Source organism: Olea europaea, chromosome 17, assembly GCF_002742605.1.
Source record: "Olea europaea var. sylvestris chromosome 17, O_europaea_v1, whole genome shotgun sequence".
Taxonomy (NCBI): domain Eukaryota; kingdom Viridiplantae; phylum Streptophyta; class Magnoliopsida; order Lamiales; family Oleaceae; genus Olea; species Olea europaea.
In genome coordinates, this window is record NC_036253.1 from 4,658,465 (window position 1) to 4,730,553 (window position 72,089).

General features: G+C 39.0%; 4 protein-coding genes across 4 annotated transcripts; all 4 read right to left on the bottom strand.

The window, feature by feature from the left end:
• Positions 1-641: 641 nt before the first annotated feature.
• LOC111365543 (heat stress transcription factor A-1d-like) lies at positions 642-2,301 on the bottom strand. Its single transcript, XM_022986099.1, has 3 exons — positions 2,069-2,301; positions 1,609-1,714; positions 642-1,193 (listed from the first exon to the last, which is right to left on the bottom strand). Exons 1-3 carry the CDS (start codon positions 2,299-2,301, stop codon positions 642-644), a joined length of 891 nt encoding a protein of 296 aa, XP_022841867.1.
• Positions 2,302-14,479: 12,178 nt separating this feature from the next.
• LOC111365544 lies at positions 14,480-18,436 on the bottom strand. Its single transcript, XM_022986100.1, has 7 exons — positions 18,364-18,436; positions 16,537-16,735; positions 15,508-15,537; positions 15,040-15,292; positions 14,927-14,990; positions 14,628-14,728; positions 14,480-14,542 (listed from the first exon to the last, which is right to left on the bottom strand). Exons 1-7 carry the CDS (start codon positions 18,434-18,436, stop codon positions 14,480-14,482), a joined length of 783 nt encoding a protein of 260 aa, XP_022841868.1.
• A 6,259-nt stretch (positions 18,437-24,695) lies between these two features.
• LOC111365545 (heat stress transcription factor A-2-like) lies at positions 24,696-26,772 on the bottom strand. Its single transcript, XM_022986102.1, has 6 exons — positions 26,741-26,772; positions 26,248-26,587; positions 25,937-26,001; positions 25,795-25,813; positions 25,610-25,727; positions 24,696-25,183 (listed from the first exon to the last, which is right to left on the bottom strand). The coding sequence occupies exons 1-6, from the start codon at positions 26,770-26,772 to the stop codon at positions 24,696-24,698; spliced, it is 1,062 nt and encodes a 353-aa protein (XP_022841870.1).
• A 21,697-nt stretch (positions 26,773-48,469) lies between these two features.
• LOC111365546 (zinc finger CCCH domain-containing protein 65-like) lies at positions 48,470-51,770 on the bottom strand. The gene is made up of 6 exons (XM_022986103.1): positions 51,732-51,770; positions 51,371-51,553; positions 51,079-51,207; positions 50,910-50,960; positions 49,937-50,077; positions 48,470-49,779 (listed from the first exon to the last, which is right to left on the bottom strand). Exons 1-6 carry the CDS (start codon positions 51,768-51,770, stop codon positions 48,679-48,681), a joined length of 1,644 nt encoding a protein of 547 aa, XP_022841871.1. The 3' UTR covers positions 48,470-48,678.
• Positions 51,771-72,089: the final 20,319 nt, after the last annotated feature.

The window sequence follows — 72,089 nt, forward strand, 5'->3', positions numbered from 1 at the left end:
GATTCATTATTTCAATTTCTTAATTTTTGCTTGGCACACGTGATATGAAATGGAACAATTGTTAAGACGAAAATTCCCCTTCTAAGTAGTGAATTTCGAAATAAAACAAAACACATTCTTGCATAGTCACAGTCATAATTTACGCAATGAAAAATAGAAAAATGATACTCCAACTAAAAGTTGAAGCTATCAAACGAACGAGATTAGATTAAGATTTTCATGAACCAAAAACATCCTCAAGATCAAGACTTAAGTTGTGAGCAGATATTAGAGAATTCATAGTTGCCAAAACATGCATAGTATACAAAACACTACATACCTACCAACTCAACATTCTGGTTTGGCAACAGAAGTCATTTACATTACAAAACAGCAACTCCCTATAAAAAAACATAGAAATGGATGAAAACCTGAAGGATGGACATTACCCCTGAAATGACACCTTCGACACCCGGCACTGGACTGGCTCGACGTGGTTTCTCATAGGTATATCCCGCTCTGGTAGCTTAGCAATAAAATCCTCAAATTCAAGAACAATATCAGACTGTTGCTTTGCTTTTTCTGCTTCTGCCTCATAAATCATAACGTCTTCCTTCAATTTCTCCCACAGTATGAAATTCTCCGAGTTCAAGAGTTCAAATCTACACTATTCGCCTCAGAAGAAGCTTCAACCTTTTGTTCCACCCGGAATTGTCTGTAGAGAATAATGCTTGTATCTCTGATTGTATTGGGGTCAACTCTTCTTGAACACTTTTATCAATGTTCTTCATTAATCTCCTTTTCTTTAACATCCCAACACTGTTTAGGACATTTTTCTGCCTCATTTTCTTAATAAACTGCAAAAAGAGAGGATCCTTCAATACTTTAACCAAGTATACCACCGTATTTCTCTGCTTTGTTTCAGCGTTTTGCAGACGATCTTTAATGGAAGACCGATAATTTTCCTTGTTCTCTTGCTGCTTCTTTAGTTTCAAGATTTCCATTTTCAGTATGTCTTGATCCTTCCTCAACTTCTCAAGTTCATTTTCTAGCCCGTACTCGGACGAGTCTAACCAAGATTGTGATGCTACTTTCTGATGAATGATTTGGGTACGTTGATTTTTTCTTTTAACGTTCTTCAGCAAATGTATCTTCCCTTGCTGAAACCCCTCGTTCACAAATTCCCACCTATCGGCATCGATCTTTCTGAAACCCTGGACGATTGCATAACAAGATCCCAATTATATTCTCATCTACAAAATTTAATTCCCAGCTAAATCATCTTGAAATTATAAAAGAGGCATAATCAAAATTAAAAAATATTCGAGTCATCTGAGCAGAAAGCAATGACCAGAACAAGAAAAACCCAAAACGATTGGATTTTATGGGTTAGGGATACAATCTAGAGGCATTTCATTCCAGTGTCAATAGAAAAAAACCCCGAAAAAAACAAAACCACATAAAAATCAGCACAAAAAGCTATATAAGAACCCAAAAAGAGAAAGATCTAAGTCCTACCATTTAAGAATCAACTACGAGAATCTTTTTTCGTCAAATCAGCACAAAATGGATATGTCATGATTCTTGGTAATATTTGACAAAATTTCAATCAGTATGTCAACATAACACATTCTTCCCCCTTTGTCTAAACTTAAGATCGACTATGAGAATTATAAGGGGAGTACTAGGAAGTCGAAGTTTTAAGAGACCAACCGTGAAACCAACTACTTGAATCCTTTTTCGAGATTAGCACACTAAGATTCGTTTCATAAAATTCTACGAGGCTATCAACCGTAATACAACCCTCCTCCGTCTTTACCTGACCTTGAGACTAATTACTAATCCTATGACAAGAGGCCCAGGGTTCAGTACAAAAATCAAAACCCGGAATTTTTAACCAACTTTTATGCGCAGCAGAGTTCTAAAACAATAAACAAAATCAGTACGTATACTAAACCCGCTTATTTGGTTTAGCTAAAAATTAGATTTTTAGTAGATTTCATTCATGAAATGTATGATGAAAAAATTGATAACAGTTGTGATCCCATTCCCAAATTGTTTATTAACTTTAACTTAGGTTTTTGTCTACTTTTTAAGCCACACCAAAAATGGGAGAATTGATGCTTTTACATAAGTATTTAGTTGTCGAACAAAGCTGGAGAAATTATTGTGCTTGAAGTGTTTAGGGAGCAAATCCATGGAGAATTTGTGAGGATCCCAAACAATAAAACTATTCCTTGTTGAACTCCAAGATATTACAGAATCTGTATTCAGATCATCCACCATTTGAAATGTCTTCTTCAAGAATGGCGGCGGCACCATTTCCTTCAGCCTCTCTATAGGCATCGATTGTTATGAACAAAACCCTCCACCGCTGCCACGCGTTTTCCACGACGTGAAATTATACCACAAGTGTACGGTGTCAAATTTTGTAATATAGTACGGAAGTAAGAGTGTCGAACCCACAGGGATTGTATTTAATTTTCCCTAAGTACTATAATTATGTAATTTCTACTTTATTTAGATGAATGTATGATTGAATTGATGTTTTATGAATGAACGATTTAAACTAAACTAACGTGATTGGATGTGACAAATTTGGGGAATACAAATTATCAAATGAGAAGGCATAGGGATTGATTTCACGTAACTTTCAATTATGATTCAACGAATTCAAGTTATTCCAATTAATTTTCCCATATTTAGAAGTAAGAATCCTAATGTATTTCTAACCCCCTCTCTTGAGCACCGATTAGAAATTAACCCTAAATCCCAATTCTAGCATCTCTATTCAAAATTGAAAATAAAAAATTTACTAAAGATCCGATTCTTTTATGGAATAAGCTTCACAAATTTATACTTTCTCTCGAAACCTATAAATTCTATGTTGTATCACTCTTATGATCACGCCTAAATTCCCACTCTCTCGAGCGCCGAAATTAACTAGCATCAAATTATCCAATTGTTGATCAGACAATTGAAAACTTTAACATCATGATACAATTAAATATATGCAGGAAAATCAAATAAATAATTATAAAATCATCAAACCATAATCTTGATTCGACTACATCAATCCCCTAGATAAATTATTTAATTCATGGTATAATAAATGAAAATTATAGGAATTATAATAAACAACATAAGGAAAATGATAGAAAAAACTAGTCTTTTGGGTAGATCTTCAATCTTCTTTCTTGATGTTGTTCATCCTTCTTTTTGATGTCTTCAATTTTTTTGCCTCCTTCAAATTGTGTGGTTGAATTCTTCAATCTTGCCCACTTCCATTCTCTCCTGAAAATAGGATTTTTGAATGGTACTTATAGTATGTTAGGGGTCTTGGATGAAATAGGGTTGAATTGGGCCAATAAAAAAGTCCAAAAGCATAAAAATGCGTTCTCCCGCATATTCGGCGCCTCGGCACCAAATATGGGAGCCGCGGCGCCACTTGTTCTGTTAATTTTCAGTCATATGGTCGCTGCGGTGCCCAAGAAGGGCGCTATGGCGCCCGGTTCGGCTTAAAAGGTAGACTGCGCATCTTTCAATATTTTTAACATAACTTTTGCATCCGATGTCCAATTGAGATGATTCAAGATGCATTGGTAAGCTAACTCAAAAGGCTACAACTTTGCTTTAGGCATCATTCGTCAACTTGATCGTTTGCTATGTCAAAAATTGGTCTTAATGTGAGGCTGAAACTTCGGAGCATAACTATTTATTGGCTACAAATCTTCATCAGCACAAATACCAACTTCCCGTTTCCTTCATTTTCCAAATCAAATCTTCCTCAAAAGCATCTTCAACAGTCTTAGTCGTACATCACATCTATCACACAATCTGACAATATACAAGAATGTGATAATGCAGGCATTCAATAATGTACCCTCTCTTCATCATTGAAATTCAAATTCTCAATACCCTTTATTGTGGACTCATAGTTCTTTATGTAAGAATTATTCCTGCCAGTGGAAGCGAGCTTGGGGCCTGATGATACACCTAGTGGTGAACTTCTTTGCCGACTTGAGATTATGTGCATAGCCCCTGGACTAGCCTCAGGAATGCGAGAACAGTAGGATCAAAGTCATTTCCCATGGTGAAAGTGTCGCGGCTTCCAGAAACTGCACCTTTCCTCAATGATCCACTAGATCTTCCCAAAAACGGGGAGCTTGATATCTGCAAAATTTAGTTATCAAAATAATAATGTCACATAAATCACCTTTTGAATTATTCCATTTTATTGGGCACAATCATCTGTATTTATGCAAAGATCTATTCTTGAAATATGTCATAGAACTAGTACAAAGGAAACAGTACGCATAACCTTTACAAATCTCGACTCCTAAAAACAATATAAAACTCGGACTGGTTTCTAATTTTAGAAGGTAATTAATTTATCTCATGTTAAATAACATTCACCTCGATGAGGTAAATATAATCAAATTTTTACTCAATTTTGTGTATTTCAATTGCAACATTATGGTTGTTTTGTTCTGTTCTAAAATCTCGTGCCAGGGTCATTGTGTCTAGCTAATTCTACAATTGCCGATTGAGCGGAAGAACAATGCAAGCTCTTAATGTTCATGTGGAGAAAGCATTCGAAATAGAAGCCATATAGTCTTTTGGGCTAGAATAAGGTCATGTACTTTTTATCTTGTGTTTCACATCTTACAGGTGAACATGCCCTGATATTTCATCTAAACAGACAGTTGACCACCTAGACGTATATAACTATAAGACAAGAAAAGTAAAAGAAAAAAATGCACATTATGTAGGATAATTTATTACTTTAGAATCACCAGATCTTTCATGTTGGATCATCAAGAAATTCAAGAATTATAGCGAAAGCGTACCTGAATCAGACATGATTAATGCAATAATCAAATCTACGACTTAGTCTTCCAATTCAACACGTAGTCTCCTTTCTCTCTGTGATGAGATGTAGAAGAGAATGAAAAATACATACTGTCTCTACGTGTGATTTTAGGACCATAACCATTTATATATACTAATGCCTTTTGACCTAATTCGATCCATCATAGAATTAGGAATTTGGACTCGGTCTCTTCATATATATAAATCCAGACTTTAATTGGATGCATAACGGCCCAAAATCGAATCCTTATTAGATCACTAAATGGGCTCAACCGAATTCGATAGCCTTTAATTTAATATACAACAATTTGCACATATAAGCCCACATGATCGTTTAAAATTCCTTACAATCTTCCACTTAGGCTATATGTGTCACCTTATAATTGTACATTAAACATAACTTTATGAGTACTCAAAATTTTGTTATCATTACTTAATGCATCCCCAAACAATTCGATCCATTAATTATATCAACATAGGATCAAAGCGGCTTTCGTTACTTTTATTGTAACTAAACCCATCAATGGTCACGTATATCGTTATAACTGAATGATATGGATCAAACATGGATGTGTACTATGAAAATTACATGTGATATGATCTGTAGCATGCCTATTTCCAACTGGTCTACATTAATACCTTAATGAAATCATCTTCGAATAAGTTCAGAGATAATAAATCAAAACTTTATAACTGAAAATTTCATTAACCTTAAACCATATCCAAAATGACAGTATACGTGTCTAGCACAAAAATGCAAACTCCCACTGAAAACTAAATATCCTCAAGAGACATTACACCCATATGAGCAGTGTGCTCATGAAAGACCTTGGGTATCAATTCCTTAATGAGCGAATTCGCAATCATGGAGTTTGTCTCGATGTGCTCTATTGATACCTGTCCACTCTGGACCCTTTCTTTAACAGTTAGGAACTTGATCTCTATATATTTTAACTTCGTCAAGCTCCCAATGTTATTGGAATATAATACTGCTGATTTATTGTCACAAAATAACTTGAGCAATCTTTCTATACTGTCCACAATGTGCAGCACAGTGACAAAATTTCACAGTCATATTCCACGGATTGATGCCTCATAGCAGTGGATTTCCTGCTATCTTGGCATCCCGCGAAATCGAAATTAGAATAACTGATGATCTCCAACTGATCTGATCTCCTGTATGTGAGCATATAGTCTTTTGTTCTCTATAAATACCGTATGACCCGTTTGGTTGCTTTCTAATGATCCATTATCGAGTTACTTTAAGATTTTCATAGTATCCTAACAATTTACGTTATATCTGGACGCGTACAAATTTGAGCATACATCATATCCTTATAACTGAAGAATAAGGAATATTCTGCATTTCTTTAATTTTTAAGTCATTTTGGGGTATTTAATTAAATTGAACTTCTCTCCTTTAGCCATAGGTAGCGGTGGCAAGGGGCCGAGTCGGCTCTCACGAGCTCAGCTCGCGCTTGTGGCTTATTTTCAACGAGTCAAGCTCGGCTCGGCCCAGGAGCTCGTGGCTCGTCCGAGCTAGTGGGCCGAGCCAAGTTTGGGCTCGTGGGTTCGTCCAAATTTTTTTTAAAAACTTTTTAAAATTTTTATTAAAAGTTTTACAAATATATGAAATAATAGAAAACACTTTTAAAAAAAATAAAAAGTGTTAAAAAATACAAATAATTTAACGAAAACAATTTTTTATTATTTTTTTATTTATATCATATTTTAATACTTTTTATAAAGTATAAAAATATTTATATAATGAAGACAAATTATTTTTTGAAATACATTTACAAAAAGTATATTTTTTTGATTTCTTTTTAAAGTAAATAAAATTTAAACTCTCCTCCTTTATCCGGGCAGCTACATCAATTTTAAGTAGGTGGAGTTAAAAATTATACACGAACAACTTGTTGTAACGTGTATAATTTTTTAAAGAAAATTAAATTTAACGATTAAAAAATAAAGAAATTTTGATTAATAAAATTAAATCAAATATAACTTACCTGATGACATGCAATTTCAGCGTATTTATCTTGTAGTCGAAAATGAGCGTCTTGCCAATTCTTCACGCACATTAATGTTTCCAAAACATCTTCTTTTAGTAGGCTTCTGACATCGGTCAAAAACCTTTTACCCGTACTAAAAGCAGATTCCGAAACAACAGTGCTAACTGGAGGTGTCAGCAGATCTTTCGCAATTGCAGAAACAATTGGCCAACGTCTTTCATACTTTCGCTAAAATTCAATTACTTCTTTTGAACTTTTTTTTAATTGTTCTGTCTGTTGACATATTATGATTGAAGTAATCAATTAATTCTGTAGGTATCGAATTTTGAGTTCTGATCGATGTTTGATGAGATACAAATGTAGACGACATGGCACTAGATGAACACATTGCAGTTGCATCATATCTAAATATATTAATGCCTTGAAATAAATTCATTATTTCGATATCATTTTCTTCAATTTCAGTAGAAGGAGTAGGTATAAATCATACATTCTACATAATGTTTGCTCTAAATTCTTATAGGTGATAGGTGTATCAAGTATTAAAGCTTTATTGATTTGATCAATTACGTATTTAGTTCCCAAAATATTATATCGGGGGTCCATTGCGCATGGTAAAGGAAATAACATAGGTAGTTCTTCCCAATATTTTCTAAATTTTAATTTCATAACAATTATAATTTCACTAAAAGTAGGATCATTTTTATATTTATGGAATGTTCTTGCAATTATATAAAGGCGCTCAAGTACCATACAGCTCGTGGGATAATAAACGTCAGATAAAATCTTTGTATCTCATAAAAAGATGTCAAAAATTGTTTAATTTTCAAAGCTAAAACCCAATTGGATTCATTCAACATACCATCATCATCATTTCTAACGTGTCTATTGTTATAAAAGTCATTATTAAATGTTCGAGACCTTCACATAACTTTAATAGCAAGTAAGTAGAGTTCCATCTATAACCTACGTCGTTAACAGCTGTTTTAGCAGTCGTCACTCCTAGTTCGACACAAAAATCTTCAAATGCTTGTTATCTACTAGGAGAGATCGTAATATATACTAATACATTCATAATCCTTTGAAATTCATCATTTTTTATGTTCTAAGCCATCTTGCACAATTAAATTCAAGATATGGCACACACAACGAATATGAAACAAATACCCACGAAAATCAGGTTGAAGTGTCCTACACAATTTATCGACGACTACCTTATTAACACTAGCATTATCAAAAGTAAAAGACCGAATTTTCGTCTCGCGATGATATTCTCTAACAATACTAATAATAGCATTATATATATTATTAGCATTGTGAGGAAATTCAATAATTCTAAAAGCAATAATTTTCTTATGCATGCACCTAAGTGAGTCTATATAGTATGCAATTACAGCTATATATACTCTTTTATTAACCCCTTCTCATATATCAGAAGTTAAAGATATAACACCCCATATTGTTACAAATTCATAATTAATTGTTGTTTTGAATTATTGAAATAATTTATTGTATCGACACGAAGAGTGTTTCGAGTTACCCCAACGTACCTCGGTTGTAGATATTCTTTCACGAATGAGACGAACTGTTGGTTGTCATCAATAGCCAGAGACAACTCAGTGGCGGCAACAAATTTCACCATTCCGGTTCGAGTATTGTCCTCCGAATCCACCCACGTGAATAGGGGTGAAGTTGTAGAACCGGCGCCTAGACTGCCAAATTGCAATTGTATTTGACCAACTGGAAGAAATCCATGTCTGGCTGCACATGCTTTGTAGTGACGGTTGAGATGAGTGGTACCAATTCCTTTTTGCCATGTCAATTTTTGTTGGCAGTATTTACATACTGCTTTAAATTCTGCAAGGTCATTGACGACTTTTCCCATTGAAATCAATTTAAAGTGATCCTAACATTTTGCTTGTTTGTTGGCATTTCGCTTTCCCCTCGCATCTGGGATGTTTAATTCGGCATCTTCATCCTCATGTTCTGCTTCGGGAACGTTAATATCATCCAAATCAATTGGATTGTGGCTTCCCTGACCGTGAATATGAACATGTTCAAGTATTTGTAGGTCACTTAGACCGGCAAATTCATTTGAAAATTGACTTTGCAGCATCCTAGGCGATTCACCATGATGTGGCCCACATCTTGTATCGAATAAGCTCTCAACAAATGAGCGTTGATCCATTTGTTTGATTGTTTATGATGAAATCTTAACTAGAGGAATATAAATGTAGTGAGATTGTGAGAATTTAGAATTGGATGAATTGAAATTGTAACTAATAAACTGTAAAAATTGAATTGATATTGTATATTTTGTAGCACGAGTGAGTAAAAACTTGATAATTGATATAATAAAAGAGAGCTGAGAGAGTTGGAGACTTGGAGTAGTAATTGATATGAAAAAAATTAAAGGGGGAGAGGGGTATTTATAGTAGAAGGGAGGGGAAGGGGGATTTAAGAAAAAAATAATTTCTCCGATCACTGAAAAAATTCAATAACCAAACGGTCACTTTTTTTAAAAAGTGACCGTTTTGGTCACTTTATAATTGGGGCTCGACGAGCAACGAGTAGAGCGGCTCATGGCTCGTTCAAATTAGCCGCTTGTGGGCTCACCCACGAGCTGCTCACCTCCCGGCGAGGCCCTCTCGACTTGTGCTCGGGCTCATGATTTTACGAGCCTTAGCCTTCGATAGCCCTAGCCACAAGGGGTATCACCTGGTTTACAATCTTGCATGTCATATCTTTTAAGTACCTTTTCGATATAGCTGTTTTGTGATAATCCAAGAATACCCCGGGAACAATTTTGGTGTATCTGAATTTTTAATACAAAAGAGGCGTCACCAAGATCTTTCATCTTAAAATTCTTTGCTAGAAATATCTTGATTTCGTGCAATAAGCCTATATCGTCGCTGGCAAGCAATATGTCATCGACATATAAAATCAGAAAAATATACTTGCTCCCACTGAACTTGTGGTATATACAATCATTGACCAAATTCATCTCAAAATCAAATGAGATGATCACTTGATGAAATTTGTAATATCATTGACAAGACGCCTGTTTAAGTCCGTAGATGGATTTATTTAATTTACAAAGCATTTGCTTTGCATGATCCGATACGAAATTTTCTGATTGTACCATATAAATTGTTTCATCAATGTCACCATTGAGAAACACTGTCTTAATATCCATCTGATATAACTGAAGATCTAAATGCGCTATCAATGCTATTATAGTCCTGAAAAGGTCTTTCGAAGAAATCGGAGAGAAAATCTCTATATAATCGATGCCTTCTTTCTGTGTAAAGCCCTTTGCGACAAGACGAACCTTATACTTCTCCACATCACCCTTCAAATCCCCGTTGGTCTTAAATATCCATTTTCAACCAATGAGTTTTTCATTCAGGCAATGGAACGAGGTCCCATACTTTATTTTCCTTTATGGACTTTATCTCTTCATTCGTGGCAACGAGTCACTTTTGAGAGTTAGAAATTTTCATGGCTTGATGAAAGTTGATCGAATCATCTTCCATCATTCCAATGTCAACTTCATGTTCTTGGAGAAATACGATGTAATCATCCGAAACCGCACTTCTCCATTCTTTAGTGGATCTTCTTAATGGCATTGGTTCTCGAGGCTGTAGAATTTGTTCTTCTGGAACAATTTGTTGACCTTAAGAGCGAGATATGATATTGTCTTGATCCGGAGTTACTTTTTGAGCAATGTCAAGGATAGAAACCTGATCATTTTCAATGGCAATTGGAGAAATTTCAACATATTCCTCCTCAAAGACAAAACTTGTAACCCTTTCTCTCCCCGCAAACTCAACATCCTCAAAGAATAGAGCATTTCTTGTCTCGAAAATTCCCTTAGTTGTGGGATCATAAAACTTGTAACCCTTGAACCTTTCAGAATATCCGATAAAATAGAAACCGATGGTCCTTGTGTCCAGTTTCTTTTCATTTGGCTTATAGGGCCTTGCCTCAGCTGGACACCCTCGAATATGTATATGCTTCAAACTAGGCTTCTTGCCTATCCAAAGCTCATAAGGGGTTTTATCAGTGGCCTTAGTTGGAACTCTGTTGACTATATATGTTGGAGTCTTTAATGCTTCACCCCAGAGAGATTCTGGTAAGGTAGAATGACTAATCACACTCCTCACCATATCTTTAAGCGTTCTGTTTCATCTCCCAGCAACACCATTCATAGTGGGCGAACCAGGTATAATGTACTGTGGGACGATACCGCATTCCTCTAGGAATTTAGCAAATGGTCCTGAGCGTTGTTCACCTGAACCGTCATATCTGCCATAGTATTCATCCCCACGGTCAGATCTAACGCTTTTAATTCTTTTGCCGAGTTGGTTCTCAACTTCAGTTTTATAGTTTTTAAACATATCCAGTGACTGTGATTTTTCATGAGTGAGATATATGTAGCCATATCTTGAAAAGAATTCTATAAACGTTATAAAATATTGTTGACCATTCCGAGAATCGGTAGGGAATGGTCCACAAATATCCGTATGTATAAGTCCTAAGACGTCCGAAGTCTTATTGGCTTGAAATCTCATTTTATTGATTTGTTTTCCCTTTATACAATTGACACACAAATCATAATCCGTGAAGTCAAGAGGGTCGAAAATCCCGTCAGACATAAGTCTCTCAATTCTTCTTTTGAAGATGTGACCTAATCTCTTGTGCTACAACGAGGCAGAATTCTAGTCGGTTAATTTTTGCTTTACACCTCGAGTAATTACATGCAAGGATTCATTAAAAGAAGCAATTGTATCAATTGAAAAAATATTATCGTAACCTGATACAGAACCAGAACCAACCAATTTTGAATCATGAAACAAACTAAATTTTTCGTTTTCAAATGAATAAGAATAACCAAATTTGTCCAAAGTAGAAATAGAAATCAAATTCCATTTAACAGAAGGTACAATAAATGTCTCATCAAGATCCAAATAAAATTCAGTCTTTAACAATAATCCAAATTTTCCTATTGCCTTTACTTCCACCGTCTTGCCGTCGCTAGCATAGATGTATCTTTCACCATCACTTGGTTATCGACAACTCAGGCAACCCTGCATAGACACACTGATGTGAGTTGTTGTACCAGAATCTATTCACCATGTGTGTCTAGGTACCGAAGTTAATTAACCTCAGAACAAACCAAATGAAGAAGAATACCTTTCTTTACACGCCATGTATGGTAATTGGTGCAATTCTTCTTTTTATGACCTGCAGCTTCACAGAAAAAGCAACCACCTTTAGTTAGTCCCTTATGCTGTTATTTTGCGATGCTGTACCCATAGCTTCTTTATCAATTTTCCTGTATCCCTTATTGAGACAAGATTTGTCAAATGTGTAATTGTTTCAGCATTTTCATTCTTGGCAAACCTCTTCTCAGAAACCCTTATCCGTATTTACTTCATTAGACATAGTGTCTCGAAATGGTTTTAGAATAGCACGTTTCATGACCATTAAGTTTATGTGGTTCTTTTTCACTTTTCCATCTCCCTCTTGTCATTAGAGGTACTCTCATCAGTAAGTTTAGTAGGTTAATCGATCCGTAAAGTAAGGTCTAGGTCTATGACTCTGAGAACGATCATTACATTCTCTTGCCATACCTTGAAGTTCGAGCCATTAAGGATTGAAATTGAGTTGATGCTAGTAGAGCTATTAGCAGCAAAACTTGTAACTGAATTAGAGAACAATTATTACGAATGGCTCACATGGATATCCTTAGTATGCAAATAATATAATTCTCAAATATTGGTAGGGCCCATTACAAGATACGTAGCACAACATTTATATTTAGTCTTTGGATAGAAATATTGACTTGTGAGTGATACTTTTGATGAGTGATCAAACACTAACAATAAATACATGTCAATCAATAAACCTTTCTTTGGACGGATTTATTGATTACATGTTAAACCAAATAATAATCACATGTTTTACCACCACATGTGCACGTGAAATTCAACCAAATATTGACCTTCCTTTGGGCTGATCAATATTCGCATGAATAACACACACTCAAACACTTTTTAATATTCTAAGTTAATCAATTTTCACAAGAGATGTTGTTTTGGCAACATGTTGCTTCAATTAACTAACTTTCGAACATTATATCTTCTAAAAGAGTTCTTAGTACCAAAATTTGAGAAAGAGAATCACCAATTTTGCATATTTTATTTAGTTTTAAACATTAGGGGCCTTAGGGTTAATAATTCAAGACTTTAGGGGTGCAAAATTAATTATTTCAAAACTTTGGGGGCCAAAATTAATAAATTTAAAACTTTAGGAGACAAAAATTAATCAATTCAAAACTTTAGGGATCAAATTTTAAAAAAAATTGAAACTTTAGTGTTCAATTTGAATTAATTATAAACTTTAAGGACTTTAATTATAAAATTCAGAACTTTAATGGCCCGAATTAATTAATTTTTAAACTTTAGGGATTGAACTATTAAACTCAAAACCTAATGGCCCAATTTGGATGAACATCAAAATGTTAGGGACTGGAACATTAAATATATAACCCTAACCCTAATTGCAAGTAGGGGCCTCAAGTAATCTAATTTGCACATGAGGCCCCCATCCCCAAATCATATCGAAACCAAACTGAAATCCTAAAAAAAAAAATCCTTCCTCTCTTCTGGAGCAGCTCAGGCGACGTAGGCGAACAGATTGGGAGCCCCACCGTATAGCAACCCCGGTGCTACTGTGTTCTGGAGCAGCTCGCACGCATTGTTGTGTCGCTGTGGCCGGCTGTCGTTGGAGCTACCTCCAGGCAGACAAAAAATAAGTTTTTTTTTTTTAACCTCAAAAAAAATAAAAATAAAAATAAAAATTTGTAATCCTTAAAAAAATAAAAAAAAAATTCATAGTCCGAAAATTTTGAAGTATTCAATCCAGATCCAATAATATAACCAAGAATTACATACCAAGTAGTTTTCAAATTCAACAAAACTTTATCCAAAATTATCAAATCTGAAAACTCAAAAAATATTGCAAGAACCAAATTTTAAAACTTTGACTCTCAATTATTCAACATGAAAAGGGCTCTGATATCATTTGTCGGATAATTTATTACTTTAGAATCACCGGATCTTTCATGTTGGATCACCAAGAAATTCAATAATTATAGTGGAAGCGTACTTAAATCAGACATGATTAATCTAATAATCGAATCTACGACTTAGTCTTTCAAATCAACACGCGATCTCCTTTCTCTCTGTGATAGGATGCAGAAGATAATGAAAAATACATACTCTCTCTACGTGTGATTCGAGGATCATAACCATTTATATATACTGATGCCCTTTGACCTAATTCGGCTCATCAGAGAATTAGGAATTTGGGCCCGATCTCTACATATATATGAACCCACACTTTAATTGGATGCATAACGGTCCAAAATCAAATCTTTATTAGATCACTTTAAATGGGTTTAATCGAATTCGATAACCTTTAATTTAATACACAACAATTTGCACATATAAACCCATATGATCATTTAAAATTCCTTACACATTGCACTGAGGAAAGATCTGACTGGAGATAGACAGACGAAGGTTCTATATGCGGAAAAAGGGTGATCAAGAAATCTTACGATAATTCTCTCTGAAACTCCCTGTCGGGGACCAATTATGATATGGAATCTGAATAAGGAAATGGAAATAATTCTGGGCCTTATAACGATATGATAATGCATCATCTATCTTGCTGAGCACATTATATACTCACCACAGCATCTCTGCTGGTTGAATCATTTGCACCGCGAATCTTCTGCTTGGACAAACTTCCAGCATTAATAAGTTGTCCAGAATTTCTCCCCTCTTCGTCGCCTGAATAAAGTTGACAAATATTTAATTTTAAACCCACGAGTGCATTAAGAAGGCCTCAGGGACAGAGTGACAGTAAACCCACTATAAGAATAGTGAAAAAATAAATCAGTATAAGAACTTTGTTAGTCGGACCCTGTATCTATTATCTAACTACACATGCAGAGAGAAGAAGAGAATGAAGCAATATCAGGAAATTACCAGGCTGCCGTTCAGCATTGGGGGTTGCAGGGGGTAGTCCCGAGCTTGTACCAGGAATTTGGCCCTACAGTAAGCATATAATTCATCAAATGCATGAATAGCAAACTACCTACAGAAGAAAATGTCATTGTTATATCACTTATAAGAGTCCTGGAAGGAGGAGCACCCTTCAGTGATTGTTGATACTTCAAAATAATCCAATCGAAAACATAATCAAATAGGAAGCCAGCAAGGGAAATGAAATTATCAAATTCACTTTTATAGGAACGTCCCAATAAAAAGAGTCGAGTAAGTAAAAATACTACTTCAAAGGATTCCCACTTTGCTCCTTGAGGTTCAGGTTTAACATTAGTTGGCCAGTGAGCTCTAAAATTAGATATATTTGTCAATCATGGATTAAATCGGTAATCAAATTGTAGCATTCAAGGTTAATTTAAAGGACTGGGGTGTTTGTGCCTAGTATTTTTTCAGCTTTCAATTTCGTTATATTTCCTTGCTCTCTGTCCTTTTGAGCCAGTCAAAGTAATCAAAAAACCATTTTACTATAGTTTCCATCTAAAGGGGATACATTTACCAGTTACCTAGCCTCAAAGGGAAAGTTAACATCAAACCTAAAGAAGTAAAACAAATAATATTTCAAATTTTGCTGGCATTTGGAGAAAAATAAATGAGCCCTGCTGGACGGACAGGGCCTACGGCCATATACTGGTTAGAAGTGGAAACAATTTTGATTTTACTTCATAGAGATAAGGTTGAAAATGATAGTGGTGGAAGCAAAGTTGAATTTTACCTTTTTAAAGGATAAGTTGTAGTTATCAAATTATTCTTTGCCACCAAGAAGAAAATTCAAACAAGTAAATCTACCAAGTCAAGCAAGGAAAGAAAGTCTATCTACCAAGTCAAGCAAGGAAAGAAAGTCTATTGGTTGATCGAGTTCATCTTTGATTTTTCAACTTCTAGAGGAGGAATTACAATCGTATTTGTCAAATGATAAACCTCCTTACAAAATCTATAAATAGGCCTTTGGACGTGTTCATTATATATGTATGTATGTTCAATGAGTGTGTGCCAAAAACAATTGAACACTAAGTGAGGATTTGGGATAAATAGAGTTTGTTCTTTTTGAGAGAGACAAAGAGTTTCAAATTTTTTTGTAACTCCTATTTGAAACTCATCTTGTAATCCTCTGTTCTTATTTCATAATAGAGCCACATTATTTCTTAGTGAAATCTATATCCAAGTTTTGCTATTTTCATTATCCAGGCAATTCTTACCTAACAATAACTGTATATGCTCAATGACAAACCTTATAACATAATATACATATAATGTAATAAATTATTTAGGCTTAAAATTAAAATTTAATCACATAACTTAGCCAGGAAATAGAGGAGGAAGTCAATAGTATTTGACACCTGCAAATTCAGAAAATTAAATGAAGAAAAAAATAACAAATTAGTATAGCCTCCAAAGTTCTAATATTCCACAACAAAACCGACAGAGACTTCCAGCTTTACGAAGAAAAATAAAAGGAAACATTTTCGTTTCTTCTCTATATGCTCATTCTTTTTCCCAGAAAAAAAAAAATTTATTTACATAATTCAATTAACCTTGTGAGTGGGGATCTATAGTTATCAGATTCACCAGAAGTATTGACTGTCTCAGCCATTGTAGTTATGTACATTCCTACAGAACATCTATATAAAATTGTTCTGTCAACACATTGGTGCAAATACTGGCATTCCATCACATAATAACCAAATGCCATCACATAATAACCAACAACAAAGGACAGAAAACACCGTTGTGCTGAAGAAATAAAAAAAATAGAACAACTGCAACAGAAGATTTTTAAATGGTCCAGTCACAAATTCAACACAATTTATCATTAAATCTTTGTGGCATTTACCCCATGCCACTTTAGTTTTTTTTTTTGACATTTACACCATGCCACTAGAAATAAATGGTGTGTGTGGGGGGGGGGGGGGGGTCTAAAANNNNGGGGGGGGGGTGGTAGGGGGGGGGGGGGGGGGGGGGGGGGGGGGGGGGGGGATAATAAGGTGTGGGGAGACAAAATTAGCAACGGCCGTCAATATGTCTCATTAAAGTCAAAAGGGAATTCATTAGTGATGGCAAAAAAAACCCGTCCTGCTCCACCCCGACGGGCCCCGCTCATACTGACCTTGAATTGTCAAAACTAAAGGAAATAAATAGATGCAAGTTCATAGCTTATAACATGTCGCCAAGATGCAGAATGTGATATCTGTGCATTTTCTTTAGGACTTTTCCGAAGCTAAAAGTTGATTCCGGGATTAAGATTTCTTTTGAATATTTATGGATAATTTTTTGGAAACTCTTCTACAAGAAATAGAAATAAAATTAAAAACTCTGTCAAACGACCCTCAATCGCTCGATTCTTACTGAATCAAGTCGTCATGGATGGTGATGACTATTCCCCAGATCGGCCAACTAGGGAATGATACTCTTGAAGAGTGTCCATTAAAGAAGTTGATGTGCATGGAAAGTTTTGAGCAATGCATTCACTAAGAATAAACAAGATTCGACCGTACTATTAACATGTTGTCATCTTCATCGTCATATGTGGTAATAATGAATCCCAGTGGTAAGTTCACTCACACTCACAAAGTAAGCTTGTGATGCATGCCTCCTGTTTCACCGCTATTTCTTTAAAATCTATTTTCGATCACGTATTTTATGAAATCTACAACTTTCATTAACTTTTCAACCATATATTTCATCTACCTTTATCAAATTTTAATTATTATCAAAACCGAAAAAGGGCAAAGCTTGTGGCTATATTTGCTTGTTTGGACTACAAAGATTGATCAGTCTATCCCTTCAATCAAATCTTACAACTTATGGGTTAATTTATGGTTCTTGTCTAAACTACATTTTAGATTCATGCACTAATTTCATTTGGGATTAAGACACTTCTTGTCTTGTCAATTAATTGAGAAACACACCGGTTTACTCAAAACTGGTTCACTCGTAATGTTATGTTTGTAATGTTGGATGGACTCCAAGAGATGAGATCAAACAAAGAGCGCCTATTTATTCATTAGTTTCAATACGAATGCTTTCCAATCTTTCATAAACATCAACATTGTCGTGTTAGAAGAGAGTCAGACGTCGGGCACAGTTCGGAAGTTTTTGTATCTCAAAATACTCGCGCTCACGTTGAAGAAATAGGGATTCATTATTTCAATTTCTTAATTTTTGCTTGGCACACGTGATATGAAATGGAACAATTGTTAAGACGAAAATTCTCCTTCCAAGCAGTGAATTTCGAAACGAAACACAAACACATTCTTGCATAGTCACAGTCATAATTTACACAATGAAAAATAGAAAAATGATACGCCAACTAAAAGTTTAAGCTATCAAATGAACGAGATTAGATTATGATTTTCATAAACCAAAAACATCCTCAAGATCAAGACTTAAGTTGTGAGCAGATATGAGAGAATTCATAGTTGCCAAAACATGCATAGTATACAAAACACTACATACCTACCAACTCAACATTCTGGTTTGGCAACAGAAGTCATTTACATTACAAAACAGCAACTGTTATGAAGTGGTATGATTGTTCAAAACCAACAATTAAAAAAAAAAAAAAAAAATTTTAGGCCATGCTAAAGCCATGCGACCGCATGGAACCCTACCGAGACCAAATGGTCTCGGTAGGGTTGTACCATGCGATCGTATGGTACATAAAAAACGACCGTTGAGTCGTTTTTTGTTGGTTTTTTTGGTGGCTTTTCATCCATAAGGTGCACCACTTCGTAAAGCTATACTACTTGGCTATAAATAGGTGATCTTGGGTCATTGAAAATGTTGAAAAAAAACACCTATTATATTGATACTTCTTGAGATCAAATCCAAACAAAAATACCCTCTCATATTCATCTTTTTCTTTGTGTTCTTAAGTTTTAGAGATTCAAACAAGTGTTTAGTGTTTGAATCTTTATAAGGCTTGATTAATCCTTCAAACCTTTTGCCGGATCACCCTTTAAACACCAAAATAGTGGGGGCAAAATTCGTTTGAGGACAACAATTAAAGATTGTGTTTGAGCCTTCAAAATTCTTCATATATACTTTGCTATTTCTTCATCTCCTATACTTCTTTAGATTTTTTTATTTTGTTTGTAATTCGTTCTCATCTTTGGTGGAGTAACATTATTTCAAACAATCTCAAACGAATTTTGTACTATGGAAAACGAAACTACAATGGCGACCATCAAATTGATGAATCAAGATTTGGTTCGATTAGATCGGTTCGATGGCACAAATTTCACAAGGTGGCAAGACAAACTGAAGTTTCTTCTCACCGCATTGAAGATCTTCTATATCTTAGACCCAGAATTGACGCCATTACCGGAACCCACCAATGGAGAAACCGAAGCAGTTAGAGCAGAAAGGCAAAAACGACAAGAAGATGAACTCATATGTCGGGGTCACATACTCAATGCTCTTTCAGATCGTTTATATGATTTGTACACCAACACTTCTTCGACAAAGGAGATATGGAAGGCTTTAGAAAGCAAATACAAAGCAGAGGAAGAAGGTACAAAGAAATTTATAATTTCAAAATATTTTGATTTTAAGTTTTTGGAAAATATTCCCCTACTTCCCCAAATACATGAGTTGCAAGTCCTTGTCAACAAATTAAAGGCGGTAAAGATTGAAATCTCAGAGACTTTTCAAGTGGGGGCTATAATAGCAAAACTCCCGGGAACTTGGAAAGGATACCGGAAGAAAATTATGCATAGTTCCGAAGATTACTCTTTGGAACAATTGCAAAGGCACCTAAGGATTGAAGAAGAATCCAGGTTACGCGATAGAAGTGAAAACTCTTCGGAAGGAACTTCTAAAGCGAATGCCATAGAGAAATCTGAACCACCTGGAAAAACCAACAAAAGGAAGCCTTCAAGAAACTTTAACAAGTTCAAGAAGAAGAACAAAGGAGGTTGCTTTGTGTGTGGAAAGTCTGGTCACTATGCAAAAGACTGTAGACACCGAAAAAGAAACAACTCCGAAGGTAAAATCAACTCCATTCAAGAAGAAAAGATTGTGGCCACCGTGAGCGAGATAAATGCAATTAAGGGAAAGGTTCCCGGGTGGTGGTATAATACTTGTGCTACGATGCATGTATCATATGATAAATCTTTATTCAAGACCTATCATGAAATGGATGGAGACCAAGAGATTCAAATGGGCAACGAAGTTCGATCCAAAGTCATTGGTAAAGGAAATGTAGTTTTAATCTTCACTTCCGGGAAAAACGTTACCCTCACTAATGTATTACATGTTCTGGATATGAATTGGAACTTAGTTAGTGGAAATCTCTTAGGAAAATCGGGTATCAAAAGTGTGTATGAATCCGGTAAACTTGTATTATCCCTTAAAGGGAATTTTGTTGGAAAAGGCTATTCTTGTGAAGGAATGGTCAAACTTTGTACTGTTGACAATAAAATAAATAAAGTTGATCTTGCTTATGTTGTGGATTTATTTTCATTATGGCATGCTAGGTTAGGACATATTGGTAAAAGTACCATGAAATGAATGAAAAAGTGTGACTTAATTTCATATAATGAAAATAATGAATATAGATGCAAAACTTGTGTAGAATCTAAGATGATTAAAAAACCATATCAAAGTGTAAAAAGAACCTCTAGTATTTTGGAACTAATTCATACGGATATATGTGAATTAAACGGCATGTTAACTAGAGGTGGAAACAGGTATTTTATTACCTTTATCGATGACTTTTCTAAATATACATATGTGTATTTAATGAAACATAAACATGAAGCATTTAACATGTTTAAGATTTATAAGAATGAAATTGAAAATCATCTAGGAAAGAAAATAAAAACCTTAAGGAGTGATAGAGGTGGTGAATACTTTTCTAGTGATTTTAATTTATTTTGTGAACAACATGGCATAATTCATCAATGTTCTGCACCAAGGACTCCCGAACAAAATGGTTTGGCTGAAAGAAAGAATAGAACACTAGTAGAAATGATTAATGCTATGCTTATATTTGCTAAGTTACCTTTTAACTTATAGGGTGAAGCTTTATTACGTGCATGTAGGATACTTAATAGAATTCCTTCAAAACATACTAAGGTTTCTCCTTATCAATTATGGAAAGGAAGAAAACCAAACATTGGATACTTCAAAGTGTGGGGGTGTCTTGCCTATTGCAAGAACACGAACCCTAATAGAAACAAATTAGGTCCAAGAGGCATCAAATGTGTTTTTGTTGGATATGCTAACAATAGCAAATATTATAGATTGTTAAATTTGGAGACCAATGTGATTATTGAATCGAGTGATGTAGAGTTCTTTGAAGATTTGTTAACCTCGAATAACGAATTAAGGGAAAATCTTGAAAATATCCCAAGCTCAAGTGGAAAACGGGATGAAATATCTTCTAAAGATATTAATGAATCTAATGAACCACGAAGAAGCAAAAGAACTCGAGTTAAGAAGTCTTTAGGACGGGATGAAATTGATTCTCAACTTATCTCCTTTTACTTAGTAGAAGGAAATGAGTTGAATGTTGTAAGAACAATTCCTTTTGTTCTACAAGTGAAAACCGATCCTAAAACTTATAAAGAAGCTATGGCTTCTCGAGATAGCATGTTTTGGAAAGATGCAATCAAAGATGAAATGGATTCAATAATGTCAAATAAAACTTGGGAACTTGTCGATCTACCACCCGGATCCAAACCTATTGGTTGTAAATGGGTATTTAGGAGAAAATACAATGTTGATGGTTCTCTAAATACTTTCAAAGCTAGACTTGTAGCCAAAAGTTATCGACAAAAGGAAGGAATTGACTATTTTGACACTTATGCACCGGTAGTAAGAATAACTTCAATTAGGATATTGTTTGCATTAGCCTCTATATATGACTTGCATGTTCATCAAATGGATGTCAAAACGGCATTCCTAAATGGGGATCTCGATGAGGAGGTCTATATGGAACAACCAGAAGGTTTTGTTTTACCAAGAAATGAATATAAGGTATGCAAGTTAATTAAATCGTTATATGGGCTAAAGCAAGCACCTAAGAAGTGGCATGAGAAATTTGACTTAGCAATTATATCATATGGATTTAAACATAATAGTATGGATAGATGTTTGTATTCTAAAGTGCGTGATGATTACATGATATTTATATGCTTATATGTTGATCACATGTTGATTATAAGTAATCACATGGATGGGATAAAAGAAACGAAGAGGTTTCTATCTTCCACATTTAAGATGAAGGATCTTGGACAAATTGATACTATTTTAGGTATCAAAGTCTCAAAGACTAGTGGGGGTTATTACCTTAGTCAATCACATTATATTGAGAATGTGATAAATAAGTTTAAACATTTGAACATAAAAGAGTATAATACCCCTATTGATCCAAGCTCAAAACTTGTAAAAAATGATGGAAGAGAAATTGCTCAATTAGAGTATGCAAGTGCTATTGGAAGTCTTATGTATGCAGTTCAATGCACAAGACCAGATATAGCCTATGCAATAAGTAAACTTAGTAGGTTTACTAGCAATCCAAGTAATGAACATTGGAAAGCAATTGGGAGAGTTCTCGGATACTTAAAGAAAACCAAGAACTTAGGTCTACAATATACTAAATTTCCAGCAATATTAGAAGGATTTACTGATGCTAGTTGGATATCTAGCACGAATGAAAGTAAATCAACTACGGGTTGGGTGTTTACTCTAGGAGGAGGTGCAATTTCTTGGAAGTCGAAGAAACAAACATGCATAACACATTCAACTATGGAATCTGAATTTGTAGCCCTATCAGATACAGGAAAGGAGGCTGAATGGCTTAAAGACTTATTCTATGAGATACATTTGGGATCAAAGAATATTTCTTCAATACCAATAATGTGCGATAGTCAAGCCACTCTAGCTAAAGCATACAATGATGTATATAACGAGAAGTCTAGACATATGAGTCTTAGACACAACTACATAAGGAAGTTAATCAAAGATGGAATAATTTCCCTAAATTATGTAAGGTCAAATGAAAATTTGGCGGATCCTCTAACTAAACCTCTAAATAGAGATTTAGTGGCATCTACTTCAAGTAGGATGGGATTGAAACTCCTTAACTAAAATATCCACCAATGATGGCAACCCTACCTGTCGTTACTCAAAAGGTTTTACACGGGTTCAAAGGGTATCAACAAATCATTCGATATGTGGATAGTTACAGCATTATTATAATCCGCAATAATCCTATCCTAGATTAATATAATGCTGGTTGTTACTGAAACGAGGGTTGAGCTATAAGCTCTTAATAAAGTTCAGTGTAAAACCACAAGTACTTCTAAAAGTAACAAAGGTACTGGAAGAACTTTACCTAAATAAACTTCAAGGTGGTGCCGCCTTTATAGAGAGTTGGAGTTCTCTCTTAAAAGTTTATTGAAAAGGATAAGCGCAAGGCCATAAAAGCGCTAAGCGAGAAACGAGGAACTTGAGAACACGTGATATTCGTGTGTGTGTTCTTATCGGTATTGTCACATGAAATACTTGGTTCAAAGCTTCACGCTACTTTGAATTTCGACTTTACTTTGTTTGAATTACACTATGGTTAGATTCAAATCGAAAGATATCTAAACCTTACGCATGAGTATCATATAATTTGAATATGAGAACTTGTTAATTTTGAACAAGTGGGGGATTGTTATGAAGTGGTATGATTGTTCAAAACCAACAATTAAAAAAAAAAAAAATTTAGGCCATGCCATGCGACCGCATGGAACCCTACCGAGACCAAATGGTCTCGGTAGGGTTGTACCATGCGACTGCATGGGTTTGTACCATGCGATCGCATGGTACATAAAAAACGACCGTTGGGTCGTTTTTTGTTGGTTTTTTGGTGGCTTTTCATCCATAAGGTGCACCACTTTGTAAAGCTATACTACTTGGCTATAAATAGGTGATCTTGGGTCATTGAAAATGTTGAAAAAAAACACATATTATATTGATACTTCTTGAGATCAAATCCAAACAAAAATACCCTCTCATATTCATCTTTTTCTTTGTGTTCTTAAGTTTTAGAGATTCAAACAAGTGTTTGAATCTTTATAAGGCTTGATTAATCCTTCAAACCTTTTGCCGGATCACCCTTTAAACACCAAAATAGTGGGGGCAAAATTCGTTTGAGGACAACAATCAAAGATTGTGTTTGAGCCTTCAAAATTCTTCATATATACTTTGCTATTTCTTCATCTTCTATACTTCTTTAGATTTTTTTTATTTTGTTTGTAATTCGTTCTCATCTTTGGTGGAGTAACATTATTTCCAACAGCAACCCCCTATACAAAAGCATAGAAATGGATGAAAACCTGAAGGATGAACATTACCCCTGAAATGACACCTTCGACACCCGGCACCTGACTGGCTCGACGAGGTTTCTCATAGGCATATCCCGCTCTGGTAGCTTAGCAATAAAATCCTCAAATTCAAGAACAATTTCAGACTGTTGCTTTGCTTTTTCTGCTTCTGCCTCATAAATCATAACGTCTTCCATCAATTTCTCCCACAGTGTGAAATTCTCCGAGTTCAAGAGTTCAAATCTACACTATTCGCCTCAGAAGAAGCTTCAACCTTTTGTTCCTGTATAGGACTCCCGGAATCGTCTGTAGAGAATAATGCTTGATTGTATTGGGGTCAACTCTTCTTGAACACTTTTATCAATGTTCTTCATTAATCACCTTTTCTTTAACATCCCAACACTGTTTAGGACATTTTTCTGCTTCATTTTCTTAATAAACTGCAAAAAGAGAAGATCCTTCAATACTTTAACCAAGTATCTTACCGTATTTCTCTGCTTTGTTTCAGCGTTCTGCAGACGATCTTTAATGGAAGGCAGATAATTTTCCTTGTTCTCTTGCTGCTGCTTTAGTTTCAAGATTTCCATTTTCAATATGTCTTGATCCTTCCTCAACTTCTCAAGTTCATTTTCTAGCCCGTACTCGGACGAGTCTAACCAAGATTGTGATGCTACTTTCTGATGAATGATTTGGGTACGTTGATTTTTACTTTTAACGTTCTTCAGCAAATGTATCTTCCCTTGCTGAAACCCCTCATTCACAAATTCCCACCTATCGGCATCGATCTTTCTGAAACCCTGGACGATTTCATAACAAGATCCCATTATATTCTCATCTACAAAATTTAATTCCCAGCTAAAATCATCTTGAAATTATAAAAGAGGCATAATCAAAATTAAAAAACATTCGAGTCATGTGAGCAGAAAGCAATGATCAGAACAAGAAAACCCAAAACGATTGGATTTTATGGGTTAGGGATACAATCTAGAGGCATTTCATTCCAGTGTCAATAGAAAAAACCCCGAAAAAACAGAATCACATAAAAATCAGCACAAAAAGCTATCTAAGAACCCAAAAAGAGAAAATCTAAGTCCTACCATTTAAGAATCAACTACGAGAATCTTTTTTCGTCAAATCAGCACAAAATGGATATGTCATGATTCTTGGTAATATTTGACAAAATTTCAATCAGTATGTAAACATAACACATTCTTCTCCCTTTGTCTAAACTTAAGATCGACTATGAGAATTATAAGGTAGTACTAGGAAGTCGAAGTTTTAAGTGACCAACCGTGAAACCGACTACTTGAATCCTTTTTCGAGATTAGCACACTAAGATTCGTGTCATAAAATTCTACGAGGCTATCAACCGTAATGCAACCCTCCTCCGTCTTTACCCAAACTTGAGACTACTAATACCATGACAAGAGGCCCAGAGTTCAGTACAAAAATCAAAACCTGGAATTTTTAACCAACTTTTATACGCAGCAGAGTTCTAAAACAATAAACAAAATCAGTACGTATACTAAGCCCGCTTATTTGGTTTGGCTAAAAATTAGATTTTTAGATAAAATTCTACGAGGCTATCAACCGTAATGCAACCCTCCTCCGTCTTTACCCAAACTTGAGACTAACTACTAATACTATGACAAGAGGCCCAGAGTTCAGTACAAAAATCAAAACCTGGAATTTTTAACCAACTTTTATACGCAGCAGAGTTCTAAAACAATAAACAAAATCAGTACGTATACTAAGCCCGCTTATTTGGTTTGGCTAAAAATTAGATTTTTAGTAGATTTCGTTCTTGAAATGTATGATGAAAAAATTGATAACAGTTGTGATCCCATTTCCAAATTATTTATTAACTTTAACTTATTTTTTTGTCTACTTTTTAAGCCACATCAAAAATGGGAGAATTGATGCTTTTACATAAGTATTTAGTAGTCGAAAAAAGCTGGAGAAATTATTGTGCTTGAAGTGTTTAGGGAGCAAATCCATGGAGAACTTGTGAGGATCCCAAACAATAAAACTATTCCTTGTTGAACTCCAAGATATTACAGAATCTGTACTCGGATCATCCACCATTTCAAATGCCTTCTTCAAGAATGGCGGCGGCGCCACTTCCTTCAGCCTCTCTATAGGCTTCGATTGCTCTGAACAAAACCCTCCACCGCCATCGTCGCCACGGTCAAAATTCTCTTCTTCATCAAATAGTATTGTGGGTTCTTTCACAAAAATCAAATCTTCATCTTTCTTGGCTATTTTCTCTCTATAGGATTTTCAGTTCAAGAATAACTCTTGGAATATCGGCAGTGCATATACGTAGGTGATGTAGTGTGTGTGTGAGAGAGAGAGAGAGCGGTGTGTTGTCCAAATTTTTGCCCAAGAATAAATCTGTCAACTATGTTTTTGCCATTTGTACTTTGTAGCCTTAAGCTGTGTAAAAACTACCATGTCCCAATTCATCCATCTAGTCCGTTAATTTTTTTCTAAAATTTTACTATGACCCATAACTAATGTCTAATTTGTCTATTTTCAGAAGGATCGCTGTAGACTTTTACGGATACTTTGCACCAAATGCTTTTTTATTTTTTTTTATTTTTGGGCATTAAAATTTCACTTTTGATACCTTATTTCCATACACCAACAATGGTTTTCCTGGACAAATACATATTTAATAGGACCCGAATTTAATAAATAATATATAAGAATTCAATTGAAAAATAATAATAGAATATGACTTGAACTTATTTTACATAGGACGATAATGCCATCAAGTCAATATTAAAGATGATTCATTTAATAGACACTGTTTATTTAATTGAACCGACCAAGTGTGACAATCTAGATTGGTTCTCTAACATCGCTTATGTTGCATAACATTATTCCACAAATATAGCATAGAAAAGTATTGTGTTTGGTCGATTTGAACTCCACATCTTTTTCCAAATGTTTTTTAAATTGGTGCGGTGTCTAAAAAATACAAAAGAGTAATGGATCAAATTAAACAGCAGATAATAAACAGATTAAAACAAAATTGGGATGAATATTTTCGATTTTTATACATATAACCGGACCCGGAACTCGAATTACTTCCTAGAAGAAACTGTTGGAAAAAATTGAGTGAGCGGCTCACTTTTGGCACAATTTTCGATGGGACTCGTTGGTCCAATGTGGAATATCAAAGTTGATATGTGTTCTCCTCCACGAGAACATCGATTTCATGTATTTATTTGCCAAAAATGAAGTTCGGGTAAATGAGAAATTGGAGCTCAAAGTTGGCATTGAAAGTTGATTTTGTGGGAAAAAATACATTTATCTCGCATAGGAAAACCAAGGAAACTTAAACCACTTTATATATGGCCATGCTTTGGAGATGTGTAATCATGTGTAGCATAGAGGCTCTCTCCATGTGCGCGCGCAGGGGGTGCAAATCACGATCTGAAATGGCCTTCGGACCTTGAACTTGGGTGCGGGCGAGACCTGCGCACACGAATGTCGGACCGAACAAGGCAAAAATGGTCCCATCGGAGAGCCCACGTTTTGCCAAATGACTTGTGAGTTTCTAAACTGCAGAAACTCCCACTGTTTATTGCTAGAACTAAAAAGCTGAAACTCTAGTGGTTAATGTCGTAACTCCAGTGACTCCAATGGACAGGACTCAGTCTATATAAGGGACGCTCACTCGAACAGTTCAACACACGAATGAAAATCTCTCTCTGCATACGAAAATATTCTTCCCAATTTTCCACGTAGTGTCATTTTTTCCCAGTTCCAGTTTCCATACGGTGTAGTCTCTGTTCCCTTCCAGTCACGTGCAGTTCGCCGGAGTAGGACCGCGGTGCTCGGATTCTACTTATTACCGTTGTATCCTGGGCGACGACCGCTCGAACTGAACCTCCAGCACCTACGGTGAGGGGGCGAAACTGTCTTAAGGAAACTGTGCACGCACAGGCCTCGGTTTGAAATCTGCTGCAGTTTGTGTTTTATTTCTGCAGATTTATTTCGTTGCAGTTCGTGTAGTTTCTTTGCAGATTCAATTTATCCTTACAGTTTCAGTTTCCATTTATTTCTGCAGATTATTTTCGCATCAGTTTCCATTTATTTCTGCAGATTATTTTCGCATTACTATTTAATTCATGCAGTTTGTAGTTCCATAGTGTGCAGCTTCCAAATTCATCGTTTACAGTTTTAGCCTGCAGTTAACTTATGTTTCTAATTTTATGTTGCTAAACATTTTTTTTCAGCCGTTGGAAAATTCTGAAACGGAATTTTTTTTATAAATTGAAATCGTTTGTCTTGTGGTTATTAATTTCAATAGTCGGCTATTGTATTTGAATAAAACTTATACAATTGGTTTCATCCACTAGCGACTTATTTTCCTACAAGCTTAAGACAGTTTTCGAATTCGAAAAACAAGAGTTGGTTTTTTGTTTAACTAAATTTTAGTTACTTGGAACTAATATTTGGTTTTCAAAAACAAGAATTATTTTTTTTGGTTTCATTGAATTGTAGTTTCTTGGAACTAATATTTGGTTTGTTTTCAGAAATGGCAATCGAATCGAACAACATGGATGTGACCCAAAATGTTCCCGCTGGAAATCAGGCTATGGGTTCTAATGTGGCTCAAGGGCCAAGCTCCGTTGTGGCTCAGACTGTGGCTAGAATGCCAAGTCATGTTGTGACCTAAACTAGCCAAACTGTAACTGTTCCGATTAATCATGGAGAAAAATCGGAGAAATTCAATGGCTTAAATTTTAAAAGGTGGTAGCAGAAAATGTTTTTTTACTTGACCACCTTGAATCTTGCGAGATTCTTGACTGAAACTGCTCCAAAGCTTAATGAGGGCGAGGGACATGTGCAAGCATTGAGTGCACTTGATGCTTGGAAGCATTCAGACTTTCTGTGCCGAAATTATATCATGAACAGCCTAGCAGATGCGCTATACAATGTGTATAGCACCATGAAAACTACTAAGGAATTGTGGGAGTCCTTGGACCGGAAATACAAAACTGAGGATGCCGGGGCTAAAAAGTTTATAGTCGACAAATTCCTAGACTATAAGATGGTGGACCCCAAAACTGTTATCAGTCAAGTGCAAGAACTCCAAGTGATCCTTCACGAAATTCATGCCGAAGGAATGATGTTGAGTGAAACTTTTCAGGTGGCTGCAATTATAGAAAAATTGCCCCCCTCACCCCCCGCGTGGAAAGATTACAAAAATTATTTGAAACACAAACAAAAGGAAATGAACGTTGAAAAACTCGTTGTTAGACTTCGAATCGAAGAAGACAACAAGAGTTCCGAGAAGAAGTGGTTCAATCCTAGTGTGACCAAAGCCAATGTTGTGGAGCTTGGTCAAAGAAGTAAGAACTACAAAAACAAGTCTGGGCCATCCAGTGGCAAAAGAACCAAGTAAGGATCGAAAGGTGGAATTGTCAAGAAGAAATTCCAAGAGAAATGTTTCAATTGTGACAAAGTGGGTCACAAGTCTTCGAAGTACAGATTATCGAAGAAGAAGAAAAAAGCGAACGTGGTTGACTACATGGCACAAGATGTGTCGGAGCTGAATCTCGCAGCAGTTATTTCTGAAGTAAACATGGTAGGTTCAAACCCTAAAGAGTGGTGGATTGACACCGGTGCTACAAGGCATGTGTGCTCTGATAAAGAGATGTTTGATACGTTCGAAGCTGTTGAGAACGGGGAGAAGTTGTTCATGGGAAATTCAGCAACTTCTGAAATCAAGGGTCAAGGAAAAGTGGTTCTGAAGATGACCTCGGGAAAGGAGCTGACTCTCAACAATGTGCTTTATGTGTCAGAAATTCGCAAGAATTTAGTGTTCCGGTCGCTTTTGAATAAGCATGGTTTCCGCATTGTTTTTGAGTCAGACAAAGTCATTCTGTCAAAAAGTGGAATGTTTGTCGGAAAAAGTTATGTTTTCGACGGTATGTTTAAACTCAATGTAATGGTTGTAAAACCAAAAATGAATAAAGCAAGTTCTTTTACTTATTTGCCGAGTCTTCCAATTTGTGGCATGGTAGACTAGGACACGTTAACTATGATACTTTACGAAGACTAATTAACTCTAACTGCATACCTAAGTTCAATAACGATTCCAAACATAAGTGTGAAACTTGTGTTGAAACAAAATTGACAGGGTTATCGTTTAAATCAATTGAACGGAACACAAAACCACTAGATTTAGTTCATAGTGACGTGTGTGATCTAAAACTTGTACAAACAAGAGGTGGCAACAAGTATTTTATTACTTTTGTCGACGATAGCACAAAATACTGCTATGTATATCTACTTAAAAGTAATGATGAAGCTATAGAGAAATTTATTCTCTATAAGAATGAAGTTGAGAATCAACTTAATATGAAAATTAAGGTGCTGCGAAGTAATCGAGGTGGTGAGTATGAAGCACCATTTGCTGAATTCTGTGCACAACACGAAATCATACATGAAACCACCACCCCTTATTCACCGCAACAAAATAGTGTTGCTGAACGAAAAAATCGTACCTTAAAAGAGATGATGAATGCAATGCTCGTAAGTTCTGGGTTACCTCAGAACATGTGGGGGGAAGCTGTGTTATCAGCAAATTACCTTTTAAATAAGGTGCCTCGAAAGAAATCAGAAAAGACCCCTTATGAGTTATGGAAAGGAAAAATGTCTACCTATAAACACTTGCAAGTGTGAGGGTGTCTTGCTAAAGTGACTGTTCCACCACCAAAGAAGATAAGGATAGGCCCGAAAACTATAGACTGTGTCTTCATTGGCTATGCACATAATAGCAGTGCGAATCGCTTTCTTGTGTATGATTCAAAAATTTCAGACATACACAAAAACACGATAATGGAATCAAGGAATGCTACATTCTTTGAAGAAGTATTTTCATACAGATCCAAAGAGGAAACAAGCTCCTCTAAACGAACATATGAGACAATGATTGAAAATAGTCAGAACGAAAAGTTAGAAGAGGAGACTGAGGTTAGACGTAGCAAACGGGAAAGGACAGAAAAATTTTATGGTCCTGATTTTCTGACTTATATGCTAGAAAGTGAATCTCAAAGTTATCAAGAAGCAGCGAATTCCTCAGAAGGACCTCAATGGAAAGAAGCCATTAAAAGTCAAATAGATTCCATACTGCAAATCATACATGGGAACTTGTGGATCTTCCTCTAGAAAGCAAACCACTAGGCTACAAATGGATTTTCAAAAGAAAAATGAAAGCAGATGGAACTATCGAGAAGTACAAGGCCAGATTAGTAATTAAAGGCTACAAACAAAGGAAATGCCTTGATTACTTTGATACGTATTCTCCAGTGACGAGAATAACATCTATTAGGATGATACTTGCGATTGCCGCTTTGCGAAATCTTGAAGTACATCAAATGGATGTTAAAACTGCATTTCTAAATGGAGATTTAGAAGAAGAAATTTACATGGAACAACGTGAGGGGTTTTCGTCACCAAGACAGGAAGAGAAAGTCTGTAAACTGGTGAAGTCACTATATGGCTTGAAATAAGTACTAAAACAATGGCATGAAAAATTTGACAATGTCATGATTGAGAGTGGATTTAAAATCAATGAATGTGACAAATGTGTTTATGTCAAAGACACTAAAGATGGATATGTCATCTTATGTCTTTACGTTGACGACATGCTTATTGTTGGTAGTGACAATAAGATGATTGAATCCACTTAAAATATGTTAAACTCGAGATTTGACATGAAAGATATGGGTTTAGTTGATGTTATACTTGTAGTGAAAATCTCAAGAACATCAAATGGGCTTGTTCTAGGTCAGTCACATTATGTGGACAAAATTTTAGGAAAATTCCATAAGGATGATACTGGCTTGGCTAGAGCACCAATAGATACGAGTTAACATATGTCTAAAAACAGAGGAGAAAGTATCTCTCAAGTAGAATACTCGAGAGTTATCGGAGGTCTAATGTACTTAATGAGTTGTACTAGACCAGACATAGCCTACACAGTCAGTAAACTGAGTAGATACACGAGTAATCCAGGAGCTGATCACTGGAAAGGAATTGTAAGAGTACTAAGGTACTTAAGATATACTCGTGACTATGGACTACATTATACTAGATATCCAGTAGTCATTGAAGGATACAGTGATGCTAATTGGATATCTAATATAAAAGACTCAAAATCCACTAGTGGATATGTGTTCACATTGGGTAGTGCTGCCATATCGTGGAAATCCTCTAAACAAACGGTTATAGCTAGATCTACGATGGAATATGAGTTTATAGCTCTAGATAAATGTGGTGAAGAGGCTGAATGGTTGCGCAACTTCTTAGAGGATATTCCAAGATGGTCAAAACATGTGCCAGCAATTTGCATATATTGTGACAGTCAATGGGCAATAGGAAGGACACAAAGTAACATATATAATGGTAAGTCTAGACATATACGTCGTAGACACAATACCATAAGACAACTACTCTCAACTGGAGTTATCACTATTGACTATAGAAGGTCAAAAGATAACATTGCGGATCCGCTAACCAAAGGGTTAAATAGAGAGTTAGTTATGAAATCATCGAAAGGAATGTGACTTAAGCCCTTGAAAGAATAAGTCATTACAAAGGAAAACCCAACCTAGTTGACTGGAGATCCCAAGATCTAGGTTCAATGGGAAAACCTAACTGTAAAGACTTGATAAAATCACTGTGGGGGTATTACCTCATGTCCATTCCTATGATGTAACAGTGATACCCGTAAGGTTGAAGGTTAAGCAATAGGCTTTTAATGATTCTTATACGTCGTAAATCGAGCCAAGTAATGCAGGTTACTTGTAATAAGAAATCACCTATGTGAGAGAGAAGTGGGGCCGCTTCTAAGAGAATTGTGTGAGGCTCAATTCTTAAGAACTCTCACAGAACCAGGCATATGTTCATGGCCAAAACGAACATAACAATGAGAACTGAATTGTGTTAGGAAGAATCCTGTGTGAGGTATATTATCGTTTACACAAATGGCAGTACAGTTCAAGGACATCGCGTCTACTCGTCAGCCAGTAAAGTAAATATGCTTTCACAAGGGAAGGTTCAAAGGGTAACATCTACCTATCCTATGTAGGATTTAACCGCTGAACTTTATCACCAAGTCTTGTGTCTCACGTTTCGTGTCTCTCCCGATTTTCATTCATGTGGGGGATTGTTGGAAAAAATTGAGTGAGCGGCACACTTTTGGCACAATTTTCGGTGGGACCCGTTGGTCCAATGTGGAATATCAAAGTTGATATGTGTTCTGCTCCGCGAGAACATCGATTTCATGTATTTATTTACCAAAAATAAAGCTCGGGTGAATGAGAAATTGGAGCTCAAAGTTGGTCATTAGAAGTTGATTTTGTGGAAAAAAAATGCATTTATCCCACGTAGGAAAACCAAGGAAACTTAAACCACTTTATATGTGGCTATGCTTTGGAGATGTGTAATCATGTGTAGTATAGAGGCTCTTTCCACGTGCACGCGTAGGAAGGTGCAAATCACAAACTGAAATGGCCTTCGGACCTTGAACTTGGGGGCGGGCACGACCTGTGCACACGAATGTCGGACCGAACAAGGCAAAAATAGCCCCATCGGAGAGCCCACGTTTTGCCAAATTTTTTTGGTTTTCTCCAATGACTTTTGAGTTTCTAAACTGCAAAAACTCCCAATGTTTATTGCTAGAACTGAAAAGGTGAAACTCCAGTGGTTAATGTCGTAACTCCAGTAACTCCAATGGACAGTACTCAGTCTATATAAGGGATGCTCACTCGAACAGTTCAACACACGAACGAAAATCTTTCTTCGCATACGAAAATATTCTTCCCAGTTTTCCACGTAGTGTCGTTTTTTCCCAGTTCCAGTTTCCAGACTAGATTTCCATACAGTGTAGTCTCTGTTCCTTTCCAGTCACGTGCAGTTCGCCGGAGTAGGACCGCGATGCTCAGATTCTGCTTATTACCATTGTATCCTGGGAGACAACCGCTCGAACTGAACCTCCAGCACCTACGGTGAGGGGGCAAAACTATCTTAAGGAAATTGTGCACGCACAGGCCTCGGTTTGAAATCTGCTGCAGTTTGTGTTTTCTTTCTGTAGATTTATTTCGTTGCAGTTCGAGTAGTTTCTTTGCAGATTCAATTTATCCTTGCAGTTTCAGTTTCCATTTATTTCTGTAGATTATTTTCGCATTACTATTTAATTCATGCAGTTTGTAGTTCCACAGTGTGTAGCTTCCAGATTCATTGTTTACAGTTTTAGCATGCAGTTAACTTATATTTCTGATTTTATGTTGCTAAACATTTTTTTTAGCCGTTGGAAAATTCTGAAACGAAATTTTTTTTTTATAAATTGAAATTGTTTGCCTTGTGATTATTAATTTCAATAGTCGGCTATTGCATTTGAATAAAACTTATACAATTGGTTTCATCCACTAGCGAATTGTTTTCCTACAGGAACCACAAGAAGTCAGTATAATCTTAAAACACAAAGATAGCTTAGAAACGTAAGTGTTTGGTCAGTTTTCAAGTTTACATCTTTTTCCAATTGTTTTTTAAATTGGTGCAGACAAAAACTTAGTAAAGATAAGAGTAAAGGATCAAAGAATCAAACTAAGGATAATAAATAAACAAATAAAAATTTGGGGATGAATATTTTCCATTTTTTACTAATAACCGGATCAGATCTCGAACTACTTCCCATAAGTTAGCACAAGAAGTCAGCATAAGAAATGACAAGTACCAAAAAATAAACAATATACACCAAGCACCATAAGTTACTAAACCCTTTTCTTATGCTAAGAGGATTTGATGTCAAGTCTATACACATTTGGTTGACACGCAAAATAAAAGTGTTGGGATTATTAGTAAATTTGTAAGTTTACCAGTGATATTCAGTAAAGGATTATTAGATTTTCCTCTTCCTCCCATAAATCTGAAAAATCTTGGTGCTAGCAGTAGTTTCTGTAAGCAGTATCTGCCTCATTTGTCCTTTTCTATAAAATCCCATTTATCCTCTTCCCAGCTCTTGTTTTTAAACTCTGTCCCAAGCGATCTCACTGTACAAAATATCGTCAAGTCGAGACCTTTTTCTGTAGTCAAACCCTGCAAATGGAACAATAATTACATAAAATGTATATTCTGCTACACGAATTGACCAATAGAGTTTCAAGCATGGTTAGCCTACGTCAAGTCATTTAACAATATAAATCTTTAGGATAATTCAAATCTGCAGTTTCATATGAACCTGTTGACACACTAAAAGTGCAGTCCAAATCGAATAGCCCAAGGAATGAAGCCCAATTGAGGAATTCCCAATTCAAATAGCTCAAAGAATGAAGCCAAATTGGGCATTTCAGGACAAAGGCCCAGACAGGGTTATTAATGAATACAGTGGAAGCCCATGAACACAGTAATATTATCGCCCAAGCTTGCAAGACGTCCAAGATCTAAGCGAATGGAGTGCCTTATAGTCGCCCAGAGCGATGACCCTGTTCTCGCCCATACCTTCGAATCGCCCAGGATCTTAGCAAACATAAAATGTTATGGTTATCCAAAAATGCAGTTATTGAAGCAGTTATTGAATAATCTTATCACATTCCACGATTAAAGGAACCCAGTTGAAGGCGGTTGAACGACAAAGAGTAGTGGTAGCAGTTAGAGACGGCAGTTTCACGACAAGTTAGCCACCATAAAGAAAATGGGTAGTTATAAAGTAATCAAGCAGTTTCCAAGCGATTTGTCACGAAGAAATCATCAAGGGAATATAAAAGGAAGAGAAGATATAGAGAGAAAGGACCCCGAATCAAACATTCTCAAACAGAGAATATGTAATTTCAATTTCTTAGTTTAAACTTAAACATTTCTTTCAGTACTCGTGTGCTTGTGCCCCTTGGAGGCATTCTGGTTAGTTCCAATTGTAAATCATCGCCAATAAAACACCCCTTTTTGGGATCTTATCTCAAGAGGTTTGTTCCTTACACAATCGTCTGATCCCTTTTTAATTGTTAGCAACTACCCGCGCGAAACAATTTGGCACGCCTAGTGGGACATTGGTGTTTGGTTTTGAAGATACAAAAGGTGAAACAATATGCCTCACAAATTTGATAAGGAAGCAGCAAGTCAGGGAGGAGTCCAATCTAAGATCGAGCGATATGAGGAGTAGCATAACTGTCCATGAACAGAGGGACAGAGTCAGAGCAGTCACAGTCGTTACGAACCAATAACAGAGTTGAGTCCTCGAACCATGCGTGCATTACTTGGAGAACTCACACAAGATGTCGTTGAACAGGTAAATCTATGAAATATTCATAATATGGAAAGATTTACCCAAAATGGGAATGCGCATTATGATAGCATGGCTAAACAACTAAATACTTTGAATGAAATAATGAATAGTTAGTAGGCCAAATTTGTCAGCCGGTTGTGCCTCTTGCAAATCACTTCAAGCTAGGACAATTGTGGGACGTAATCCCCCAGTCCTAAGTCCAAATCAAGGGATAAAACCACCTTTTGGTCCCTCTACTTCAAACTAGGGGGATGGTGTAATGCCAAATCAGAGTAGTGGTAATGGTACAGCTAACTTGGGGGGTAACCTAAATGTAAGAGACAATGTCCTTAATAATGGACAGAATGCCCCAAGTGTTAATGATGGAATAAATATTCAGGCTAATGGTAACAATGGCCCAAATCAAGGCAACTTTGTTGCCAACCAAGGACCAAACATCAGGCCTCAAGCAAATCAACCGATCAACCAACCTGTAGAAATTCTATATAACCCCAACGTCATGTTGAGAAATCAAATTATGGAAATAGTACAGGATCATATGTCTTTTGGAGTACGTCCTGTCATTAGGTCGACTTACACAAAGCCATATCCTGATTGGGTAGACCAAGCATATCCATGGCCTAGAGGGTATAAAGTGCCAGAATTCTCATTATTTACCGATTTAGGAGAGGTGTCTACTCTAGAACACATAGGGCGATTCACACTGCAAAGTGGTGAAGTAACAGACTACCATAAAATGAGGCCGTTCCCTAGTTCATTAACAGGAGTAGCTTTCTCCTGGTTCATCAATTTGCCAGCAAACTCTGTTCAAACATGGCAACAATTGGAGCAATTGTTCCATGCTCAGTTTTATAAGACTGAGTCTGAAGTTACTTTGGCCGATTTGGCGAGTCTGCGTCAAATGCCAAACGAATGGGCAGAATGTTTCCTTCAAAGGTTCAAGACAACAAGAAGTAAATGTTTTGTACCTTTGCCCGAAAAGGAGTTTGTCAAAATCGCTCAAAATTGTCTAAACTTTGATTTGAAAAAGAAATTCCAAGACAAGGATTTTCCTGATCTTTTTCAATTGAGCGCAAACTTGATTAGGTATGAACGATTAATAAGAGAAGAAGAGCAAATGAAAAATTCTAGCAATTGGACTTATTATAGAGACCCAAATTTTGATGTTCATGCTATTAATGACGAATATTACGATCAAGTCGAAATGTGTTTGGTTGAATTGATTAAAGGAGATACATATACTTATCTTATAATGGCTAAACCTAGACCGTCGGGCAAGGATGAGCCTATAAAAGATGAAAAAAAAGGTTAGAACGTTCTCGTTCGATGTAACCAAAGCTGACCTTATATTTGATAAATTATATAAGGATAAACAGATAAAGCTGAGCGATAAACATAAATTGCCAAGCCCTGAACAAGTTAAGGGTAAAAAATATTGTAAGTGGCATAATGCATGGTCACATTTGACTAACTGCTGGGTTTTTCGCCATGTGTTACAGAATACCATTGAATCAGGACAAATTACGTTCGAGGACAAGAAGAAAATGGCAATGGATGAAAACCCTTTACCACAGTCACTTGGGGTGAACATGGTGACGACTGGTTTCAAAAACAAGTTGTCAAAATTCAAGTTGGTTATAGATGACGGGGAAGAGGACCCTGGGCCACATCCCAGTGTCTTTGAATGTATCAAAGGGAAGGAGCCCAAAAAGGATAAAGATGTCCTGTGTACAAGATGCAAAAGAGAAGTGAGTGCAAATATAGATAAACCAGGGATATGACAGCATCACTATCGCCCTAGTTTTTTCGCAAACACTCAGCTTGGTAGAGGGCGAGGTACATCATTCTATAGGGGACTGCCTTTTGAGAGGCAGTTCAGGCCAGTAAATAATGGGAGAACATTCAGGCCACAACCTCGCCAACCAAATGTATGATATTCGTTCTAATATAAAGCAGGAAGGGTGATACCCTTCAACGAGATGACTAGAACCCAACAAAGGCGTTTTCAACGGAACTATGGACGAATGATGAGGCAACAACATAGAATGCCACGTCCTAAAGTGCCTAAACTACTCAATGTAGCCAATCAAAATGTTCTCAAAGATAGTAAAGAGACTGATATAGGTGAATCAATGGAAGAATTGCCAGAAACTTCTTCTGGGAGATCGAAGTTTGAGCGAGACAGAAGAGATGGAGAAGATCCAGACCAGCTCCTTATTATTCAGGTCGGCACGTTACCTCTTGTCATGGTTAATAATTACTTACTAGCCAATGAGTTCAAGAACAAAGAGAAAGAAGAAGAAGAAAGGGAGGATAACGAAGAAGAAGCATGTGTGTTGGAATATGAAGAAGGCCAAACTTCTAGAGGGGCCTACGATGATGAAGAAGATGATGGTATGAAGGACATCGAAGAGAAAATTGATCTAGAAGCAGAAAGAAGAAAGAGAGGGGTATTGCACAATACTCTGTTGAAGCAACTACATCGAGAGGGGGTTCATGAAGTGGACTTGTTGGGAGAACCGTCTAGGCATTCTTTCGATTATTACGTGCTGTACGGGACGCCCAAAAGGAAAAAGAGAGTTGCTCGCTCTGAAAAGTATGGATCACCTCCAAGAATAATGCCTTCTCCCACAGGTTGGGTAACCGAAGAAGAAGCATTAGAAAACAGTAAAAAGAAAATTCAGGAAACAGAAGCTCAGTACGACATACTGCACGTTGACTTATCGCAAAAGGATAACTCGACAGAGGACAAACAGGAAGTGGAAATAGATGCTGTCGAAAAGGTTATTTTTAAGAGACCAGCCATGAAGTTAACTAAACACTTGAGACCATTGTACGTTAAAACTTTAGTTAACGGCATAACTGTGGCAAAGGTACTTGTTGATAATGGAGCAGCTATAAACACCATTCCATCTAGGATGATGAGGAAATTTGCAAAGACATAAAGTGATATGATTCCAACGGAAGTCATCCTTACAAGTTTCAATGGAGGAGCAACTTCAACTAAAGGGGTTATACCATTGGACATAACTATAGGGACAACTACTAGGACCACAGTCTTCTTTGTAATAGATGGTCCTCCTAGTTACAATGTGTTATTAGGAAGAGATTGAATACACGGAAGTCGCTGCATACTCTCATCGCTCCATCAATGCCTGGTTTTTTGGAATGATAAGGGTGAAGTAGAAGTGGTGCAGGTCGCTCATAGGCCTTTTGTCGCAGAAGCAAATTCAGTGGAAAGGTTCATGTATGAAGAAAATTATGGACCTGTCAGAATAGTCCAAGATGGAGAAGAAACTCAAATTGTTGCACACAGTGAAGAGCCATTTTCGGTAGATGCACTCACTGAAATGTTCAGTCAAATGAGGCCAAACATAGTGGCTCTAGAAAAGTCAGTAATTGGCAAAAGAGTAATCAATGAGTTTTAAATGAGTTGTAAGCAACAAAGGCAAATGGCCGATGTTCAGGCCTTCAAAGCCAAATTAATGGCTTTCAATAAAGAATGTAAGGACAAGATGAAAGAAGAAGCAGCCTTGGAAGCATTGAGAGACAAATTGGCAGTGTTCGAGTTGGAACAAAATATTGGCCGAGAAGTCAACAAGGTGGATTGTTTAGAAGAAGAAGTGCCTATAAGGGAATTGGACGATGAAGTAATGAGGACCACCAAGCCTGGATACGCTCAAGCATAGGACCCTCTGATTAAAGTGAATATTGGCAATGAAGGAGAAGATCGCCCAATATTCGTCAGCCAGATGCTCAATCAAGAGGTTAGTGATAAATCAATCGCTTTATTAAAGGAATATAAGGATTGTTTTGCTTGGGAATATGAACATATGCCTGGTTTAGATAGAGGTTTGGTGGAACATAGATTACCAACCAAGCCAAATTTTAAACCTCATAAACCTCCTAGGCGTTTTGCTCCTAATGTACTCCCTGAAATTAAGAAAGAAATATAGCGATTGTTAAAAGCAGGCTTTATTAGAACAGCCAGATATGTCGAATGGTTGTCCAATATTGTGCCAGTACTAAAAAAGAATGGTAAATTAAGGGTGTGCATAGACTTTAGGAATTTAAACATAGCCACACCCAAAGACGAATATCCAATGGCCACGGTAGATTCTCTAGTAGACTCGATTGCCGGACACGTAATGTATTCCTTCATGGATGGGTATTCAAGATACAATCAAATTTATATAGCTGAGGAAGATATACACAAAACTGCCTTTAGATGTCCTGGGTCTCTAGGATGTTTTGAATGGGTAGTTATGCCTTTCAGCCTAAAAAATCCAGGAGCAACTTATCAAAGGGCGATGAACTTGGTTTTTCATGATATGATAGGCAAGTTTGTTGAAGTGTATGTAGATGATACAGTGGTCAAATCCATTAAAGAAGAGGATCATTTTGAACAATTGAGATGCTCATTTGAGCGAATGAAGCAATATAAACTAAAATTGAATCCCTTGAAATATGCATTTGGTGTTAATGCAGGAAACTTCCTTGGTTTCTTAATACACAAAGGGGGATTGAACTTGATAAAAATAAAGCGAAGGCCATTTTAGAGGCCAAATCACCTAGCAATAAAAAAGAATTGCAAAGGTTTCTAGGCCAAGTAAACTTTTTAAGATGCTTTATTTTTAACTGTGCAGGGCGAACTAAAGCTTTTTCGTCGCTTTTAAAGTTGAAAAATCAGGACGAATTCGTCTGAAAAGAAGAGCATCAAAAGGCTTTTGAAAGCCTAAAGACATATTTATCAAATTCACCAGTGTTGATGTCACCAATCCAAGGACGGCCAATGAAAGTGTATGTATCGGCTGAACAAGAATCAATAGCTGGAATGGTCGCGCAAGAAGACCAATTTGGTGAAGAAATGGTGATTTACTACTTGAGTAGATGGTTAACAAAATGTGAATGTAATTCTCTGCTATTGAAAAATTATGTCTTGCATTGTATTTCACGTGTACGAAATTAAGGGCTTATTTACGGCCCGTAACCGTTTATTTGATTTCTAGACTAAATTTGGTTAAGTATATGTTCTCTCTCCCTATTTTACACCAAAGGGTAGGCCTTTGGACGTTAGCATTATCAAAATTCGAAATATAATACATACCTCAAAAGGCAATAAAAAATCAGGCTTTGGCTAACTTTCTGGCCAATCATCCATGCCTTGACATGCCTGAAGAAATTGAATTAGAAATCAATTCATTCGAATTAAAACCTTGGGTTTTGTATTTCGATGGGTCAAAAACCTCTAAAGGTGTAGAAGTAGGAGTAGCATTGATAAATCCTTTAGGGATTTGTTACAAGTTCGCATTCACTTTGGATAGGATGTGCACCAACAATCAAGTCGAATATGAAGCCTTAATCATGGGCCTAGAATTAATGATAGATATGGAAGTAAAGAATGTGATCGTTAGAGGTGATTCTCAATTGGTAATTCACCAATTGATTGGTGATTTTAAGTGCCAAAGTGATTCCATTATAAGTCAATATGAAATCGCCCAAGAGTTGTTGGAAAAATTTGACCAAGTAGAGCGTCAATGCGTTAATAGGATATATAATGACGTAGCAAATGAGTTGGCCTAGAATCTACTTATGAATATGGAGTAATATTGCCCGTAGTCCAAAGAAGGGCGAGAATGATTGAAATTCATTGCATACAAGATGAAAATGCAATAGATTGGAGGGCAGAGATCAAAAGGTTCCTTAAAGAACCTAATAAAGGAGATAGTAGAAAAATGAAGTTGCGTTTGCTAAACTATACACTGATAGATGAAGAGTTGTTTAAGAAACGCTCTGATGGTATATTGATAAAATGTATAAGTTTGTAAGAAGCCAGGACAATCATGACTGAGGTGCACGAAGGGATATGTGGAGCTCATCAAGCTGGCCAAAGGACGAGATGGTTAATTATTAGGAATGGATATTTTTGGTCCAAGACGGGAGAATCATGTGTTCAATATGCAAAAAGTTGTCTAGCATGCCAAAAGCATGGTCCAATACAAAGGGCACCAGTAAGAGAGATGGCACCTATTATCAAACCTTGGCCGTTCAAGGATTGGACGATCGACCTAATAGGGAAGATTTATCTCCCATCGTCCAAGCAACATACCTTTGTTATAGTTGCAACTGATTTTTTCATTAAGTGGGTAGAAGCGATACCTTTAAAAGAAATCACCCAAAAGAGTGTCATAGAATTTATCTGTGATCATATTATTTATAGATTTGGGATTCCACAAACTTTGATGGTAGATCACGGAACTTCTTTAAATGGAGATCAAGTGAATAAATTTTTGAGCGAGTTTGGAGTTAAAGTAGTGAACTCCACACTGTATTACGTTCAATCCAACAGACAAGCAGAATCTTCTAATAAGATTCTAAAAAATATCATGAGGAAAATGATAGATGAAAATGCCAGAAATTGGCACGAATGTCTAAACAAGGCCTTATGGGCTTATAGGACGTCGCCTATGTCAAGTACCAAAATTACTCATTTCCAACTTACTTATGGACAGGAGGCCGTTTTGACTATGGAAATCAACGTGCAATCGATCAGAGTGTGTTTGCAACATAAATTAAGTAATGATGATTATACCGAATCACTAGTTCAAAACTTATTAGAGTTGGAGGAATTAAAGTTGAACGTCCTATATAGCCAAGTCATTTAGCCTGGGCCGATTGGTTTGGAAAATAATACTCCTTTTGGATAGCAATGATCCAAAATATGGCAAGTGGTCGCCCAATTGGGAAGGGCCATATAAAGTAAATAGTGTGTTGCCTAATGGAGCCTATCATTTGGAAGATTTAGATGGTACCAAGCACATGAGGTTCATTAATGACAAATATTTAAAAAAATATGTTCCTTCCTTATGGAAAAGTGAACAAATAAAAGCGTAATCAAATCGCGTTGAATGATCGTATATAAAAAGGGCCAGAACGAAATACGTTCAAATAAATTCCTTTATTATCAAACATTCATTACAAATTGCGAGATACAAAATACTAAATGCTCTATAAGCTACAATTGAGAGCAAACTAATCTCTCGATCGATCGCCAAGTAAGAGGGTGAACTGGCCTTGATTACCATCCTAATCGCACTGCTGTAAAGGCAGGCAGAGAGGCCGAGAAGCCCTCTCAGCAAGCAAAAGGGAAGAAAAGTACCATCACATCGCCTGCCTAATTGCATTGCTGTAATAACGGGCAAGGAGACTGAGAAGCACTCTCAGCAAGCAAGGTGGCTTGACAGGTATCCTCAAAAATTGCCTACCATCATTGGAGACCTTTTAAAGAACATGGAGACGATGAGAAGAACTTCGCTAGCCAAAGAATATTTCCTATATCTCTCATATCAAAGGTGACATCAAAACAGATAGCAAAATGGGTGGATCAAATGATCCATTTCTATGGAAGACGAAAATTTTGGATAAATTGTTGAAATGCCAAATGATGGCAGCAAATTAGTTTTTGAAGAAAAGAATGAAAATGAAAATGAAAAGTGCGAAATATACGTTCATTTATAGGGGCGTGAAGGTGAAGAGACAGAATATGAACGGCCACATTCGTGCCTAGTAATTGGAGTCAAGTGGCCCAAAGCCTTGGGAAAAGAGATAGAAATACCAAGAGAGAATGTACATGAATCTTAGCATAAAGCAGTTAAATGCTTGAGGGTTGACGATTAAGGACAACGTCAATTAGCACGCAAGTAGACAAAATAGTCGTTCATTAATGACAATGGCTGCTGTTAAATTCAAATTTAGCAATGGCAGTTAGTACGAAGTTACAAAAGGAAAATTTAAGGCATTAGATGTGTTAATTACAATTCACCCTAGGCCGATCGAATTCTTTCCCTAAGTCTCCCCCAATCCTCGCTTTGCTGAGAAGAAGCGACATTTAATTCAACTACAAAATCGTCATCAACCTCCAGTTTTTTGTGCTTCTCGACCAAAGACTTGGTTCGCTCAATTCCTTGGGAAGCATTACGCTTTTTAGCAACTATTCTTGCCTTACAGTCGTCCATCCTTGCTTGAAGCTCCTTCATATCTGCAGCCAAACTGGTCATCAAGGAGTTTTCAACCATAACTTCGGAAGAGATTTCTTTCAATTCGTCCTTGGCTTTGTTAATCTCTAAAAGCAAAGACTCACTTTCAGATGCAACGCGAAGATATTGAGTACTCCTGACCTTCAGTTCAACATTTTTGGCCAGCAAGGAGAGCGCGTCATAGTGGATAACCTTCAACGTCGCTTTAAGATCAGTAGAAATATTGGGCGACGGAAGTGTCAGTGCTTGCGCCAACTTCGCACTCAATAGCTCAAACTTATCCTTATGTATAGAAACACTAGCCTGACCGATGTCCATGTCCATAAAAGACACATACTCAAATATCGACTGCTTGAGAAATTTCATATCTTCCTCTGAAGAAGTAGAAGGATGACCGGTTGCAGTAGGGTGAGACGTCTTGACTTGCCCCCAGGAAGTGAACAAATCTTGGATGGAACGCACAATGTCATCAGCACCCTGCAAAGAAAATGCCAACATTGAGGGCTTTCACTACAATAAATGAAGCGATAATGAAAGTGAAGCGAAATGTTACCTCATCAGCAATCTTGGGAAGTGGCATATCACCAGTTGGCTCCACCACCTGTGGAGACTTCCCCTTATCTGGGCGAGAAGACTCTGCCATAACGGGTAGACCCATGGGAGCCTCTGCAGAATTCAAGAAGTAACAAATCAGAAACCAATAGCACAAGCAAAGGTAAAACATCAAAAAATGTATTACCTTCTGGTTCAATGTTTGGAGGGTCGACGCCCTGGGAAGAAGGTGGCTCTTCTATTGGTTGTGATGAAGGTTCTGGGACTGAAGGTTTCTCTTTAAGCATAGTCCCTTCATCAGCTGATTTGGACGAAGCAGCTTCAGCAGAGGATGATGGAGCAGGAGCTGCCAACACCAAAGCCTTCAAAGGAGAGGCTGAACTTTTCTGAGAAATTCAAGTAAACCATTAGCACATAGAAAGGTTTCAAGTAAACCATTAGCACATAGAAATGTATGTTTGTGAATAAACAGAATTCAATTACCTTTCTCCTAACGATGAAGGGAGTGTCATCATCATCATCCTCCAAAATGGGAGATGTTGAAGTTGGCCGTTTGCGGTTTAAGGCACTCTTAGCTGCAGTAGCCTTGGCAAGTAGAGAAGTAGATGGACGAATAGATTGTTTAGCACGAGCAGGGGAGGAAGGATTCCTAATGGACACAGGGGTGACCAAAATAGGAGAAGTGGAAGAAGTGTTTGGCTGATCCAGTGAATGGAAAGCACGATTGGCATCAGTTGTAAACAATCTGCGCTTCACTGAAGGCCAGAGTTGTTCAAAAAGGGGATGGATGGCACGGTTAGAATTGAAGGGGGCTAATGAAAATTTACTCGTCAAAAAAATGTTGCGAGCATCTATAGCTTGTGCCTCTGCCTTATTAAGGGCATAAAAGCGGTCTGTCAAATTTTTTGAATAACAAGGAGGAACAGCTAAAACCAAGTCGGCGAGCAAAAAATTGGGGAGCATATATTTCAACCCCAGCTTTGGCATTGGTTCCAGTTAAAATATAATGGAATAACTCCCTCCCAGTCAAAAACTGAACCCAAACGAGCAAAGAGGCGCTCGCACTGTTCAGGGTGGATGGAGGTTGCACATAATCTGGAGTCAAATGAGTAGGAAAAGGAAAGAAGGAAGGAATTGAATTTAAGGTATAAAAGAATGAAAAAATGTCCCTACTGGACATATTTACATGGCTCAATGGGTCAATTGCTAGACCATAGCAGCTAGCAGAACGAAGAGAAATGGATGGAGCATCAAGTGATGAGAAATATGCTCTCACCCACAGTTGAGTGAACCAAAGAGGCCCACTGTCAGTGGGAGATGCACCATTCTTCAATTGAAATTGAAGAGAAGTCACGTCTCTATAAAGGGCAGCCAAAAAGAAGGAACATAAATTCAAAGGCTTACCACGCGCCAATTCATGTGCTATGGGTAAGTAACTCATGGAAGGCTTCATACTTGGCACGCAGAGAATATATTTACATAGCCAAATACATTTACATAACGCTCAGCATGGGAAGGTTCAGAGCTTGAGTGATTATAAAATCTTTGCAGGCTTGAGTAGGACTCAGTGAGTTTCTTGTCAAATTTCGGGGCGACACCGAAAATCAAAATACTAGGGAAAATTGTATCGCCCAAAGGTGGAAGATTTACTAGGGCCCCAACATCTCTTAAAGTAATAGACATGGGACCAAGAGGGAAAACAAAGGTATTATATTCAGAAGACCAAAAACTTAAAGCAATAGGAAAAAGCACTGGGTCAAAAATTGGGGGTTGAAGAGCGATTTCTAATAAATCAGAAATTCTAGCACGATCAAAAATTACCTTGGTAGGACCATGGCCCACAAGGCGAGCATGTCATCTACGAAAAATAACATCAGATTTAGGCCAAGTGCGAATACTTTTTTCGCGAATCAGCCTTAGCGGCAAAGAGTTCAGGAACAAAGGGCCTTGAGTGCAAGGGAACAGCTGGTCCACCGCCACTTGTTCAACGGCTTCGGCGTTATTGAATGATGGACCCAGATAGAACTCATTGAGTTCGGCATTGGCTGGTGTAAGGAAGTTCGGATTTACATATAGCCGAGTAAGGATTTTCTGGAAATCTTCAAAGCTAAAAGAGTCATCAGATTGGGTTTGTGGAGCCGCCATTGGGAACGAAATACAGTTTTGTTAAAGTTTGCTTGAGAAACGTAGCAGATAAGCAAGAAGATGAACAGTAATATTGCAAGAAAGAAGCGTGAAACAATGAGGCGTGATTTAGTGGTGAGATGAAATGGTGTGTCTTTGGGGTTTATAAGGGTTTGTAACGTCGCACATTTTCAGGCTATGGAAGGAAATAATGATTGAAATTCTTGGGAATTTCAAATGTTGCCGGAAAATACAAAATAAATATGGCAAAGATTAATAATTAGTATTAATTCTGCCTTATTGGGGGGTAATTGTTGACACACTAAAAGTGCAGCCCAAATCGAATAGCCCAAGGAATGAAACTCAATTGAGGAATTCCCAAATCAAACAGCTCAAAGAATGAAGTCAAATTGAGCAATTCAGGATAAAGGCCCAGACAGGATTATTAATGAATGCAGTGGAAGCCCATGAACACAGTAACATTATCGCCCAAGTTTGCAAAACGCCCAAGATCTGAGCGAATGGAGTGCCTTACAGTTGCCCAGAGCGATGACCCTGTTCTCGCCCATACCTTCGAATTGTCCAAGATCTTAGCAAACATAAAATGTTATGGTTATCCAGAAATGCAATTATTGAAGCAGTTATTGACTAACCTTATCACATTCCACGATTCAAGAAACCCAGTTGAAGGCGGTTGAACGACAAAGAGCAGTGACGGCAGTTAGAGACGGCAGTTCCACGACAAATTAGCCACCATAAAGAAAGTGGGTAGTTATAAAGCAATCAAGCAGTTTTCAAGCGGTTTGTCACGAAGAAATCATCAAGGGAATATAAAAGGAAGAGAAAACATAGAGAGAAAGGACCCCGAATCAAACACTCTCAAACAGAGAATATGTAATTTCATTTTTTTAGTTTAAACTTAAACATTTCTTTCAGTACTCGTGTATTTGCGCCCTTTGGAGTTATTTTGTTTAGTTCCAATTGTAAATCATCGCCAATAAAACACTCCTTTTTGGGATTTTGTCTCAAGAGGTTTGTTTCTTATACAATCGTCTGATCCCTTTTTAATTATTAGCGACTACCCGCGCGAAACAGAACCTCAACCCACGATTCATACATGGAAAAAGTATGCTTCCATAACAACTGATGCAGATTAAATCAACTGACGAGGAATAAAAAGCCCTTAAAATGATTACAAAAAGAAAATGCGTCCCATATCATCAGGGCCCTACAATTCCGTGTTTGAAGATGTGAACAATGATCTATAATGTTCTCTGCCAACTATTTCTTCATGTACTATCACATATAAAAACCCAGAACATATGAGGTCTTCTCTGACTTCGTTCATGAATTTCCAGCTTCCCCATTGATGTTACCACGGACAGCAGGAGAACAAATTGAGCGACTCAATTTAATTTCAGGCTCAAACTTCGCTGCGAATGCTAATGTTGACTGGACAGCCTTCTGTACAGAGCTAGGCTTGTTTAACAAAAGTGATGTCTTCGAAGAGCTTGATATACTTGTGCTACATCCAGCTGCTGACAGATCTATGGAAGGCATTTTAGTGGGGATTTGAAGTCTATCCGGGGTAACTTCTTTTGGTTGAACAAATGGTAACAAAATGTTACCATCACTAGGACGCAAACCAGCTTGATTCTTAACACTAGAATCATTTAATGGACCTTTGTCAAATGAAAGAAAGTTAGTGCCCCAAGGTGAAGCCACCGTAGAAGTTCTCTGTGCATTTTCCTTCATGTTCTGTACCAAATCCACAGTACTTTCTCTGGTTTGACTGTCAACTTTAACATTGTCACAGCTCTTCTGGGAATTGCAAGCTTGCTTTGCTTTAGCTGAGTCATCTAAAGATGACTTCTCAATTTCATTATTCTCGGTTGAAAACAAGCTTGAGATTTTTTTACCACTAGAATCATCTGTGAGGATTTTGCCAAAGGATAAAAAATTTATTCCCACTGGCTTCCTTGGAGGCACTGTCTTGGCTATTTCGTTCGGCTTCTGGACATTGCCCAACACTTTAAACCTTGTATCACAGACAACATTATTACCAACATCTGCTTTCAGAGACAAGCCAGCTTGTTTATGCTTACTGGAGTCACCTAGCAACGACTTCGCATGAAAAAGGAAATTAACTCCATTTGGTGCCTGTGCAGAAGCTCCTTGCGCAGGATGTGAAACATGCTGTTCCACACTCTTACCAGCGGAGTCCATGGCAGAGGAGAACTTAGCATCAGCATTTTGAGGAGAGGTGCCATGAATATTCAAATGCTTATTAGGTTTTGAATTAGTCAGAAAGGAAGGAGCCTTCACTTCAAGTTCGGTCAAATTGGATGTTGTAAAGGAACCTTTTGTAGCTGGCATCATCTGCTGTTGAGGCTTAAGTTCAGGCTTGGATACATTTGATGCTGGACAGGAACTTTCAGCTAGCAGCTGAGGTATTTAAGTGCGACCGAAAAAATAAAAAATAAAAAATAAAAAGGGAAAAATCAAATACCAAACTGAAGTCCTGCCAGAGAGTACAGAACGGAAAAAACATAGCCAGCCAGTTGAAGAAATTTTGACAGCAAAAACAAAAGATTATTATTACCTTGTGTGAAAACAAACAGTCAGAACCCCTACTGCAAAAGCCTTGTGATGTATAATTGTTGCACGGGTACTTGGAGAGTTGATGATCAAATGGGCAGTCATCTCCTTTCATGCAAGAATGACGCGCAAAATGACAGCATGGCTGTGAAATAAAAAAAAAGGGTGAGATGTACTTATATTTAAATTTTAATTGCTCATAACATAATTAACATGATATATGACGATACTACCTCCATGTAAAAGATTCTACAATTACTTTGATTCTCAAAAAACTGATGATTGTTGAGGTGTGAACGTGACAAAGCGTGATACAAGATTTAAGAGTTTCTGGTGAGATACAACACATAAGACTGGCAACACAAACCAGCGCTAACATTGTAACATGAGAACATCCCAGACCTTTTTCTTCTCCAACAGCCACACACTTCCCTCGGGTGCACTGAAAACATAGTGCACTTCTTCCAGGGGAATTGAGGGTTTGACAGGGATGACATATTATCGAATAAATGCAATTTCTAATATCTATGGAGGTACCATACTTTTTTAAAACTATAAAAAATACTTGGCAAAGTCTCTACTTTTATAACAACATGAAGGCTTTACCTGTGAATCGCTGTCATGCAACATTAAGAAGTTAACAAGTTTGTCATATGTAACTAAATTCATGTACAAAACACAAAAGATTCAAAAAAAACATAGGAATAGGTCCTATTCACCTATCCAAAACAATCGACCCTTTTATTGCCAATCCCTATCCCCTCGAAGACAGGGCAAGTTTCCCAAATATTCAAAATGTGGATTTATTCAATCAGAGAGAATATTGTGAGGCATTAACAATTAATACGCTAAAAGAAGATAAAAAGGAATCTTAACCAAAATAACAAGGAAAAGAAAAACAAGAGGTTTATAATTCTATATGGAATAGTGCCCGTGGATTACACTAAAACCTGAAACTGAGTACAGCACAAGCATACCTTCGATTTTGTCGAGGGTATTGTATCGTGCGAAAATTTGCATTTCTCACCCTGTAAGAACATAAAAGTGGATCAAGTTTCCAGGTAATGTTGTATTTTAGATAAGTGAGGCAAAACAAGTATTTAAATGTCTAAATAAAAATGATAACAGAGTGTTGAGCTTTACAACCTCCAGGCATCTCCCCTTTAGATAGTGGCGGCAATAAGTTATTGTTTTGGGTTTCAGAACTGGTTGCAGCTTTAATCTTTTAACTCCAAGCTTTTTATTCTTTTCTGCTCGCTTGATCCTATCCTTTTTCTGCAAAATAAAATTTCACTAATCAATTGAACTGTGGATAGCAACTATCAGATATGCATTCTGCAATAGAAAAACCTCCAGGAAGAAATTCCCAAGTTTATGAGTTGATGTTCTGCTTCAGAGAAAATTAAATAGATAAGTAAATTCAATTTGGAAAATAGACCTTTTTCTTTGCTCTTCTTTCCTTGGTCAAAGGACCATTCTTCTTTTTCTTTTTGTCACCATTGGCAGCCTGTACAAGAATTAACATCAAGTTGAGCCAGCTATGCAGTTGAATTAAACAGTGAAAGCTTGATGGAAAAATAACAGTTGGGGAAACCCCAACATTTCTACCAGCTAAAAGTGACTAAATAGACAGATGCATATATATATAGATGGAATATGATTCACAAAGTGGAAGAAAAAGACTTGAAAACCAATATGAAAATAATCAGCCACACATACATAATCGACTGGTTCCAAATATATATATTACAAAAGTTTTTCTACCATGTTTCTAGCCAACAACTTCCACCTAACATCACCTTACTTGTTGACTGAATATACCATACTCTGATGGACATTGTAATACACAAAAATAACCATCACAAGTACTGATTTAATACATATAATTAATACAAAATATAACAACAAAAGTGGCACACAATCATCAACATATATTGACTAACTATACTTCAAAAGCTAATTAGATGGAAAGACTCGACAAAATCCAGAATCTGTCGTTTCTACAAATTCTTTTAACCTTACACCTAATATGAACATGCAAACAAGGGAAGATAGGTGGGACCTTGAGTCAAGTAAATACAAAAACTTCGTAAATGATACTGAAAATTTTGTCGAGTTTATTACCTATTATTTCATCAGTTCGTTAATCTTCTTGAAGTTCCTCTTCTTTATTCTCTCCATATGACTTTTTAGAAGGGGTCGTGAAGGTGGATGTTACTTCTAGGGCAGAGGGGGAGTGACTGATTCTGGTATATAGGAAAATAAAGCTCATGGATGTATATGCTTATATATACAGGTATACCCAGACTTCAGCATATTAAGATTTCCTTAAAATTGCCACGAAAGATGAATACTCACCAGTTTTAATTTATGTCAGACCTTGCAGAGAAGTAGAAAACAGCTTACATTAGTATATAATAACAAAACCTAAATGCTCCCGTACTTCCAAAAGTCACAAGATCCAAGATCCACTTAATCTTTGAAACGATGCCTTAATATTCCACGTTTGAAAAGAATTTTATTCCAGAAGAAAATAGTATATTTTGAATAACTGGAATGGTAGATCACGTAACCACAACCTCTGATGTAATAATTAATGTTTGAGGATGTAAAGCATGGAAAACACAAAACGAATGCAGAAATTAATAAGAGCTCCATATATATAGTATCTGTTCTCCAGGGACAGAAACTTGTTTTTCAACGTTATTTTCCTGAAGGATTTCACCATGTGCAGATGGGTTTTCTAAAGAGGCTCCTGTAGGATCAATGCTTTGAGTGTCCATAGCACTATAGTGAACAACAGTTTGATATAGACTATCCCGCTTTTTTCTGACAATATCTACCTCCATAGGATCATTATCATCATCCATTCTGTTAAAAGCACCACTTATAAAACCTCTATCTTCATCATCCCAAGTGAACAGTTCTTTATCAACACCAGAAATCAGACCCTCTTCCGTTGTCCTCTCTTCCAACAGCATTGAATCTACAAATAATTCATCCATTAAATCATTGTATACCCCAGCTTCTCCTGATATCTTCCCTTCTTCAATCTCTAGAAAATTCTATTGAACCTGAATTAAATATAAGTTCCTCAAATTCGATCTCTTTCAGTTGCAACTGAACCTCGACTTCTTTTAACATAGTCCTATCTAAACTAGAGTCCTTTTCTTCAAAGTTCTCACCATGTTTTGATGATTTAGAAGCCGTATCTATGCCAAAACAAGAGTTTATAGCTTCAAATTGTTGGGTTGTGTTCCCATATAATATATTTTGCTATGATAAAATGATCATTTATTATAAATAAATTGTGGTTTTATTTATTTATTTATTGTATTATTTAGTATTGAGCATGCAAATTAAAGTGCCTCAGATCACTTAAGAAAATATAAGTGGGGTACTTGCGTTGAGAAGTACAGTGTGACACAACTTATATTTTGGTCATAAATAATTTGTTTACAATCAATGTGTAAGGGTTGGCACCTTGTATTGAAAGGTTGTAGTGTTAACCGATTTACTATTCTGGTTTATGATTTGTCAATATCACAGAAATAGTTAAAGGTGACACTAGTACACTTGGAGTGTATTGAACGGACTGCACGTTGAATTTAATTCTATAGCATGACCGTGCGGAGAATTAAATTCCACTTGACGGCTGTGTATTTCATCTAAATCCCTTGACAGGATTATGTGTAATTTTTTCGTGATTTTAATGGTTCTTTGATTCATCAATGGGTGAGATAAATTTGATTGGTCAAATATTTCGATGAGTTGGGAATTTGAGAATAAGCGAAGTAGATAATATAAATTCGTGTTGGGAACCGTCACCCTAAAATATGGGCAGAGTGACTATTTAAGTACTTTCTCTTGAACGGTTAAAATCTGAGCTCAGTATTTAGCAACGGCTAAATTTCGACATCTGTGATTTGTTCACAGGACCGTTGAAGAAAATAAAACTTAAGTTAATGAGAAAAATTAGGGGGCAAAACAGTCATTCATGCTCGTACCTAATTATCGGATCTCGAACGGGGATAAAATACATATACGACAGATTAGAGGAAAACATTTATTTGCTTCTGTGATCTTATATATTACAAGAGTTCAGTCTTTTACCTTTAGTAGAAAAAGCAAAGACTAATAATTAAATTGGGTGGTCTAAGGTCGACTAGACATGATCTTATTATTGGAGCTTGGATAATATATGTCCGATCAGGTCTCGTGGTAGCTCCACAAAGTATTGGAACTTAATTACAGTAATTGTAATAGTTTTGGGCTTAATTGTAATTACAATAAAGTTTTGTACTTGATTATAACTACTACAAAAGTTATAAACTTAATTATAATTGAAATTGAAATTCTAGGACTACACATGTAATTAAATGTAAACTAATTGGAATTGGATTCAATTAGAACTCCTATTTGAATGTGGAATTATAATTGTATAAAAATTGAAACTCTTCTATCTCTACAAATAGAGATTAGATGGATCCTAGATATCCTATGGAATGGAGTTATACAACATTCATAATTCCATGGAATTCAAATTTTGGAGAGAGAAATAGAGAGAAAAATTTACTTTTCTTGATTTTTCGATTATCCAGTTCAAGAATTGGTTTCTTGATTTAATTAAAAGAATGTGCCCACCCACCGATGTAGTTTTGACTCTAGAGAATGCCATAAAAGACTTGTGGAGGTTTGAAGCATCAAGTTCTTGGAATCCAAAAAGCTGGAAGTTCGTGATTCAGAATTTATTCAAGAATTGATCATCGAATTTAGGTAAAAATTCAAATACTTTATTTTTGATATAACATACACGTGAATATCTAGGGGTGGCAGTGGGTCGAGCCGAGCCGGCTCGGCTCGTTAACCCACGAGCTCGACTCGTCACGAGCCGAGCTCGGGCTCGGCTCGTTGCTTGTGGGCAAGCTTGGCTCTGCCCACGAGCTCGTGTACTCACGAGCCACGAGCTCGTGGGTCGGGCCGAGCCCACGAGCGGCTCGCGAGCTCGTGAATTTTTTTTTATTTTTCAAAATTTTCAAATTTTATTGATAAAATTTTAATTTTTTCCACTTTTTTGGACGAGCCGGCTCGTGAGCTCGGCCCACGAGCCGTTCGTCGAGCTCGTCGAGCCGAGCGGGCTCGGCACATTGGAAACGACCCCCCGCTCGGCAATGACGAGCCCGAGCAGCCCAAGAGCCGAGCTTTGACGAGCCGAGCCGGCTCGGCCCAATTGACATCCCTATGAATATCTAGACGATCTTGCTTATTGAATTAAAGAATATTTTAATTTCTGGATAATTTCGCTTCCGCATTCCAACACAAATACCTCCATATTGCAGACTCCCTTATTCGATTCTGGTTCACTAAAAGGACCAATATTTCCATGTGAAATTCGGGAACACAATTAACATTCTCTGGTTCATCCACAGTCTTGACGGTGCAATCACTAGTCTGTGTTTTGTCTATGACAGAATCTCTATGGATAGTATTTGTTACGCCCCTATCTGAACTACTTCAAAAAGTCTACCATTGCATCATACGAGGTGTCCACCACCAATCCGAAGTAGTTCCAAAGTGACTCCACCACCAATGTCCGCGCCCTGCTAACGCGCTACGAGGCACAAAACAATTCTATTGAACCGATCGAAGTGTCCTTGACGTCGAAGCGCAATACACTCCGAGGTTCTCCTTCAGCGGATCCGCTGCCACTTTCAGAAAGATTTCTGCGTCAAGATCCTCTCTATCCCTAAGGCTTAATTGATTTGACGTCTCCAATGGTCTAGTTGATGTGACGTATCAACTTTATGTCAACTCAACTCAGGAGAAGTTATTACCCGCCCACTCTATAGACGTAGCTGATTGACGTCTATGAGCAGACGCCTCACATCGTCAGATGCATACATGTGTTTCACATCCAACGGTTCTCCTCACCTATAAATACCCAAGGTTTGATAAGAGGCAAAGGTAATGAAACTCTTACAACTTAGTTCTCCATAACAAGAAAATATATATTCTCCTCCCCGCTCTCTTGCACAACCCGGGCACTGTTCTGATCACTGAATACTAACTTGACCTTCGGAGTGTATGCGGTCGCCACCACCTCCGCTGGTTCCGACCGTGTGCGTCTAACCGTGCGTTGATTGTACGTAGGGATGATCACGTGGAGTAGCTATCGGTTTACCACGTGGGAGGTCCAATTCGCGAGATCAACAGATTGGCACCGTCTGTGGGAAACTTCCCGTCCAAAGTTCTACATTCTCTACTGGCAAAGCCACCGAAAAACCATTGACTTACCCTGAAAAGGGCACGATCTTGAAAAAGAGCAAAGTCAAATTACAATCCAAATTCTTATCACCCTTGAAAAAGGAGTAGATAAGATGAGTTCCAGTAATGAGGACGCAAACCCTAGGATGGATGCCTCTGAAGAAGAGGTGCTCCAAAACAATGTCACTCACCAAAGACCCCATCACCGGCGTCGTCAAGGTGAAAGAACGGCCATGCTCATTGAAGGAATGACTTAAATAGTTGGGGGCATGAGAGATATCGCAGCTCAAAATATGGCGATGCATGAATTTTTCATGCAAGCCCGAGGTCATCAGGGCTCCCAAATGCCCCAATGATCTTACGCAGCTAATGAAGTCCCTGCGTCTCATTCTCGAGGCCATATGAGCCAGCACGAAGAACGCTCCCTCAAAAGAGAAGTGGGTACAGAAGTCACATTCTATGTGCAAGGGAGCTAACCAGCAGAACCACAATTGGGGGATAATTTTCCACCACAATATAAAGCACAAAGGTCAGTCAGTGTTTTTGACCGAATAGGGTAGGACCCTAGTAATAGGGTTCGCTCAGTGCAAAAATCAGTTTGGCAAGAGCAGGAGCAAGAACAAGTACCCATTCCACCTAGAAATAGGAAGGAGAGAAGGAACTTAGTTGATTGAAGTAGTCGAGGAGGAGCACCTCCACCTCCACCTCTCCAGAACATGCAAGATGATGAGGGCTCCGAAAAGTTGTGTTGATCTTATGAGATTGATGATGATGATGATAACCTTCCTTTCTCAAGGAAGATCCGAAACTTCCCAATGCCTGCGAATTTCATGCCCCCTAAAATCCCCAAGTATGAAGGAAAGGGGGACCCAGAAAAGCACCTTACCAAGTATATGACACAGATGAGTATCAGGGGAGCCTCGCTTGCTTTGAAATGCAGAGCCTTCCACCTAACCCTAGCCGGAGCCGTCGAAGTGTAGTACAGCAGACTACCTCCCCTGAGCATTAGGAGTTGGCCAGATCTAAAAAGACAGTCTTGAACCAATACCTCTCACGTAGAGAATGAGAGGCCCTAGTGCAATGCCTACAAGATATGAGACAAGCCCCTGGAGAAACACTGAAAAGCTACCTCGCCAGGTTTACGGACGAAATCACATACTGCGAACGGGTCACTGACAGCGAAGCCCTTTCAGCCTTGAAAGACGGCCTCGACATAAACATTTTGTTCTGGGAAATGTACGCAGCAAGAATCCCACCACTTATGACGAACTGGTAGAAAGATGAGAGTTGAAATCATCAGTGAAGAGATGACTGATCACCAAAATCGTGTCGTGCGGGACTTCCTCCGCCTCAGAGGTAGGTAGGTGGAGGATCCGCAGCGCACATTGTCACCCAGCAATGGACCCAAGAAGGGCATAAAGTAGCTCCCACGTCCGGACAGGCACTAGCTTTTGCCACGCTAAATGCAGTGCCGGTATTGGCATACGAGAATGCCCCTGCTGTGGCGGGGCCATCTGTGGGTACCGACAGTAATTGAAAGAAGAAGAAGAAGCGGTCAAACAAGCCCTTAGAAGGGGAAAGGTTCTACACTTTCCACCAACTCTATGGACATGACACCAGCGAATGCAGAGACGCTCCTCGATGCTCAGATCGGAATAACCCACATCCCTTCAGGAGGGACGAACATCCTTGCAGATCCGCCTCCTTGAATAGGGGAGAGAGGAGGCATAGAGACCAGTCACCCCGGAGCAGAGAATCGAGGGACAGGGGAGAGTCCTAACAGAGAGATCAGGCCCCATTTTCTGGAGGCCAAATCATTAGGGAAATCGACACGATCATTAGGGGACCTCACATTGGTGGCAACACTAGGAATGCCCAAAAGAACTACACAAGAGAAGCAAAGGATCCACCAATGCTCACTTACATCGTCAACCAGTCCAAAGAAGCCAACAGGATGCCCCCGATTACCATCTCCCAGAAGATGCACAAGGAGTTCACCACCACCATTATGACGCATTGGTAGTAAGAGCCATAGTGGTAAGAAACGGACTCAAGCGCACGCTCGTTGACAATGGTAGCTCGGTGAATATACTGCTCTACTTTCGATAAAATACAAATTGAGCATGGGTTAATCCCCATGATCGACCCACTATTTGGATCTACTGGAAATAGTATCGTCCCACGAGGACGAATTACTCTGCCCATCGAGATGGGTTCAGCTCCCCTAGTGGCCCAACATTTCATGAAATTCTTGGTAGTAGACCACTGATCAGCCTACCACGGAGTATTGGGCAGGCCCGCCTTGAAAAATCTTTGGGCTGTCACCTCCATCCATTACTTATGTATGAAGTTTCCAACTGAGCATGAAATTGCTACGGTCCGAGGCGACCAGATGGGCTCCAGAGCATGTTACCTAAACTCTCTGCGAAAATTATAGCCCCGCACTGTTAATGTGATCATAACAGAGATTGCGAACGAAGCCAACTTAGACGTGGAAATGCTCGACGTCATTGAACAAGGGCATATCTCCGAACGGGAGGAACACGTCGACATGGAAGAGGTCCCTGAAGAAGGGCACCCTCTTGATGAGTTAGACCCCCGAATAACTGACTCAGAATCGAATGCGAACCCAATGGAAGAATTTGAAACTTTCTCCGTCAACCCAGAGGACCCCCGTCAGGTCTTGTGAATTGGAAAGGTACTGTCCCCCGAAGCGAAAGGAAAAATGATAAGCTTCCTGAAAAGGAACTTGGAAATCTTCGCTTGGAAGCACGAAGATATTGTGGGAATAGACCCAAGGATCATTTTTCATCGCCTTAACATCAACTCCTCCTATGCTCCACATCGACAGAAAAGATGAGCCCTCAACCTAGAGCAATATGAGGCGCTCAAAGATGAAGTCAACAAGCTTAGCCACAGCGGCTTCATCAGAGAAGCTATATATTCGAAGTGGATATCCAACCCGGTCCGTGTGAAGAAGCCTATTGGGAAATGGAGGGTGTGCGTAGATTTCATGAACTTCATGGAAGTCTACGTGGACGACATGCTAGTTAAAAGCCTCCAGGTGAACGAACACGTAAGTCACCTTGACCAGACCTTTCAGATTCTTAGAAAATATAAAATGAAGTTGAACCCCCTCAAATGCACCTTCGGCGTGGCTTCGGGACAGTTTTCGGGATACATTGTAAACCAAAGGGAAATTGAAGCAAATTCGGTAAATATTCGGGCCTTACTAGAAATGAGGTCACCTCGGAAGCCGAAGAAGGTCCAGAGCCTCAATGGTCGGATAGCCGCGCTCAGTTGTTTCATCTCTAGGGCCACTGATAAGAGCCTACCCTTCTTCAAAGTGTTGAAGTAAGGAAAGAAGTTCCAATGGACCGTTGAGTGAGAGGAAGCCTTCCAAGCGCTGAGGAAGCACTTAGGAGAGGCGCCTCTGTTATGCAAACCTGAACCATAGGAATCACTACTAATGTACTTGGCGGTCTCTGACTAGGCGGTCAGCGCAGTCCTAGTCGGAGAACAAAATGAGCACCAATTGCCGATATACTACGTTAGCAAAGTACTACTCCTAGCAGAAACACGCTACCTAGACATGGAGAAACTGTCACTCATCCTTATCACGACATCAAGGAAACTAAGGCCGCACTTCCAGGTCCATTCAATTGAAGTTCTCACCAACTTTCTATTAAAGCAGGTGCTGCAGAGAACGGATGCTTCGGCCCGCTTGCTAAAATAGGCAATCGAGTTCAGTGAGTTCAACCTACTGTTCTGATCTCGACATGCCATCAAGGGCCAAGCCCTTGTAGATTTTGTAGCTGAATTTGTGAAAGCCCCAAAAATAGAGGCGACAATGAAACCAGCCGAGCCTTCAACATGGAACCTATTTGTGGATGGATCCTCAGGAGAAACTGACTCTGGAGCAGGGATCGTCTTGGAAGGCCCAGAAGGCCACAAGCTAAATTGCGCAGTAAGGTTCGACTTCAAAGCCTCGAACAACGCTTTTGAATATGAGGCCCTTCTAGCAAGCCTTAGACTTGCGAAAGAAATGTAGGTCAGAAGGCTCCTGGAAAGCAACGACTCTCAACTTGTGGTGAGTCAGGTCAACGGGAACTTTGCTGCCAAAGACAGTAGCATGGCTGCATACTTAAAATTGGTTCCGGACCTAGTTCTTCATTTCGAAAGGTTCAAATTGATCCAAGTCCCACGCCTTGAGAATACTTATGCAGATGCCCTATTAAAGTTGGCTAGCAGCAAAGATTCAGAGCTACTAAAGATTGTCCCCATTGAACGCTTGTCGAAGCCCTCCATCTCCGGAGGTGAAGAGTTGTTATGGATAGAAAGTATCCCATTATAGATGTAACCCATCATGGCCTATCTTAAGGATCAATCACTATCAGCTTCGAGAAGCGAGGTGAAGAAGTTAAGAAGAAGGGCTGCACACTTCGTCCTACAAGAGGATGTCCTCTAGAAAAGAGGCTTTGCCTCACCACTTCTCCGATATGTAGGAGGTAAAGAAGCCACGTATATACTAAGGGAGATCCATGAGGAAATCTGTGGAAATCACTCCGGAGGAATGGCTCTGGAACACAAAGTACTCCGGCAAGGCTACTTCTGGTCAACCCTGAAAAGGGATGCTTGCCAGTTCGTTCAGAAATGTGTAAAAGTGCCAGCGCTTCTCTAATATTCAGAGACAGCCTTCTCAGAGTCTCTCCGTAGTCACCAGTCCGTGGCCAATCACCAAGTAGGACATCGACTTCATTGGTCCGCTCCTAAAAGGAAGAGGAAGTGCGACTTTTGCCATTGTCGCCATTGACTACTTCACCAAGTCGGTCAAGGCTAAACCTCTTGCCAAGATCATCAAGGCGAATACTACAAAATTCATTTGAAAAAACATCATTTGCAGGTTCGGCATTCCCCACTCCTTAGTGTCTGACAACGGGAGACAGTTCGACAACAAGAAGATGTGAGACTTATGCAACGAACTGGGGATAAAGAAGGATTTCTCAACGCCTCATCACCCCCAAGCAAATGGGCAAGTTGAGGTAGTAAACAAAACCATCAAGCATACCCTGAAAAGGAAGCTTGACACCTCGAAGGGGGCTTGGGTCGATGAGCTTCTCGATATCCTCTGGGCCATCCACACAACTAGTCGAACCGCGACAGGGGAGACACTTCTCAATGACCTACGGAGCCGAAGCCTTGAGCTCGGTCGAGGTAGGAGTCCCATCGCATCGTCGGATACTCTTCAATGAGATTAGAAATGACGAAACTCGAATGTGCGAACTCCACTTCCTTGAAGAAATGAGGGATACCTCCCAAGTGAAACTGGCTAAGTATCAAATAAAGATGACCCGTTATTACAACTCCAAGGTTAGAAATCGAACTCTTCGACAGAGAGACCTCGTCCTTAGTAGGGTCTTCCAATCATCCAAGCCAACTGGGTCCGGAGTGTTTGGACCGAACTAGGAAGGTCCTTATTGCATTCGCAAGGAGTTCCGACCTAGTACTTTTGAAATTGAAGACATCACAGGGAATGTACTGCCTCATCAATGGAACATCGAACACTTGAGGAAGTATTATCAATGATGAACGTATGTTCCGATCCGATCTCAATGTTGTCTAATAAGTGTTTGTCATGATCTGATCTCATTTGTAACTTCCCTATCTTACTAAGTGTTGAAATTGCCTTAGTGAAGGATGATGTAACTTCTAAGCAATGATACTTCAGTTCTTTGGGTCACATCAGTTAATGAATTGTTACCTCAGTTCTTTAATATGTTATTAGTCCAATCTTCTTTTATCAACTGGTTATTGGTAAGTGATGCTTAATATTTACTTAAGTGCTTATCATTCATTTACTCAAGTATAGACAGTCCAACATAAGGAAAAGGAAGAGGCAATAATACTTAAAAGAAAAATTTTCATTCCATTCATTTCAAACTGAGTTACAAAAGGAAGGCTGAAGCCATTACAAAAGTAGCCCTATTCTACTGGGACGACATCTTCTGCCCCAGCCTCCAGTTCTTCCTCTGGGACCTCTGGAGCTTCCTCGACAGCCTTGTCAGGCCGGCCTCTAATAGGCCCATCGAACTCTGCCTCCAAAGAGGATATGTCCAAAATCGGGTGGACCTCCTTCAACCGATCCAACAGTCCTTGGGCACTCCAAGAGGCCCAATAGTTAGTGAAGTCATCGTACAGGGGGTGCTCCTTGAAATGATCAATGAAGTTCTGCACAGCCATCTTTCCTGCCGACTTCAGCTTTCCCTTAAATGAGGTAATTTCTTCAGCTTGGGCCTCCACCCGCTACTTCAGCTCAGCCTTTTCCTTGTTGGAGGCCTCCAGAGCTGAAGTAGCCAGATGGTGGTGCTCGTTGGTATGATCAATTTGCCTCATCAGAGCAGCCACCTGGCACTCAGTTTCGTGCGGCTTCTTCTTCAGCCTCTCAACATCAGCATTAGCCCTCCTTAGTTGGCCTTCAACCTCCTGTTCGCCGTCTCTACCTTAGAGGCCTTCTCTCGAGCGGCCCAGACTTCATCTCCGTACTACATCTTCTCCTCGAGGCGCTTGGCCAGGTTAATGTTTTTGGCCCTCGGATCTTTGATTAGACGCTCCAGCTAAACACTTGTGCTGAGGGTCCTGGCTATGCATGTACTGTTGGCTGCCATGAGATCTTCGACGGTGCACGAGGCAGTGTGGTCCTTCAACTTCTCGGTCCAATACTTGTTATGGACCACTGCCGTCGCTACCATCTCAGGAGGTAGAGTCTCCAGCACTTCTTTCACAGGCTCCTCAGTGTTCACGCCCAAAAAGTCTACCTCTTTTGTGGGGCGAGCCCTTTTTCTCCTCGGCTGTCCCAGTACTTCAGATAGTAAAACAACTGAAAGTCTCAGTCAGGGAAGTAGATGTGGTAGGGATAGCCACAGAGGGTTCAACAACCTTCTTCCTAAGGGACACCCTGGTTCGAATTATTGTCTGCCTCAAGGCTGGGCCTAGCCTCCATAGTGGGCCATTTTGAAGAGCCCGCAGCCTTCTTGCCCTTCCTCAGCAAATTTTCCTCAGGAACTTCTTCAACCTCCTCATCCGCCAGAGGCTGAAGCCACTTACTGGCATCAACCAAATCCTCCATCTGCTTCTTGTTGGCAGATGAGGAGGTCTTCAAAGCTCTCGCCTCGGCCATCATCTTCTGAATTGTCTTAAAATCGGGCCTCAGATGCCCCTTCTTGTTGAAGTTATCTGCAAGGAAACAAACAAATTATCACAAGTATGAAGAGGTCGAAAAACCCACGCGACACGGCCACTTCGTGATTCTACCTTGGGAAGCCATCAGGTCGTGTGTTACGAAATGAATATTCTTCCTAATCAGCTCGTGGTATGACCTCTTCTTCGGGGACAGTTGGTAGAGATGCAGATTATGTCAAAGTTGTCGGTGGATATCTCACACCGAGGAAGGGTGCCTTCAAAAAGCAAACAAAGAGCAATTACGATCCGAACTGAAGAAGAATAAACAAAAATGCAAATCAACAGTACTCACTAAGTGTGGAATAATTCTTGGGGACCGTAAGAAGCGCCAGGGGGTCCCCCTCCATTGTGTCCCATCTCCCGGTAGCCCAACACCACGAGCTCTTCCATTCTTTAATAGAGCTCGGTAGATTGAGCACGAATGGAGTATGGGAACCCCATGAAGTCAGATAATGCCACCCTCTAGTCTTGTCCCCCCCTCCAGCTGCCACCTTAGGGATGTATAGGGTCTGAAAAATCGAGAAGCGCATTTCCATCCCAAGCGATGCCTCCTTCTATAACATCCAGGACCCCAACATTTGACTCCAAGAGTTCGAGTTCAGCTGGGTCGGGGTCAACCCATACGACCTCAGCACTAGCGTAAAGAAGGGATGGAGGGGGAGCCTAAGTCCAGCCTTAAAAAGTGCCTCACTCACGGCCACACACCCCGACCTAGGATAACAGGCCCTCTCATCAGGCTCCAGTAATATCAGTTCTACACTATCAGGTATCCTATATTCAGCCCTAAGTCTACCCAGATCGACCTCTTTCAATTTCGACGGGTAATCTGAAGCCCTCAGTGTTCTGATGTATTAACCGGGCTGTCAGGCCTTCTCCAAATATTTCCCCTCTAATATTACCTCAGTGACCTCGCTGGGCGTCACCAAAATAAGCTCATCCACCCTCACTATCTCTAAATCCCTCCCCGAAGTGTCACTATCATCCGAAGCCATACAGAATAGAGAAATGTGAAAAAACTTGGGAAAATACTTACTAAAACTCAAGAAACTGGAAAACCTACGGCCGGAAAAGATCAACACTCAATGTGATATCGCCAAAAACTAGAAATATCACCGAAAAACACTTTTACAACGCCCAAAAATGTAAGAATCTCGACAGGAAATGGATTTTCTGATTTTCCAAAAGTGAAAAACTCCCAAAATGATCAAGTCCGCCTTTTATAAAGTGCCCCAGCTGATCTCCACCGTTGAATTCAAATGAAATCAATCTAGGCCATCCATCGCATCATAAATCTGAGCCGTTAATATGAAATGCCAAATTTGATCTAAGCCTAAGATCAAGCTGTGACCCTCGAGCTCGCACAAAACGCGTTGTCTCGATTACTATCAGCCGTTTACAATAAGTAATTGCAGAAGCCTTTTCTGGGAATTACATCGCACCCAACTGTCGCCTTAGAAATACACGACAGCTGTCAAATCATTTGACGTCAGAAATTTTCGCCTCAGATCGAAATCCTCCGCTTTACAAAGTTTAGACGCACCTGACGTGAAGTTCTCTATGGGTCATCGCCTCGGTAGATGCGTTCCCTCCTAAGCTTTATAAAGCTTTAGCCATCTCTACCATCGATCGCAGATGAGCTCCTCACTCAGCTATACAAAGCTTAGACGCACCTGACGCGAAATCCCCTGTGGTCATCGCCTCGGTGGCTACGTTCTTTCCTAAGCTTCACAAAGCTTTAGCCATCTCCCAACATGTCGTCCCCTATGGGTTAGCGCACCGGTTGCATATTAGCTCCCCACTTAGCTTACAAAGCTTAGATGCTCCTGACGTAGAGTCCCCTGTGTGTCACCGCCTCAATCGATGCGTTCCCTTCTAAGCTTACAAAGCTTTAGCTGTCTCCCAACGCGTTGTCCATGTGGGTTAACGCATCGGTGGCAAATGAGCTCCTTCCTTAGGCAGCACTGAAGCTTTAGTGCCTTAGTCGAAGACGTGTCTCGACCTTCAGCTTCACAAGCTTCAGCATCTCTCACGCATTGTCTCTACAAGTCAGTGCCTCGATCAGAGATGTATCCCGATCCTAAGCTTCACAAGGCTTTGGCCTTTTCCCAACGCGCCGTCCCCTAAGGCCAGCGCCTCAGGAGAAGATGAGCACATATCCACATCTCTTCGGTGAACACAAAAAAAAAAACTGATCCACAAGCTTTCGGGCCATCCACACACTTTGCTCTACCATGCCGGTTCTCTATCACAAACCAAGGCAGGCATACTCGATCGGGGAAACAAGTCCACCCATGATATAAATATTCATCCCTAAACTTGGAAGACCACTGTAATGCCCCTATCTGAACCACTTCGAAAAGTCTACCACTGCATCATTCGAGGTGTCTGCCACCAATCCGAAGTGGTTTCGAAGTGACTCTACCACCAATGTCCGCACGCTGCGAGGCGCAAAATAATTCTACTAAATCGACCAAAGTGTCCTTCATGCCAAAGCGCAATGCACTCTAAGGTTCTCCTTCAACGGATCCGTCGCCACTTTCTGAAAGATTTCTACATCAAGATCCTCTCTACCCTCAAGGCTTAATTGATTTGATGTCTCCAAGGGTCTAGTTGATGTCACATATCAACTCTATGTCAACTCAACTCAGGAGAAGTTATTACGCGCTCACTCTATAAACGCGGCTGATTGACGCCTATGAGTAGACACCTCACACTGTCAGATGCACACACGTGTCTCACATCCAATGGTTCTCTTCACCTATAAATACCCAAGGTTTGAGAGGAGGCAAAGGTAATGAAACTCTTACAACTTAGCTCTCCATAACAATAAAATATATATTCTCCTTCCCACTCTCTTGCATAACTCGGGCACTGTTCCGATCATCGGATACTAGCTTGACCGTCGGAGTGTATGCGAACCCCACCACCCCCGCTGGTTCCGGCCATGTGCGTTTGACCGTGCGTTGATTGTGCGCAGGGAGGATCACGCGGAGTAACTATCAATTGGCCACGTAGGAGGTCCAATTCGCGAGGTCAACAGTATTATCTGCTAGAGCAACTTGTCGTTGTTCTGGAACACAATCAAGATTCTCTAATTCATCAACACTCTTGATGTTAGAATCACTAGTCTGTGCTTTGTTTAAGATGGAATCTCTATAGACATTACTATTTTCTAGGGCCACTTGCTCTAGAATAATATTAACATTCTCTAGTTCATTAACACGCTTGATGGAGCAATCACTAGTATGTGCTTTGTCTACAACATAATCTATATGGACAATACTATTTTCTTGAGCAACTTGCCCAATGACTTCAGTTGCTGCATTTGTGTGAACCAAATCCGGTATATCCTTCAGTTTACTACTTAAACCTCCATCTCGTGTGTCAATACTTGCTTTATTCTTATCAACCACCGGTTCTTGTTGATCTAACATATTCTCCAACTTCAATTCCTCGTGCTTTACGAAATCCTTATGTTCAGTCACTTGTCCAAAATCAACTGCACCATTATAACCTTTGCAAGTGACATAACAACGAAATCATAAAAATTATGCAACTAAAATGTTTGAAAATAAAAAATTACATGACTGACATTAAATCTCCTACAAAGTGTTCTAGAATGCCCTCTTTCTCCTGTTTACATTATAAAATGTACATGTTTTCTTTTAGAAAGTAAAGCGATCGAGATAAACTTGAAATAGAGAGGAAAAACTGCAACTCCTTAACCTACCAAGCTGAACTAAAAGATTGCTTTACCTTTCACTAGTCGGTTTACGTTAGTTTTCTGCACAAGTGAAGATAAAAAGAGAACTGAAACAAAACACATCATTCAATATTTTTGTTACGTGTTTGCACACTTGGACAACCCACTGGGGCCCACAACCAACTCATGCTGAACCACGTGGCACTCAAGTCGAGGTGATTTGCATAGCCGAGGCCCACAAATCGAGGTTCACAAAAGCCTCGGCCCATCTATCATTGCCTCTTGAGGAGCTTCCGAAGCCCATATGTCGAGGCCCTTTAAAGGTGGACGAGGCCCTGTTGGCCGTAGCTCTGTAGCCGAGATAGAAGCCTCTGAATCATAAAGCAACATCTTCCATAGACACTTCTCCCAAGAGATCCTCTGCACAAAGATCTTACTAGAATGATTGATATGACTTTTATCATGAGTGTAAATGTTAAGTCTTGTCACTAGTAGAGGAGGCTCTGCCAATCAATAAATGAATAGCAGGCTAGGTGCGGCTGATGCCTACAATTTGACATGTAAATTAATCGAATGAGGCCATGTGTACCCCGAACCAAAGGTCACGATCTAACTTGTGACACTATAAATACTCCCCCATGTACCCCATACAAAGGCTAATGCAAGAATCAATACAAGCAACCACACTTTACTCTCTCTTTCTTATTATCTTGCAACACAAAGCGAATTTACGCATATTTACATACACATTCACAAACACCGATTGGTAATTATTGTACAATCGGTCTATGATCATCTGGCCGGATTTTGAATGTTCTCATCCCGCATCGTTGAGCTACTCCAATGCCCTTGATCTGTCCATTTTAGACCGTTCATGCGTCTTTGCGTGTTGGACTTTCACTTACGTGTGCGCGCGGGTGGGTCTGACATGTGTTGGCAATATTTATTGGGGTCAATAGATTGGCGCCATCTGTGGGAAGCCATACCATAATCACGAACAACCTTGTGGTGAAAGTTTATTAAAGAGGAGCATTTGGGCATCCTCCTTGAGAAAGGATTTGTTCTTGAAAAAGAACAAAAGGAAGCCCCACAACTTAGCAAAAATCTAAAGGGTAAGAAGCAAAGAGAATGGATTCAAACGAAGATACACCCCCCGGGAGGGTAAGAGAAAATGCTGATGTGCCCCCTCCAGCAGCTGCCCCAGCAGCTCGGCATAGACACCACCACAGCCACAGAAAAGGTGGAATGCTTGCGACGGCCCGACTGTCAAGAGAAATGGCCGCCATGACAGCTAACATGAGGGACATTGCTAGCCAAAACATGGCTATGAGGGAACTTATGGCCCAAATGCAGGGCCATGGAGGCTTCCTTATTCCTCCATATGTCCCTCAAGGGCACTACCAGCAAGAAGATGAAGTTTAAAGCCATAGGGCAACCTCGCCGGACGAGTAAAGACATAGGAGGTCAGGCATCGTATTTGATAGAATTAGCCCCGCTGAACTGAGGCTAAGACAACAACAACATCACAACCCTTGGACAAGGCCACCGCCTCCACCTCCAGTGCCTCAACAGTTGGAAGAAAGGCATGAAAATGCCCCTCTTACTGCTCCACCTAGAAATAGGTGCCAAAGAAGAGAAGAAGAGGCTAGAAACCGTCCCGGAATCTCTCACCAACAACCAAGGTATGAGGCAAATGAAAATGATTCAGGTGAGCAACAGAGGACCTGTGACTTGGATAATGACAATGAAAACCTACCATTCCCAAGGGAACTAAGGAGTGTCCAAGTCCCGAACCACTATTTATACCAAAGATACCAAAGTATGATGGAAGAGGCGACCCAGAGAAGTACCTGAATGCTTACAAAACTCACATGAGCCTGAGGGGCGCCACCCTAGCTGTGAAATGCAGAGCTTTCCACTTAACGTTTAGCGGAGTAGCTGAAATTTGGTATAGTATGTTACCACCTGAGAGCATAAGAAGTTGGCCCGAATTCAAGATAACCTTCTTAAAGAGGTTCGCTGTGAGCAAAGAGGGAGAGATCCCCATCCAACGTCTCCAGGACATGAGACGGGCACATGGGGAATTCCTAAAGAGCTTCCTATCACGTTTCACTGATTAGATGACATATTGTATGCAAGTCACCGACCGTGAGGCGTTATCTGCATTGAGAGGAGGTCTGAATATGAACACCCTGTTTAAGAGGGACATGCAAAATCAAGACCCCACCACCTATGATGCCCTATTCCAGATGGTGAGATGGGAGATCATCAATGAAGAATTGATTGAGCATAGGAACATGGCAAATAGAGGCCTCCCACCTCCTCAAAGGCAGCGTGCTAGAGGGTCAACCTCCCACTTGATGGACTACCAAATGAACCAAGCTGGTAATGGGAGTTCTAGGCAAGTGCTTGCCTAAAGGAATTAGGAGTTAGGAGTCGTCACCTCCATCCATCACATATGCATGAAGTTCCCGACGGAAAATGGGGTGGCAATGGTGAGAGGTGACCAAAGAGGCTCAAGAGAGTGTTATCTAAGCTCCATCAGAAAGGTAGAGCCCTGGGATGTCCATATAATTATCACCGACGTAGTCATGGCTGATGTCCCAGGTGATGCTCCCGTCGAACCAGAAGATGTAGAAATGATTGACGCACCACCCAATTCAAAAGTATTGGTCATCGATGAGATTGATCCCTACATAATTGAACAGGAACCTCAAGCATCCCCAATTGAGGAACTTGAGAGCTTCTCGGTAGACCCCCGAGACCCATCCAAATTGTTGAAGATGGGGAAGGGCTTGTCCAGCACTTTGAAAGAAAAGGTCAAAGATTTCCTAAGTAGGAACCTCGATATCTTTGCTTGGAGGCATGAGGACATGATAGGCATAGACCCCAAGGTCAGTTGCCACCACCTGAAAATTGATCCTAAGGTTGCCCTGCATAGATAAAAAAGGAGAGCCCTCAATCTTGAGAGGTACGAGGCCCTGAAGGAAGAAGTTCAAAAGCTCATCCAACATGGTTTCATCAAGGAGGCCACCTATCTGAGGTGGGTCTCCAATCCAGTTTTAGTGAAAAAACACAACGACAAGTGGAGAGTGTGCATCGATTTCACTAACCTCAATAGAGTTTGCCTGAAGGACAGTTTTCCAATTCCAAGGATTGACGAACTAGTAGACTCCATGGCTGGGCACGAGTTATTAAGCTTTATGGACGCGTACTCCGGCTAAAACTAAATTCCCATGCACTCGACCGATGAGGAACACACGTCTTTCATCACAGACTAGGGCCTTTACTGCTACAAGATGATGCACTTCAGGTTGAAAAATGCCGAAGCAATATATCAAAGGCTCGTCAACAAAATGTTTGTGGACCTCATCGGAAAAATAATGGAGGTCTACGTAGTTGACATGCTAGTAAAGAGTTTGGAAGCTAGGGACCATTTAACACACCTCAACAGCACCTTCCAAATTTTGAGAAGATATAGGATGAGGCTCAACCCCTTGAAGTGCGCCTTTGGAGTGGCCTCGGTAAATTCTTAGGATACATGGTCAACCAACGTGGGATCAAAGCCAACTCTAAGAAGATTGAGGCCCTATGCAAGATGAGGTCCCCCAAAAGCCAAAGGAGGTGCAAAGCTTAACTGGGCGAGTAGCCGCGCTTAGCCGCTTCGTCTCCAAAGCTACAGACAAATGCCTCCCATTTTTCAAAGTGCTAAAAGCTGGGAAGAAGTTTCAATGGAATGAGGAATGTGAAGAGGCCTCTCAGGGCCTGAAAAGGCACTTAGGGCAGGCCCCCCTCATCTCCAAACCAAAGCCCGATGAAATTTTGTAGCTGTATCTGGCCGTCTCCAATGAGGCCATCAATACGGTTCTAATCCGAGAAGAGGGGACCACCCAACTCCCCGTTTACTATACAAGTAAAGCACTCCTATCGTCGAAAACTCGCTACCCCGATATGGAAAAGCTCGCTTTGGCCTTGATCACAGCCTTCAGGAAATTGAGACCCTACTTCCAAGCCCACACCATCCATGTGCTGGCAAACTTTCCCCTAAGGCAGGAACTCCAAAAGCCCGATGCCTCAGGAAGATTATTGAAATGGGTCGTGGAGCTAAGTGAATTTGACCTCATGTTTAAGGCTAGGGCAGCCATCAAGGGCCAAGCCTTGGCTGACTTTGTGGCAGAGTTCGCCAACTTACCCGAGGTAGATGAAATTATGGAACAATCCGATCCCCCTACGTGGAACTTATTTGTTGATGGGTCGATTGGGGACACCGGCTCAGGTGTCGAAGTTGTCCTTATCAGCCCGAAAGTTCACAAGCTGAACTAGATGGTGAAGTTCGGGTTCAAGGCCATCAACAATGTAGGAGAATACGAGGTAATTCTTGCAGGCCTCAAGTTAGCCAGAGAAATGCAAGTAAAGAGGCTACTCATCAGTAGTGACTCTCAGTTGGTCGTTAGCCAAGTCAATGGTAACTTCTCAGCCAAGGACAAAACCATGGCCTCCTACTTGAAAATGGTGATGGACCTTATCCCATCCTTTGAAAAGTTTGAGTTGATCCAGATCCCCCGCATCGAAAATGCACATGCGGATGCACTCTCCAAACTTGCAAGTAGCAAGGATTCTGAACAACTCACAGTAGTCCCTATAGAGCACCTCCTCATGCCGTCAACCGAGGCCCCCAATGTGATGTGGGTCGCTAGGACTCCTGCTTGGATGCAGCCCATCGTGGCATACCTCAAGGACCAAGTACTTCCCACTACCAAGTATGAGGCCTGCAAGCTAAGGAGGAAGTCAGCCCATTTCCTCTTCATTGATGATGTACTATATAAGAGGAGTTTCTCCTCTCCACTCTTACGATGCATCCGAGGAGAAGAGGCTACCTACATATTAAGAGAAGTCCATGAAAGTGTGTGTGGCAACCACTCTAGAGGTCTATCTTTGGCACAAAAAATAC

What these genes read in the sequence shown, in the direction of transcription:
- LOC111365543 (XM_022986099.1), bottom strand. Translation starts at nt 2,301, where the DNA reads ATGGTGCCGCCGCCATTCTTGAAGAAGACATTTCAAATGGTGGATGAT. An exon ending in TTTTTGGTGTGGCTTAAAAA is followed by an intron (nt 1,715 to 2,068) that starts GTAGACAAAAAC and finishes ATCTCGAAAAAG; the next exon opens with GATTCAAGTAGTTGGTTTCA. An exon ending in TTAGACAAAGGGGGAAGAAT is followed by an intron (nt 1,194 to 1,608) that starts GTGTTATGTTGA and finishes GCAATCGTCCAG; the next exon opens with GGTTTCAGAAAGATCGATGC.
- LOC111365544 (XM_022986100.1), bottom strand. Translation starts at nt 18,436, where the DNA reads ATGCATGTTTTGGCAACTATGAATTCTCTCATATCTGCTCACAACTTA. An exon ending in TGATCTTGAGGATGTTTTTG is followed by an intron (nt 16,736 to 18,363) that starts GTTTATGAAAAT and finishes TTATTTCTTCAG; the next exon opens with CACAACGGTGTTTTCTGTCC. An exon ending in TATAGATCCCCACTCACAAG is followed by an intron (nt 15,538 to 16,536) that starts GTTAATTGAATT and finishes TTACTTCTTTAG; the next exon opens with GTTTGATGTTAACTTTCCCT.
- LOC111365545 (XM_022986102.1), bottom strand. Translation starts at nt 26,772, where the DNA reads ATGGTAGTTTTTACACAGCTTAAGGCTACAAA. An exon ending in ACACAGCTTAAGGCTACAAA is followed by an intron (nt 26,588 to 26,740) that starts GTACAAATGGCA and finishes AAAATCCTATAG; the next exon opens with AGAGAAAATAGCCAAGAAAG. An exon ending in TTCGACTACTAAATACTTAT is followed by an intron (nt 26,002 to 26,247) that starts GTAAAAGCATCA and finishes TAAAAATTCCAG; the next exon opens with GTTTTGATTTTTGTACTGAA.
- LOC111365546 (XM_022986103.1), bottom strand. Translation starts at nt 51,770, where the DNA reads ATGTCCATCAGAGTATGGTATATTCAGTCAACAAGTAAG. An exon ending in AAAGAAGAGCAAAGAAAAAG is followed by an intron (nt 51,208 to 51,370) that starts GTCTATTTTCCA and finishes TTTATTTTGCAG; the next exon opens with AAAAAGGATAGGATCAAGCG. An exon ending in ACTGTTTGTTTTCACACAAG is followed by an intron (nt 49,780 to 49,936) that starts GTAATAATAATC and finishes TAAATACCTCAG; the next exon opens with CTGCTAGCTGAAAGTTCCTG.